This window comes from Pygocentrus nattereri, chromosome 24, assembly GCF_015220715.1.
Source record: "Pygocentrus nattereri isolate fPygNat1 chromosome 24, fPygNat1.pri, whole genome shotgun sequence".
Taxonomy (NCBI): Eukaryota; Metazoa; Chordata; class Actinopteri; order Characiformes; family Serrasalmidae; genus Pygocentrus; species Pygocentrus nattereri.
The window spans coordinates 7,420,341-7,492,429 of record NC_051234.1 but is presented as its reverse complement, the minus strand read 5'-3'; the positions used below and the strand labels follow the sequence as shown (position 1 = coordinate 7,492,429).

The 72,089-nt window shown below is 40.8% G+C and overlaps 1 protein-coding gene across 1 annotated transcript; it reads left to right on the top strand.

Annotated features, from left to right (window-relative positions):
• The first annotated feature begins 21,471 nt into the window (after positions 1-21,471).
• Positions 21,472-46,760, top strand: steap4 (STEAP family member 4). The gene is made up of 5 exons (XM_017695780.2): positions 21,472-21,809; positions 24,648-25,099; positions 33,493-34,020; positions 40,731-40,895; positions 43,588-46,760. The coding sequence occupies exons 2-5, from the start codon at positions 24,650-24,652 to the stop codon at positions 43,855-43,857; spliced, it is 1,413 nt and encodes a 470-aa protein (XP_017551269.1). The 5' UTR covers positions 21,472-21,809; positions 24,648-24,649; the 3' UTR covers positions 43,858-46,760.
• Positions 46,761-72,089: the final 25,329 nt, after the last annotated feature.

The window sequence follows — 72,089 nt, the reverse complement described above, 5'->3', positions numbered from 1 at the left end:
AATAGTACTGCCATGTCCACATGATGTCCACATGAATGCCCTAACCTAGGGTGTCCTAACAGTACATTGCCCAGAACAATGGTTTGGAACTAATGAGATGCCCTTTGTTGCCCTCAGCAGCAGATCCTTTAAGTCCTGTAAGTTGTGATGTGGAGTCATGGTGGATTGGTCTTCGTTTTCTAGCACATCCCACAGATACTAAATCTGATCGAATCGACAGTCAGTACAACATGTTCAACTATCGTGAACAATGTGTGACACTGCCATCATGGAATACTACTGCCATGAAAGGCTGAACCTGGTCTGCAACAATGTTAAGGTAGGTGTTGTGTCAAACTGACATCAGAATATTGCCCAGAACAATGGTTTTGACCAGATGGGATACTCTTTGTTGCCCTCACGAATCAAATAGCCTTTGCTGCACAACACCCTGTTACTAGTTTGTGGTTGTCCTTCCTTGGACCACTGATGATAGGTAGTGACAACTGCTGAACCAGAGCACCCCACAAGCCTTGCCATTTCAGGGGTACTCCAATCCAGTCATCTGGACATAACGATTTAGCCCTTGCCAAAGATGTTCAGGCCTGCCCATTTTTCCCACATCCAGCACACCAGCTACAAGAATGAACTGTAACATGTTTTAATGCTGTAGCTTTTCATGTTTTAATGAGTAACAGAGCATGATTCAGAGCTGATGACCTTCAGAGCTAATGAGCTAAACCACCAGCTTCCTCATACAACACTGGAAGAGAATTCGTCACCTCGCAGGTGGTCTTTTCTCCTCAGTGGTGACGTGTGTCAGATACTTATACTTTTGTCATATACTTTAACAATGGCAACATGCTCACCTTTAAAGGGGAACTCCACTGATTATGCAAAATTACATAACCATTCAATGGTGTAGATGAAAATCATACAGAGTGGTTTGGTGTGAAATGTGCCTTTCTAGAGAAATTTACTCAGAATTGTTCACCATTATAATACTAGGATCCAGACGTCCAACAACACACGTTTAATGGCTCTAAAAGCTACATCCCTTTAAGTTACTACAGAGTCGTTATACATGCAAGGCTTAATACCTGAGACATTGTTTTGTGATAGTTTTATTGTAGACCATCAAAACCGTATTCTCAACTGAGATCAATGCGCACAAGCGAACATGTAGTTACTGGTATTCAACAAAAGATAAGGTGTTTTTTTTAACTTGGCACTATTTTACCATTATCAGTGTGACATATTAAAACATACAAGACATGTAAGTTCACTGGTTATTTTGGATGGCACATAAAATGGTGATACTTGTAGTGCAGACCTACAGATGTCAGGTTTCTAGTGCTACAATGGTGAACAATTCTGACTCAGAAAGTTTCCCTAGAAAGGTGCATTTCACACCAAACCACTCTGAATCATTTTGATCACATCTAAACCATTAAATAATTACCTAATTTCGTACAGTTGGAGTTCCCCTGTAAGTACTCAGAGGGACAAAGTATAGAACAATTTTCATACTTCCTTACTAATATGAGTAAACTTGTGATCCACTGAACTGTTGTTCCACAATGTTTCTCTGTCTTCCTGTGATAAAATGCAGTAAATAACCAAATAGCGACCTCAGTATTCAAATACGGACACTGAAAAGTCAAGCAAGTACTTGAGTACCCATGCACATCTCTAGTCCTGTGGTCACAAATTGACCGTTAGGTTAGAGGTAGATGACAACCGATAGGCTATGGGCTGTAATTGCAAAACTACAGTAGGAGGAAAATCTCCTCAAGTCCCCCAGCTGGGAACAACCTTCCAGTTACTGCTTGGGACTTTGAATTAAGACACAGTCTTAATTATTAAGTCTAGGCTGGAAGTATGTTTGTTCAGTCAAGCCTTTGGGAAGCAGTTTCTCTGATGTATACGAGGTTCCAGATCTGGGAATTCATGGACAATAGGGAAGTATGGTAAAGAAGTAAACACAGTCAGGTTTCTAATAAAGTGGCCAGTAAGTGGAAATACAAGGTCGATGTTTCTAATAAAGTGGCCAGGCAGTGGAAGTACAATGGTGTTTCTAGTAAAGTGGTCAGTGAGTGAAAGCTCAAGGCATGTATTTCTAATAAAGTGGTCAGTGAGTGAAAGAACAAGGCATGTATTTCTAATAAAGTGACTAGTTAGTGGCAGAACAATGTAGGTGTTTCTAATAAAATAGCCAGCCAATGGACATACAAGGTCGATGTTTCTAATAAAGTGGCCAGGCAGTGGAAGTACAATGTAGGTGTTTCTAATAAAGTGGTCAGTGAGTGAAAGCTCAAGGCATGTATTTCTAATAAAGTGGCCAGTGAGTGGCAGTACAAGGTAGGTGTTTCTAATAAAGTGGCTAGTGAGTGGCAGTACAAGGTAGGTGTTTCTAATAAAGTGGCCAATCAATAGAAGCACAAGGTAATAAAGTGGCCCGTTAGTGGAAATACAAAGTAAGGGTTTCTAATCAAGTGGCCAGTCAATGGAAGCACAATGTAGGTGTTTCTAATAAAGTGGCCAGTGAGTGAAAGCACAAGGTAGGGGTTTCTAATAAAGTGGCCAGTAGATGCTGAGTGTATATTTATGGTTTGCCACTCATAATGCCCATTCTAGTCAGAGGAGCTGCTGAATGCACATACAGTAAATGCAGGCTGGCAAGGCCTGCTAGGGGAATTGTGCTTTAGCCATTGTTCTGTAATACTATAATGGCTGGATTCCATCATTCATGGCTGCCTCTGCTGTTGTCAGAATGCTCCATTGTGCGGCTGTTTCGCTGCACTTTCTGGCCCACACACACACACACACACACACATAAACACATGTTCAGTTCCAACAAGAACATGCAGGTATGTTCTGCCTCTGCCTCATGAATATTCATTGCATACCTGTCATACAGATTGCTATTCTGTCTCGAGCTTTTATTGCTCTGCTGCCAGTTTCGCATATAGAGCACTCAATCCACGCGTGCCTGACATACGCTGAATGGTGTGCTGCATTGTGGGTACACTGTATATTCACCACAAAAGATACAAATATTTGTCTTCATTTGCGGATTGGCACGCATCCACCAGCATAGACATATTTTTCATCAGGTACTGAGCAAATAGAAATTTGTTCAAGTGTTTATTCACACATCCATATAACTCTTACCCGTGCACACAGTCCCTGAGGAAGATTCGTGCACAGGTCATTGCTTTATCGCTAAGCCTTTATCATTTTGGTTCTCAATTGGACTGATATTCAAGAAGTTGCATATATTTGCTAAAATCAGTTTAGCTATATCATTGTCTTTTCACTAAAGTCTTTTACATATTTATGAATATATTTGCCTATTTGAAATAAACGCAGACTTGTTTATTGCATCACTGGTAGAATTGCTCATGGGTGTTAGCCTGCAATTGCGATTCAAATCAGAGTTTTCAGAGAGAACATTGCCTGTGATGGGAAAATAAATTTTGGCTCCAACTTGGTCGGAGATGATCCTTTATTTGTGACTATTTTTGTTGGAAATCAATTCACCGTCTATTCAGAATTAGCATAATAATGTTGCAGAGTCCTGTCGTGTGTGGATGCTGCTCTTATATTATGTGTATGGCTGTGCTTTTTATATCCGTCTCCTTGAATGAATACATTTGAGAATGCATTGTAGAGCTCCTTCTCCTGGGCATACGGTGCAGGCTGTAAGCAATTGGGCAGTGACACACTTTAGCTATTTTGCTCTTTCACATTCTATTTTAAGTGGAACTAGTTATAATAATTCATAATGCAGAATGCCAACTTTTTCATTCGATAAACGTACACTGTGTGGCCAAAAGTATGTGGACATTCCTAATAATTGAGATATTAGCACATCAAAGTCGCATATGGTCTGTTGTATCACTCACTATAGAGATCCGAATTATCTCTGAAAGCAGCATTAGCACATAAACTGTGTGCCAAGGTCTTCATGAAATGGGTTTCTATGGCTGAGCAGATGTATACAAGACAATGAAGACTATGTGCAATGCGAAGTGTTGGCTGGAGTGGTTGAAAGTACGCTGCGACTGGACTCTGGAGTAGGGGAAACATTCTCACACTTCACTATCTCAGAGTCATGAATGACTCTGGGTTTGGTGGCTGCCAGTTGAACGCTACTTACCATAGTGCCAACAGTAAAGTTTGGTGGAGGAAGGATAATGGGCTAGTGTATCCAACTTTGTGGCAACAGTTTTGGTCAAGGTCCTTTCCTGTTCCAGCATGACTGTGCCCCTGTGCACAAATCAAGGTCTATAAAGTCTTGGTTTGACAAGTGTTTAGGAACTCCAGTGGCCTGCACAGAGCCCTGACCTCAAGCCCATTGATCACCTTGAGGATAAATTGGAACACTGATTGTAAGCCAGACCTTCTCATCCAACTTCAGCGCCTGAACTCAGAAATGTTGTTTTGCCTGGCACAAATGCCTGAACACACATTCCAAAGTAGAGCCTGGAAAGCCTTCCCAGAAGAGTAGAGACTGATATAGTCGCAAAGGAGTGGCAATTCTGTACTAATGCCCAGAATTTTGGCCACATTGTGTTGTGCATACAGTCTTGTTTTGTTGAAAGATAAAGCAACCTCACCATTTTGCTATGTTTTTGTGATTTCTTGGCATCAGTTCAAACAATATACACTATATTGCCAAAGGTATTCACTCACCCATCCAAATAATTGAATTTAGGTGTTCCAATCACTTCCATGGCCACAGGTGTATAAAACCAAGCCCCTAGGCCTGCAGACTGCTTCTACAGACATTAGTGAAAGAATGGGTCGCTCTCAGGAGCTCAGTGAGTTCCAGAGTGGTATCGTGATCGGACTCCACCTGTGCAAGTCCAGTCGTGAAATTTCCTCACTACTAAATATTCCACAGTCAACTGTCAGTGGGATTATAACAAAGTGGAAGTGATTGGGAACGACAGCAACACAGCCACGAAGTGTTAGGCCACGCAAAATGAGAGAGTGGGCTCAGTGATGCTGAGGCGCATAGTGTGCAGAGGTCCCCATCTTTCTGCAGTCAATCGCTACAGACCTCCAAACTTCATGTGGCCTTCAGATCAGCTCAAAAACAGCGTAGAGAGCTTCATGGAATTGGTTTCCATGGCCAAGCAGCTGCATCCAAGCCTTACATCACTAAGCACAATGCAAAGCGTCAAATGTAGTGGTATAAAGTATAAAGTCTGGCAATCCAATGGACAATTCTGAGTTTGGCGGTTGCCAGGAGAACGGTACTTGTCTGATTGCATTGTCTCACGTGTGAAGTTTGGTGGAGGGGGGATTATGGTGTGGGGTTGTTTTTCAGGAGTTGACCCTTAGTTCTAGTAAAAGGAACCCTGGCTTCAGCAGACCAAGGTATTTTGGACAATTTTATTCTCCCAACTTTGTGGGAAGAGTTTGGGGACGGCCCCTTCCTGTTCCAACATGACTGAGCACCAGTGCACAAAGCAAGGTCCATAAAGACATGGATGAGCGAGTTTGGTGTGGAAGAACTTGACTGGCCTGCACAGAGTCCTGACCTCAACCCAATAGAACACCTTTAGGATGAATTAGAGTGGAGACTGCAAGCCAGGCCTTCTTGTCCAACGTCAGTGTCTGACCTTACAAATGTGCTTCTGGAAGAATGACCAAAAATTCCTACAAACACACTCCTAACCTTTGTGGAAAGCATTCCCAGAAAACTTGAAGCTGTTATAGCTGTAAAGGGTTGCCCAACATCATATTAAACCCTATGGATTAAGAATGGAATGTCACTCAAGTTCATACGCGTGTGAAGGCAGAGGAGCGAATACTTTTGGAAATATAATGTAAGTCTGAAGCTTGTTTACATATGATGTAAACTGTTCTTGAGTGTAATTTATTCTGTAACTTACTAAGAAATTAAATATACAGTCACATAATTACATTTGAATGGTACAGCAAAACAAAAGTAACTCTTCTAAAAGTTAAGAAGCATGAACTGTTTAGAAATAGCAAACAACTTTGTAGACCACGTAAGGTTGAATAGTTGATTATCAAAAATAGTTACAGAAGAATGAGATTCATATATTTAGTGATGCTCTGTGGTTAGAAACTTCTCAGATCCAACCAAATACCTCAGAACTTGGTGGATGGTCCACCACATTGCAGCAGCACAATGACCCAAAATAAATTGCTATAGAGCCTAAAGGTGGACTTGCCTAGTAACATTAGTTGCCAAGCCTGAACCCCATTGTGCATTCACTTCACATAGTGATGCCCCCCAAAACAAGCCGGAACTTTGTATTAAGTTTAAGTGACACTTTTTAATCCCACAAACGGGAAAATTTCACCTCCACATTTAACCCATTCATAAAGTGAAATGCCACATACACACTAGTGAGCACACACGCACACTAGGGGGCAGTGAGCACACTTGCCCAGAGTGGTGGGTAGCCCTATCCACGGCACCTGGGGAGCAATTGGGGGTTGGGTGTCTTGCTCAAGGAACACTCAGTCATGGTCTGTCAGCGCTGGGATCGACCCAGCAACCTTCTGTTCACAAGGCCAGTTCCCTAACCTCCAGCCCACGACTGCCCAATTACAGGCCACTAGGGAAGATACCCATTTTCTGGTAAAGTGTATGGATTCAGTGCAAAGGATGATGTCCTACAACTGGCAATTTTCTAAGCCTATGTCAACCTGTCCGAATACTTTTGGTGGGGTGATGCATGTAAAGGCTGTCATTTGACAAGTATACACACCAATACTATCAAATTAAAGCTGACACTCTATTTTATCCTCACAGCCATTGTTTCAGTTCAGAGCCAAGACTATACAAATTGTATAACTGCCCAGTTAATTATTGGCTGCACTGAATATTAATGCGCACAACCTCATGAACCGTTCTCAGCTCAGAACGTACTTTCAATAATTCTCGCAAATCATATGGTGTGAATTTATTTTCATGTCACTTTGAATGTGAGGACAGGATGTTCGGAATTCTTTCCTGGAAAATCATAATCGGAACATGATCCTCAGCCTTTTTACTGACAGTTCGTACTCCTGAGCAAAACAGTGAAATGTCACAGAGTGTTCAATATGTTCAGCTCATGGGAAAGTCTGAGTCTTCCTGGCAGGCCATTCTGGAGTTCGGAGTTTCCACAGATTCAGTCCAAACAAAGCTGAATAGGAAGACACGGGAGAGGGCAGAGGCTGACTGGAAGCTGGAAATTCCAGCCCCATCCCCTGATTGACAAACAGAAAACCTTCACAGCTTAGTTGATCGCTACATCTCAAACATTTAAACTAATGTCATATGGACTTTTTCATGTCCACATAACACATTCATAACTCCTTACATAAACACTTCATAACGTGTGCATGAATGACAATCACACTTCAAAATAAAAGTCCTCATTTAAATGAAAAACAGAAAAGAAACTTTTTGTTTTAGTAAACAAATCATTTCTGGAAAGCCAAAATAAAAATGAGCCTGTTTTACCCTTTGTCACGATTGGCTCCTCCCACTCCTCCACGTGCTTTTAATCCTGTCATGTGTTTTTTGTTTTCTTTGAGTTCTTCCTGGCCCTGCCCTTAATTCCTTCCACCTGTTTTCCTCCTGTGTCTTGTTAACCGTCTTTGTCCTTGTTGTATTTAAGCCCTGTGTGTTTGCTGGTCTTTGTTACTGTAATTAAGCAGTTTTTTCGTTTATCTGTACTTTACTGAATTTTTTCCATTTTTGGGCGACTTTTTCCTTTCACTCCACTACATTTCAAAGTCAAGTATCTTACTTTTTGCTCCACTACACTTTGAGAAATCTGTCGTTCCTTTTGGTTTCTGTGTGTATAAAAACGTAACATGACAAAACAAAAGAAGCACAAAGCCAGAGCACCAATCAGGGCCCAGCGGTCACTTTGTTTAGAGCTGGTTTTGACCTGTTGGTCATACCGACCCAGTGCAGCACACGGTTCAACGTCAGCGCAGCAGCGTAAAACTTTGGGAGCACAGTCGTCCCTAAATGATGAACTAACCTAACTTTGTGTAAATAGAGCTCAATATAGAAATATGTCCACATATGCAGTCGAGACTGACGCGACTTTTTTCTGAATTCCTACAAACACCATTTCATTTTATAGTAAATGAGTTTGGGCTGGTTTATGTTTATGAACAGACGCCTACAGATCAACATAGTAAAGGAGCTCATCTGTGATCCTGAGTTTAAAGCCAGTTTTTATTCAACTTAAACTTGGAACTAAGTTGTAAATAAATCTGAAACTGAAACTTTGCTTGTGTGTAAAAAGTGATTTCAGAGCCACTCGGTTCTCCCTGATGGAAACTGTTTACCTTCAGTGTTTTGTGCTTCTGATCATTTTAATAGACGTCAGCATCACTAATTAATGACGTTCTATTAAAAGACTGGTTTACCAAGAGAGACGCTGGAGGACTTTCACCTGAAATGAGTTCATGAAGCCAGTCTGGTTATAAAAATGATAACAGGACATCAGAGCCAGAATTACTCTTTTAGTACTTTTACTTTATACTTAAGTACATTTGAAGGTAAATACTTTAGTACTTTTACTCAAGTGGAGGTCTAAAGGGAGAAACTTCTACTTTTACTGGAGTAATATTTCACCTTGGGTATCTCTACTTTAACTCAAGTACATGGTTTGTGTACTTCGTCCACCTCTGCAGTGTTGACCCTGATTTTGCATTTGCCCATAATAAATTTCACTTATCTCCGCATATGTGTCTGCCTCCTCATCGCTCCCCAGCGTTCCACCCCTTTGGTTAATAAGTACTAAATTATTTCTTTCTTCTTAAGTGATTGTATTTTGCACGTTTTCATTCTTTCTCCTTTTTACTGTGTTTAAAATGTTGCGATGTCAAAGGGTTCACTCAACAGTCTATACATTGTTGAGGAAAACATGATTCATCCTAGGTTTAACTGCCTTGGGGTTAAATGCTAGCACTGATAGTGATGTTCTTCCTCACTTAAGATAGTGGAGAAGGCATAACTGACACGTTTTGAGGCTCAATGTAAACTGTTATCCCAAAGCTCAGGACATTCTGCTTTGCCGTTACCTCAGACGTGTTGGAGGTTAACCTAACTGAAACACATATTATGTGGATCTTTATACTGCAATGCAAAGTGGTCTACTCACAATTATGTGGCTAGCCAGTTGTCCCACCTCCACACTAAGATTCAGTTGAATGATTGCTCCTAGCATTTTATTTACTCTCCATATAGTAAAGTGACATACAAAGTAACAAATGCTTTCTAATTCAGAAGAAGTTGAAAATACAGGGTAATTTAAAACGATTCATCCAATTTCAAAAGGATTTATTTCACTTGTAAATCAACGCAGAACAATGCAATAAATTGTTTATTATGTAACTGTAGCTCAATATGAACCTCCTCCAGCTTTTCAGACAATGTCAACGCCATCGTCAATCTCATCCCATACTTGATTGAGCTTGTCAGGTGCCTCATCCATCCATCCATCCATTTTCCAAGCCGCTTCTCCGTGAGGGTCGCGGGGGGGTGCTGGAGCCTATCCCAGCTGTCATCGGGCGGAAGGCAGGATACACCCTGGACAGGTCGCCAGTCCATCGCAGTCAGGTGCCTCACAGTTCTAAAAATGTGGTGCTTTGAAATCGACTCTTTTTGTATCACTCTGTCGATGGGACATGGATAAATGGATAAAGCAAGGTCATTTTTATTTTGGCTTTCCAGAAATTTGTGTTTTACTGAAAATAACAACAGATATCTCAGCAAAATGACATGGTAGTCCATATTAATGTCATGTAAAACCTGGATACTTCAGGACTGTTGATTTAAACGTTCATGAACATCCTTATGTAAGGTGTTCTTACATAGGTCGTTTAAACCTTTTGCAAAGGGTTCTGTATAGCACCAATAGGGGTTCTTCTATTGTTATGATGTCGAGCTTTTAACTATAGAAGAACCCTCAGTAAGACTTTCTATGAATGTCACGGTTGTAAGCATCTATAAACACATTCGTGATATGTTATAAGGCATTCATAAGGCATCATAACCACGGCTATGAAGATTTTTAAAAACACATTACACGTTATAGCCATGCTTATTATGCATATGAATTGTTAACACAGTGCATTATAAATACTGCTCATAACAAATGATAAGAGCTCATAAGTTCATCCACTCTAAGTAAAGTGAAGTGTACTGTACCAAAGCCTCCTCCAGTCTTAATTGTGAGGCTTTAGGTTGAAGTACTTACTGAAGAATTTACTGAAACACTTAAACATACAGAATAAAACACATTACAGGCTTCAAATGTCAGAGTTTAAACGAGTGCTGCCATCAGTGTTTTCATACTCGGTTTGCTGTGATGTAATGTAAAAGTTAAAGTGAGGCACTAGTTAAGAAAAGCACATTATAGCAGTACCTCTAGGCCGGACAGCCTGTTTGGAGCATCTGAATATTCAGGACTGAGGCCCTGAAGATGCAGCGCTAACAGCACCAGCAGTGAGACATAAAATACTGGAAATCTCAGGGTGTAAATAAACTCTGTATTTGTCTTTACGATCTCCAAGCTGGGACTGACTTCTTTGGCCCTGACAGTATAACATGTTATTAACACTACTTATAATGCATTATATTAACTATTCATAATGTATAATAAACATGGCTGTAAATTGTCATTCAGTGTCATTCATTTTTCGAAATATTTCCAACCAATGTTTACAATGCCTTATGAAGGCATTATAACATGTTATGTGTTTATAGATGCTTACAAATGTGACATTCATAGAAAGTGTTACTGAACCCTCTTCAAAAAGGTTATATATAGAAACATATACAACATATTTTCCGTCAATCTGAAGAACCATTTCACCATGCAAACACTTGCAAAGAGCGTCCGTGGTTCTATGTAGAACCGTTGTTTGTACTAAAGAACCATCTTTTGATAAGTGTAAGTGAATATAAGTATATGTCTTCAATAGAGAACATGTTTTAATTTAGAATCTGTTTATTTACTCAATGTAACAAAATGAGGAAAAAAGGAACATAAAACATGCTCTGTGCAAAAGTAATGGCACCATATACATATATATATATATATGGTGTCCCGAGGGATGCGTGATATTAACAAAACCAATACACACACACACACACACACACACACACACACACACACATATATATATATATATATATATATATATATATATATATATATGTATGTATTTTTTTATTTATTTATGTATTTTTTGATTTTGTTAATGTCACGCATTCCTCGGGCTCAGAGGTCTATAGGGACTCCATTTCCCAAAATCCTTGGGGGATCACATAATTCTTAGCCCTCCATCTCGCTCCAATCACCGTTCTCTAACGCCTGAATACCAACCTGTTGCACTTGTTCTCTTATGGTTTAGCTTAGTATAAAGCCAAGGTAAGTGCGAGGTATTGCTACTTGTTCCAGGTGCTACTGAGCGTTGTTCTTCTGACCGTTGTGATTTTTCCAGTTTTGACTCTGTTCTGCTATTTTGTCTTTTTGCCCTTTTTGCTTTTGCCCTTTGGCCGTTGTTTGCCAGGTTATGTTTGTCTTTTTGTGTCTTTTGTCTTTGCCGGATTTGACCTTTGCCCGTCCTTTGACCACGTTTTTGGACTACGACTTCAACATTAAAGCCTCACTCTCTCTTTTTAACCACAAACGTCGGAGTTATTGTGCCTCCTTACAGTTAAACTCAGCAAATACATAGAAAAAGCAAACAACTGTGTATTCAGCTGTAACTGAATTGTTTTTTATGTTACTGAAAACGTGGCAAATTCTGAATTGGAACTGGCAGCATATTTGCCGCCAAAGTAGTGCGAAAATGCACTGCGTAACACACACGGTAGACTTTGGCTGGTTGTAGAAACATGAGACAGTAGATGCCAATCTAGATGAAGGCCTTCTGCGGCAGGCAGACTGCTGACCTAAATCTGACTGCAGAGTGTGTTTCTCTTCTTTCTTTTTTTTCTGGTCTAATCAACCAAGGAAGGAACTGTTGCTGCTCATCAAATCAATTATGAAAAACGACAAGGCTCACTCGACACCAGAACATAACAAACGCTGCGTTCTCCTGGTACCTATCCTAGATACGTACATCCACGAAGTGGAGAGAAAAAAGGAAAAACGTCAATCAGGCTGGCAGACAGTAATATCCCAGCTGTTCTCAGACCACATTACCCCGCCATATGCTGTGTTTGTGTTTTGTGTTTGGTTTTTTGTGTCGCTTTGGCTTTGTGTCATTCTTTTACGGAGAGCAGCTCATTGCCTGCGCCGTATAATTACTCTTCTGTTGCTGCTCTGCTGTCATACTCGACTCAGAGCTTAGAGGGGGAAAGAAAGTTAGGTAATGTTTTGGCTCTGGTGTGTTTTGGCTGTAATACAATGTAGGGCCTGCTGGGCCTCAAGCCTTTCCTAGATTTCAACACATGAGTGTGGGAAAACCCCACTTTTACCACTTTCAACTACTGCCAGGATTACACATACTGTCCTTCTCAGTGGTAAAATATCACATTCTGAATTGTACTATAAAAGTAACACCAGCGGTTCCAAAACGCACTTTGTCATACTCTTCATAACTTTCATATTTCATAAGCTACATTCAAAAGTTGGGTGTTGGTTGAGGCTGTAACTGTCTTCATTCCAGTCAAACAGGTGGGTAGTGTCATTTTACAACTTTATAATAAAAAAAGCTGAACTCAATGTTTTTTTTGTACTAAAAGTCGACTCATTTTTCAACAAATCCGGGCTATGAACTACAATTGCAGAATGCACAAATTATTTGTATAAAATAATACAATAATACGATTTCTGGCTGGATTTTTTCAGTAAATTGTAAGCATATCATCATAAAACACATGTTCTGTTCATTTGAGAGGAGAAACGTTTACAAAAAATAAATAAATAAAATAAAAATGTACATTTCTTTCATGCAGTTACTGAATAAATTTCAACTTACAATTTGGTCACTTAAATAACAGATGGACAAAACAAAATGTACCCTGGAGAATAAGAGGTTGAAGTGTAAAACCTGGTTGTTGAGCTTAAGATTAGTGCTAGGTTTAGGATTTGGCTTTGAAATTCCTTTTCGATTTAGTCACGTTCATATATCGCTGTATATGTGCAAAGAAAACCCGATGTCTCCAAAACCTCCTTCACAGGAGAAGGCAAAAGCCTTCTTTACTTTAAATGGAAGTCAATGGAGCCAGAATTTTTTCCAAGCCATCTTGTGTCGTTTCTTTAGGTCCATTCCTCATGAAATTTACGCACAGTGTAATGTGCAACAGACTTTTTCAAACTATGTGGAAAACCGAAAAACAACTGTGGTGAATTTGATCTTATTAATTCTATAGTCATAACATTAATTTTTTAGAGTTTATTAGAGTTCATTCTGTGGGCCTCTGACTAAAATGGTAGTAGGACAATAGGGTATCAGTGGAGCAGATAAAGGAGGCATCTGGCCAAAGGGCCCCCTGAATGATAAACAATGCAAGCAGATGACCAAGACGACCAAGGGTCATTTTTAAGAACGTATGTTTATACCTAATATGGCTTGAGAGGATCCATACATTGAACTAGGGGCTATCTTAACAGAGAAACCAGATATGGGCTACACGTCCACCGCAGGTATAAATTCGGGAGCAGAAATGAATGTATCAGAGAAACCTCAATGCTAATAAACATCTTTATATGCAAGAGACGAGTGTCACCGAAGAGTTTGTTCCTACACCTTTACAGCATCGCAACTAAAGAAACCACACAACAAAAATGGAGATGCAAGGTTTTGTTCCGACCGCAGCGATATATAATGCATAATGAGACCCCAAGTCCTGACATTGTATAAAAACAAACTGTGTGTGTATGCTTGCAGATGGGGCTGGGGTGCATGACCCCAGACAATTCCAGCAAATGAGAACCATGTGCTCATACGGTAAAGAGAAACAAAGCATCATTTCTTCTTCTTTCGGCTGCTCCCTTTAGGGGTCACCACAGCGGATCATCTGCCTCCACCTTGCCCTATCCACTGCCTCCTCTACTTTCACACCAACCATCTCCATGTCCACCTTCGCTACATCCATAAACCTTCTCTGAGGTCTACCTCTTCTCCTTCTACCCGGCAGCTCCATCTCCAACATTCTTTGACCAATATATCCACTATTCCTCCTCAACACATGTCCAAACCATCTCAACCTGGCCTCTCTGGCTTTATCTCCAAACTGCTCCACCTTCACTGTCCCTCTGATCTGCTCATTTCTAATCTTGTCCATCCTTGTCACTCCCAACGAAAATCTCAGCATCTTCATCTCCGCCACCTCCAGCTCAGCCTCCTGTCTTTTAGACAGAGCCACAGTCTCCAAACCATCCATCATAGCAGGACGCACTGCTGTCTTGTAAACCTTCCCTTTCACTCTTGCTGCTGTTAATTCCTAGCTGTAAAGGCTGTGATTAAATAGGGAAAGCTTTGGCCTGGAGTGCTGCCTGGGAAAAAGACACGCTTCTGTAAGAGTTTCTTAGCTGAAAGTGACATGAGAGTTTCCTCCAAGACGTGCACTTAGAGAGCCGCAGCTGTGATTACAGCACAAAGACCTTCAGGTGCACGTGTGTATGTTTGTGCACGAACATGGCTGAGGTTTTAGGGTTGAGATGAAGAGCGTGCTGACGCGCATCCTTTTTTCTCCTGATTGTTGTGAAGAGGTTTGGTGTAGATATTTGTGAACACAAAAGTTACCTTGCAAACTTCTTAGAGGTGAGTGCTTTCAGTGCTTACTCAGTGAACTTTGAGGGTTTGCAACACAACAGGCTTCTTGTTCCTCCTCTTCTTCAGCTCTCATTAAAAGTCCATCATCCACTTTAACTTGTGTGTAGACAAACAACAGTACAGATAAAATATTTCATGTTGAACCATATCAAGATCACTGCTTTGTATATGAATTTAATACACCAATCAGGCCTAGCATTATGACCACCTCCTTGTTTCTACGATCATTGTCCATTTTATCAGCTCCACTTACTGTATAGCTGCACTTTGTAGTTCTACAGTTACAGGCTATAGTCCTTCTGTTTCTCTGATACCCTTCTTAGACCCCCATAGACCCTCACGGAGCAGTGCTGCTGGAGTTTTTAAACACCTCACTGTTACTGCTGGACTCACAATAGTCCACCAACCAGAAATATCCAGCCAACAGCATACTGTGACCACTAGAGGATGACCAACACAAACTGTGCGGCAGCAGATGAGCTATCGTCTCTGACTTTATATATGGACACAGTGTTTAAAAACTAGAGTAGCACTGCTTTCTGATCCACTCATACCAGCACAACACACATTAACATACCATCAGTGTTACTGCAGTGCTGAGATTGATCCACCACCCAAATAGTACCTGTTCTGTGAGGGTCCATGGGGTCCTGACCACTGAAGAACAGGGTAAAAGAGAAACAGATGGACTACAGTCTGCAACTGTAGAACTACAAAGTGCAGCTATACAGTAAGTGGAGCTGATAAAATGGACAATGAGTGTAGAAACAAGGAGGTGGTCATAGTGTTATGTCTGATGGGTGTTAATCCTCATTCTGATATTGATGCTGGCAGTGGCATAAGAGGAGCAGTTGGGAAAGGTTGGATTGTGATACGTCTGTGGATCCGCCATGTTGGAGAGGTCAATATCCGCTTGTGAACAGATTCACTTTAATTGAGAGACGATGAGGAAAATATTCAAAACAATAAAAAATAAACCTGACCTTAAAAGCCGAGTTTAGCGTGAGTAGAAACACAATCTCACACACATCAAAAAAGTGTGAAATTGATGTGCAGCAAAATTCATATCACCCCCTTGGAATTATCAGGTTCTCTCTGACATTTTTGACAAAATTATTCACATATTCTTATTCTGTAACAACTTCATTTTTTAAGTTGTATGCAGTTTTGGACCCTTTATCCAGAAAATAAAAATGTTAAATTCAATTTTCAGATACACGTAGATGTTGTAACGTCTCTGTTGCAACAATAACTTTAGATTTTAAAACAAATTACGAGCACAAACTCTTGAAAATCATTGCTTTCAATGATCCTTTCCAAGAATTCCAAGCAGAAGGTAAGTTCTTAGGATTAGAAGTTTATATCTGCACTTGGCCCGTTCCAAAAAACCCATTTACAAATTTGATATTGTACATTTAGAATAAATTCAGTTGTATTATATCATTTTTCATGGATAAAAGAGACTTGTTACATGCTATTCGCTATTGCTCAATATCTCAAAACTGCTCAGAATGCAGATAGAATCCAATAATTCCAAGAAGACGATAATTTGACTGCTTAATTACCTTGGAAAACCTGTTCATACTGGTACTGGACAAAACTCAGGTTTGGTCAGGTTTTCTTTACCACAGCGATGGCTGACTGGCTGCAGGTTCAGACCTGTCTCCCTTTGAAAACCTTTGCCATGAAAAGCAAAATACAGTAATTAAGGTCCTAAGACTAAGGTCTTAATACTTGGGTAATGGAAGAATAGCAAAAAACACGTCCACTCACTGGGCACCTGGCATCCATTATATTTAAAAAGACAATCACATTCAATCAAAAATAATACAATATAATAAAGAAAAGAGCAGCTGATAGCCTATAATTTATAAATCATAAGGCACCCACCTATTCCCCCCCTGCATTCACTGGCCACCTACATCCACTATGCAGGCATACAATTACAGCAGCCTATGTGTTTCTGCACAATTGGTCACTCATACTAGCACCACACCCACTAGACTAAGTGCAAAAAAAGGGTCCACCTGCCAAATATATCCAGCCAAAAGTGGCTCTGCGGTCAAAGACTGACCACAACTAGAGCGCCCGAAGATGTTCTACAGTCTCTAAGTACACATCAGGCTTAAACTGGCCAGCGAACTGAAACCAGCCCAGTAGATTGAAGAAAGTGGCATTTTTGAGATCCAATTCAGATTCTAACTATGGAAAATGAAGACAAAGTTCATAAGACAAAGTAAAAGTCAGCAGCAAAATGACTTCAGTCATTTACATATGACGGCTCAGTCGATGTTGTTTATACAGCGTCTCGGCGTCATTTCTTATTAACGGTGTCCAAATGTCATCGTTACGGCTGGTTTGGCTGCGTCTCAGCGTCCGTGTGTAATGAGTTTTGATATGAAAACCAGTCTCGCCAAAAGAGATCAATACAGTTATGACATTTTATTGGACATGCCATCGCGGTGTTGTTTGCTCAGACACTCGTTTTGCCTGCGTAACTCGGAGAAAGGCCGCATTTGTGGTTGTTTTTGTCTCATATGTCATATGTCAGCGTGACATATACACAATAACGGCTAGAGAGTGGCTGCATACGCACTCGAACACCTAATCAAGTGGTGCCCGTTAGTGATGGCCCAGTGTGGGCAGACACAGACGGCTGTAATTACAGGTGTGGGGGACCAAATGTTGATTCAGCCTATGATTACAAGCTCAGATACCTGAATGGATTCAGATATGCGTGTGTGTTCCTGGAGAAGCCACATAATGCCTTGAAAGAGCCTTTGAATATCATGCACATGCGACGGCTCTTTGTAAGAAGCCCTATTATTAACTTAAGTGCGTCATTATCTATGAATGCCTCTATTCTGTGGTCACGGATGACAGCGGTGGTTGCTGGCCAGGCCAGCTGAGGTCTACAGTAGATGCTGCAGATGAAAGGGCTGCTATGTTCCATCTTTCATTTAGCGTTATGTGCTTATGGCCTGCATTTTGTGAGGTTGGATAAGCCTATTCACACAGCGCCCATAGCTGTGGTGAGCGAAGTATTTTTTTTATTTATTTTTTTATTCACAATAAGCGTGACCTCAAACTTGTCCTCGTCTGGCAGGTACAATGGTGTGCAAAAGTGTTTTGTTGACGTGCGAATCAGTTCACAGATTCTTGACAGAGGATGCACTTAAATACAGCACAGATTTGTGCATTTTTTTTTCCTAATTTGTTAAGCACAGGGGCGGCACGGTGGCGTGGTGGGTAGCGCTGTCACCTCACAGCAAGGAGGGCCTGGGTTCGATTCCCCGGCCGGGTGACCGGGGTCCTCTCTGTGTGGAGTTTGCATGTTCTCCCCGTGTCTGGTGGGTTTCCTCCGGGTTCTCCGGTTTCCTCCCACAGTCCAAAGACATGCAGTCAGGCCAGTTGGACATGCTGAGTTGCCCCTAGGTGTGAGTGACTGTCTGTGTCTGTCTGTCTGCCCTGCGATGGACTGGCGACCTGTCCAGGGTGTATCCTGCCTTCCGCCCAAAGACTGCTGGGATAGGCTCCAGCACCCCCCCGTGACCCTGACGGAGAAGCGGCTTAGAAAATGGATGGATGGATGTTAAGCACAGCAAATAAATAGTGCATGTTTTTACTAAGAAGCCCAACAAAAGATGTTATTAAACCAGGGGCACCCAAATGGCCCTATCGTTCCTTTGTGTTGTCTCTCTTTCTCTCTCTATCCTTGTGTTTGTCTTTTACCCCTTAAAATCCCATATATATATATATATAAGTAGAGGCTGTATATGTATATAAGTATAAGTATATGGGCGGCACGGTGGCGTGGTGGGTAGCGCTGTCGCCTCACAGCAAGGAGGGCCTGGGTTCGATTCCCTGGCCGGGCAACCAGGGTCCTCTCTGTGTGGAGTTTGCATGTTCTCCCCGTGTCTGCGTGGGTTTCCTCCGGGTTCTCCGGTTTCCTCTCACAGTCCAAAGACGTGCAGTCAGGCCAATTGGACGTGCTAAATTGTCCCTAGGTGTGAGTGTGTGAGTGACTGTCTGTGTCTGTCTGTCTGCCCTGTGACGGACTGGCGACCTGTCCAGGGTGTATCCTGCCTTCCGCCCGAAGACTGCTGGGATAGGCTCCAGCATCCCCCCGCGACCCTGACGGAGAAGCAGCTTAGAAAATGGATGGATGGATGGATGGATATAAGTATATGGCTGCTGTCGGAAGAAAACCTTGTATCTCCATTTTTGTCATTTTTCAGATTTTGACCTAATTTGAAAATTGCTTACTGTTCATTATATTGTGTGTCAATTTCATTATGAATGGACCAAAAGATGCAGCTCATAATGACTTGGAAAAAAGTCTGGTTCCACGGACCTACATTGAAAGTAAAGTAGGTTTTTTCCTTCTCCTGTAAAGTTGTCGTTTTGGAGATGTGAGTTTTTCTTCAGACCACAGCGATAAGATGAATATCACAAGCACGCACAGAGCACTGGTCTACACGAAAGCCAACACATCAACCTTTATTTTGACTCGGAAGTACATTGAGGGCAACCCTCATTTTCAATGTAGCCGAGCATTTACAAAAACAGGGATTGACATGACAAAGAAAATAATAACTACATTTAATCATTTTAAATTAAAAGAAAATTTAAAATAACAGTGAATAAAAGATAAAAGTAGATAAAAAATAGAACGTGAGATTTAAATGGTAAGAAATTAAGATCAAAAATAGATAAGAAATTAGTAAAGTAATAATACAATATCACAAATGAAAAAAAAAAAGCAATCATAAAAACTTAAAATAAAATGAGAGGAAATAAATAAATAAATAAAAAGAGATAAAAAAACTAAGTAGAACTAATACAAAAATAAAAGTTACGGATAAATAGAATTAAGTAAAACAGGTACAGGCTGTCTGTAGGTGGTTTGATATTAAAAGTTTCAAATGACTGAGTGACACCAGTGACCTGAGTTTTAGTGTTTCCTCTAGTGAATTCCAGGTCACTGGTGCACTGTGACTAAAAGCAGATTTTCCCAGTTCAGTAAAAACTCTTGGTACCTGTGTGTCGTGTCACATGTCATGAAAGCAAAGGTTTTTTTTGCTTATTTGTTACACGCAGCTTCTTTCTCTAAACGAATTCCAGTAAACTCCACAGCTTAAAAGATTAAAAGTGTATACAGTACAATCTAATCTGATTAAAAATGTTAGGACTGAATGAGTTGATAACAAAAAGGAAGCAAGAATCAGCTGCACTTTTATGAAGCATTGTAATAATTGGCAAGATCCAGCGCTGCAGACATTCCACTGTTGCGCAATGTCGCTTGGCTTGAAATGTTAAGCAACAGTGGAAACAGACCAAACACACTGTGTACAGGCACACAGACACAGTTCCTTCCCGCAACACAGGCACATGTGTTTTTATATGTGTGGACGGGCCTTGTACATACAGTCCTACGCAAAAGTTTGAACAACCCTGGGCAAAATTATATGTTCTGCTGAAAATACACTATATTTCCAAAAGTATTTGCTCGTCTGCCTTCACGCACATATGGAATTGAATGAGATTGCATTCTTAATCCATAGGGTTTAATATGATGTTGTCCCACCCTTTCCAGCTATAACAGCTTCAACTCTTCTGGGAAGGCTTTCCACAAGGTTTAGGAGTGTGTTTATGGGAATGTTTGACCATAATTTGTGCGGTCAGACACTGATGTTGGACGAGAAGGCCTGGCTCGCAGTCTCTGCTCTTGGTCTGCTGAAGCATTAAGAGTTCCTTTCACTGGAACTAATCCCCCCTCCACCAAACCATAATCCCCCCTCCACCAAACTTTACAGCACAATGCAGTCAGACAAGTCCCGTTCTCCTGGCAACCGCCAAAATAAGCATCATCCATTGGATTGCCAGACGGAGAAGCATGATTTGTCACTCCAGAGAACACGTCTCCACTGCTCTGGAGTCCAGTGCCAGCGCTTTACACCACTATATTTGGCGCTTTGCATTGTGCTTGCTGATGTAAGGCTTGGATGCAGCTGCTCGGCCATGGGAACCCATTCCATGAAGCTCTCTACACTGTTCTTGAGCTAATCTGAAGGCCATATGAAGTTTGGAGGTCTGGAGCGATTGGCTCTGCAGAAGGTTAGCAACCTCTGCGCAATATGCGCCTCAGCATCTATCTTAACCATATCATCATGCGAAAATTTTGTGGGAATTTTACTTTAAATATGGCATTTTCTGCCAATTGTGATGCACAATTTCTATTTAAAATACTGGGGGGAAAAATAAAATAATGCATCAAATATAAAATGTCCCATTACTTTTGTACAGGTCACAATGTCTTTCTGTTTTTTATTTCTCCCAATATTTAACAGTATTTTCACACATAAAACTTCCCATAAGTCATTTTCAAAAGCTACCCCTGACATTAACCTCAGTAACCATATAGAAAATGGATCCTTTCAGTTGTAAACCAATGAAACAACAGATGCAACAGATGTGGGATCATTGTGTTCTTTTTGGCTACAAGGTTATTTTTAGCCTGAAAAATGTACAAAAACAAACACAAACACGTGGCCACACTTTTGGAAAATCCAGAGTTTCCCACACTGGACAGCAGCCACAGCCTGGGCCGTCCTGCCTGAACCTGCCCCTTATCCAACCCCTTGTCCAACCCCCACAAAAATATGGGCAAAACAAACACCCACACGCACACAGTCTTCAGTCAGCCTTGTGGCTTCTTAAGCGAATACAGTCCTGTGCAATTAACAGGAAAGCCACTGCTCTGAAGTCAGTGAGGAAACATACCTATTTTGAAATCACTGCGTGAAGACGAGTCGTAACAAAAAACAGCAGATTTGCGAAACACAGGGCTGGAAGAGAGGCAAATGGACACAAATGACCAACACCTATGACTCCATGAGAAATTAGGCAAAACAGTCATTTGAGCATTTCAGCATTCTGGAGTTTTTCAAGGAGACGAATCGGGTACAAGGGTTGCTGAAGAAGACGTTTGACTGTAACAGTTAAGAAAGCCTTGGAGCATCTTGGGAGACACTTCTCTGCATGTAAGTAACATTCTAACTCGGTCGATTTCTGATTGAAGTAAATTCTCCTAAGTACCTTGCTTTCGGCTATAAAACTGCTTCAATGTATCCTCTCCTCCTGCCAAAGATTTACAACCAGACTTAAGATGCCAATTGCAAACATCTGCTTCTAAGACCTGACCTAGGTCGTGTATAGTATACATAAAAAGTGCCAAAAGGGTTCTGTGGAGCATCTATCAATGAAAGAAACCTTAACCTCTTATTCCCCAGGGTATGTTTTGGTTCGTCCACCTGAATTTAAATGACCAAATTCTATGACGTTACTCAGCAACTGCATGAAATAAATGTACATTGTTATTCCATTTATTTATTTATTTTGGCCAACGCTCCCCTCAAATAAACCGAACATGTGTTTTTGACCACACATATCGCTTTATGCTTACAATTTACTGCTGAAAGCCAAACGTCTCAGATGCTCTTTCTGTTATTTTATAAAAGTAATTTTTTACAGAGCAGATCACTGGAGAGACGCCGTCTGTTTAAAGCTTACAGCCCAGATTTGTGGAGAAACGGGTCGACTTTCAGTAGAAAAAAACAGTTCAGCTTCTTTTATTATAAGGGTTATAATGACATCGTCTATTTGACTGGAAAGAAGAGTTACAGCCTCATACGACGCCCAGCTTCTGAATGTAGCTTATGAAATATGAACATTATGAAAAATATGACAAAGTGCGTTTCGAAACCACCTGTGGTTCCAAGGAGTTTACAGGAGGCTACATTAATGTTTTAAGAACCTCTGCATAAGGACAAGTTCAAAATGTTTCCAATGGAAGTTTTTCTCTTTTTTTTAGAACCACATGTTAAAACCAAGAGCCATTTAGGAACCTTCATTTTCAAGTGTATGTACATGACCAGACTACTTAACCATGAACTTCAAACCAAAGAACAAAGGCTTTCCTGTCAATTGAAACTTAAGGATGGACAGCCGTGTGCAAAAGTTTGGGCACCCCTGGTCAAATGACACATTTTGTGAATTTTCTAAGTAACAATAAGTAACATCTCCTCTACGCAGAACACACTCCTGCACATATTAACACAAAATTGCTGCCTCTTTTTGGACGTGGGGTGGGTGACTGGGGTGGGTGACTGGATCTTGCAAATATTTCAGTCGTAGAATCACAGATTTTCTCAAAGTTTGATTACAAGTTTGAATACGATTGAGAAAATTTTAAACATATACTGAACTGTTTGGGGGAGCACGGGGCTGGTTGGCACTGTTTTCACTCTTTGCTTCATATTTCAGCCATTGCATAATCCAACCAGCAGCAAATGAAAGCAGACCCTCTAACACTGAGTGTGTTTGCATGCACTTCATGATCAGTTAACTGTGGAAATTCAGATTTTGTCAGTAATCGGATCAACACGTTTACATGCGCTTGAGTAAGCAGATAATGGGGAAACTCCAGGTCTACATGAGTCCGACAGCAGTCAGACTTCTGCTTTACAACCAGCGAATAAACTCACAGAAGGAGACGTGATGTAAACATAATGTAAAACTCAAACTTCATACCACATTATTTTTTAAAAACATTGCGCCACTTTACCTGAAAATGTGCACATACGAAATCTAGAAGATATAGAATATTTCAATCCTTCATTTTGTAGCTCTACTCGCTTATTTTCCGGTACAGCCGCCTGTTCCATGTGCAGACTGAGAAATCCGAAAGAAATCCGAGTAAGAGTTCACATGCACTGAGAAATCTGATTACTGAGCTAAAATCTTTCTCTCTTCATCTGATTTCTTCATTGGATTTCTCGTTTGGAGTATCGTGTTTAGATTACCATTTAAACATTCGTATAACTGCAGAAATCCGATTGTGATTGTATTATTGAGTGCCTGTAAATCTTGAATACTAGAGCTCATAGAAGAGTGCTGGATGACCTGGAACAGGCAGCCCAGTGTTAACTGGATGTTTGACATCACGTTAAAATGCAATAATCAAAAAAAAAATGAAGTAACACAATTTTAACAAATAGAATCAGGTCTTTTAATTATTAGCCTTGCAAGCTTAGAGTTTTGGAAATTTCTGTAAAATTCAATTGATGCAGAGCTAATACAATTATTCAGAGTGGTTTAATGTGAAAAGGTTCACTGTGGAGAAATGTACTCATTCAGATGTCTTTACAGTAGTGGTGATAGGAACCAGGGGTCACCATGTCTAAAACACAACTATGTAAATATTGTATTTACCATCCACAAGCACCAGTGAACCTACATGTGTTTTCTGTGTATTTATATATAATGTTGATGATGCTAAAATAGTGGTAAATCTGAAAAAGAATTCTCTGGGGACTATTTTGCCTTTATAAAGTGTCCAGCATGTACCATGAATGGGTTTAAAAATGCATGTTTTAGGCCAAAATCGTCTATCAAAGCTATTGTAAAATATTCTCTCAGACATCAGGCAGCATATTTGTAATCCTTTAATGTTATCATTTTTGTGCGGGAGCATTTAGATGCATCAACCTCTTGAAATGCCTGGTTCCTATCACCACCACTGTGAGCAATTCTGACTTTTCAAGTTTCTCTAGAATAGAAGGCTTTACATCAAACCACTCTAAATGAATTTGTTTACATCTAATCCATTTAACTGGCATACATTTTGAAAAATTGGTGGAATTTACAACCAAAAAATATAGACATTGAATGGCAACCAAATGAAGTCTTTCAGCATCTCTCCTTAAAACATTTCTTTCAGTTGGTAAAGGATGAACTGTTGCTCATGTTGATGCAGTTGATTTACCACCTTAAGATCCATAATTCCCAATCAACTCCTTTTCTTTTTTATTTATGTGTAGATATGAAGCCAGACTCCATTACCATGACCACACTGAGCGGTCTGTGTAAGCAAGATGTGGTGTGTATCTTCGGCACGGGTGACTTCGGCCGCTCTTTAGGCCTCCGCTTGCTCCAGGCGGGGTATGAGGTCGTCTACGGATCCAGAGACCCCAAAAACTCAGCTTTGCTGCCCAAGGGGGCCAAGGTTATGACCCATGAGGAGGCGGCTCAGGCGGCCAGAGTGATCTTCGTGGCTGTTCATCGAGAGCACTATGACTTTCTGAGCTCTTTGAGCCTGGCTCTGGAAGGAAAAGTGCTGGTGGATATCAGTAATAACCTAAGAAGGGGTCTGTACCCACAATCCAATGCTGAATACCTGAGCACACTGGTACCAGGGGCTGTTGTGGTCAAAGCCTTCAACACCATCTCCGCATGGGCACTGCAATCTGGGGGGCTGGATGCCAACAGACAGGTATGAACAATGATGACAACATATGGTACTGTGCTAAAGTTCTAGGCATCTGAGGTTATAAGTAACGTTATTTAACCAGAAAGCATTTATTTATTCTTGTGATTTTTGATGAAATTTAGAATTCAATTACGTTTATGACATTTGGCAGATGCTCTTATTCAAAGCGACCTACAATTTGATCATTTTACACAGGAGGTAGGGTTAGGAGTCTTGCCCAAGGACTCTTATTGGGATAGTATAGGGTGATTACCTGAGCAGGGGATTGAAACCCAGTCTACAGTGTAGAATCAGAATCACAATCAGAATCCTTTATTGATCCCAGAGGGAAGTTTCAGTAGCAGAGATGTTACTGACTTCACTATACCAACCAATTCATGATTGCATCATCATATCTTGTGTTTTCCTGTTTTTATTCATCATTGTATTACAAGCAGTTGGAATCCCTGTGTTGTCATCCAGTCCTGACTGTTAGCTTACCCTGGTGGTCTCCAACACAGGCTCTAGAGCACTACCTTCCTGCGCAGCCTAGTTCCAATCACAATTTGCCACTCCTGCTCCAGCTAATGAATCTCTTTCCAAGTCTCTGATTTGTTGGATCTGTAAGGGGCAGGGCAGCTTATTGGCTAAAGTTGAAACTAACCTTTGCAGGAAGGCAGCTGTCCCGGACCAGAGGTCGAGACCACTGGCCTGGCCACTGGTCTGTAGTCTAATAAATACAACAGTGCTAGATAGCTTTAGTTTAAGTCATACCACAATCATCAAACAAAATCATTAAAAAAACACTAAAACACATACAAAACAGCACAAAATGGACACCAGTAACAGATTTTCACCCACTCAGTATCCAGATAGCCAAGCACCTTCCCAACCTTAGCTTTTTGGCTTGCTAGCAGTAACATTAGCTACCTGCCTCCCTTGTTGCCAATACCCAACAATCCACCCCAAAGCGGCTGTAGTTTAAGACTCAAAAGCCCCTTTTACCTTCACGATTTATAATCAGAGGGGGGTTTCCTAGCATTTAAGTCAAATACAGTCACTGTAATGACTATAGGATGTGTGTTGGTGCACCTACGTCTATTGTAGTGAAGTCCCAGGGAACATGTCGATGTAAAACAATAAATATGTTTGTATGATACTACAATTGAGTGTTATATTAAACATGCAGCAAAGTTAATAAAAAATATAATAACACAGCCCGAAAAATCGATTATCAGGCTGTCTGAGAACTGTCTGGTGGTGATATTAAAATTCTAATGAGCATGCATGATTGATGCCCTCAGTCCAACACCCCCTACCTGCAACTCCACTGAAGCAGAACTAAACAGCACAAGTGGAGAGGGAAACAGGCTGTACATATGCAGGTGGTTGGACTCTGCTGTGACCACAGCAACTAAAAACATCATCATTCTATTTTTTGATGATGTCTTAAAGACATGTGTGCAGGGAATCCAGGGAATGCTGCCATGGCTGGTTGAATCAACAAATGAACTGAATGGATTGATGGATGGACAGATGGCAGGCAGAAAGATGAGCCAGCTGAATATCCCACTTATGCTTGCTAGGGTAGCTTTCGCTTGGTTGTTAGCCTTTACTCTGTAAGAATCTCTGCTCAGAGGGGGATCGTGGTTTTCTTAAGGCTGTGTAGGTGGGGAAAAAACGCATGAGACTCATGATGGGTGGGGGTACTGCTTATGTACACATGACCCTAAAATTGGACCACCCTGTTAACAGTGGAAGAGGAGAATTCTGGCAAAATTCATCAAGTACCAGGCAACAGTCATAATGTAAGAAGTTACATATCACTGTTGTTGGAAGAAAAACCTCTCCAAAATGCTAACTTTACAGGAAAAGGAAAAAACCTACTTTACTTTGAATGTAAGTCAATGGAACCAGACTTTTTCCAAGCCATTTTGGGCCTTTGTTTTTGGTCCATTCATCATGAAATTTATAAACAATGTAAAGGACAACAGACACTTTCAAATTTTGGCAAAAACTGAAAAAAGAGGTTTTCTTCTCATAGCAGCAATATACTGGCCACTTTATTAGAAACACTCGCAGATCTGCTTTGCTAGTGTACAGTTAGGAACTGTAGTCCATCTGATGTCATGAATAATTTTTGTTAGCCCTGCAATAGTGGTCAGTTTATGTCGACAGACTGGACACTCTTGCATAGCGGACTCCCTTCAATCTAGCAGTGAAACTACACTCTGTCATCATCTACTTATGTTACGCTCCTATAAGGTAGGCAGACCTTATTAAGTGGCAAGTGAAAATACAAGGTGTTTCTAATATAAAGCGGATGTTGTAATGCAATCTCGAACAAACACAATCTCTGCCGTAATCTGTAATCCATCCTAAATCTTTGTCCGACATCAGTGGATCAAAGTGTGAAGTAACTGAAGGAACTGATCTACAACAAAACCCCAGACTTGTGTAATAATTAATCAAACCTCAACGCCTCCAAGCTGTAGCCTCTTCTCTCCGGATGATCTGAAACAAAACACCCAGGCCAGCGCTGGAGTTGCCGCTAGAATTGTCTGCTGCCATATTTATGGACGTGTTCCGAACATCCGGCCTGCTGTCATCCATGTTAAATTAGCTTTGGCGGGCAGGGATGTATGTTGGAAATACATCAGAATGGTATTGCACCTCCAGAGACGCGAATTTTGTTCTCAGCTGTCAGAGAAGCTGCTGTAGGTTCAGACTTCATGCTTCAAGTACGATCTCATCACCCTGGCAAGAAAGCAGAAAGCACAGCATGGAACTCGGAACACAACAAAGTTAGGCACTCGCAATGGCAGGGTAACACGGATGCGTAGGCGTATGTGTGGTTCGCTATTGTTACTGCTTATTATCTGTGAAATGAGGCCAATATCATGGAAAAGTCTCGCTCCTCCTCGTCAGTGGGGGGCCGGGGAAAATGGGTTCATGGAGTCTAAACCCAAGCAAGCAATTATGACCTCCCTCTGCGAGTCACTGGCCACGTTCTGTTAGCTCTGGGAGTGTGTGTGTGTGTGTGTGTGTGTGTGTGTGTGTGTGTGTGTGTGTGTGTGTGTGTGTGTGTGTGTGTGTGGCCAAATAAGGGTGAATAGGTACACATGAAATAGTTTAATGTTTACCTATAGTGCAAAGTAACTAATGTCACGAAACATTGCTAAACCCCCCTACCCTGCCCCCAAAAGTGCCTACCTGACAGATTTTTTTCTCTGTTTTGGGTAGCAGTATGTCCAGATTGACTTATGTTAAATAATATCTATTTTCTGTTGAAATAAGTACTTACTTTCTGGAGGTATTAATGGGGATTCCACAGTTTTTTTATGTCTGCAAAAGTAAATTAAGATGTAAACAAAGTCATTGAGAGTGGTTTGATGTAAAACGCTTCTCTTTCTGGGACACAGTCGCACTTGAGCTGCACGACTGACTCGAGACTCAACTCGGACTTGCCCTTGCCTGATTGTGAATCCTCGTTTTGAGGAATGCACACCAGCCAAATGAGTTAGATTCGAACCAGCCAATGTAGCAAATGAATAAACTTGGTATATGCAGTGAATGTTGTTGAGTGTTGAAAGAAAACAGGCAAAATACAGTGAAATGGCTGGGTAAGTTTTAGCTGAAGTTTTAGTAAGTTATAGATTTTGGGTTTTTTTTTAAACTAACTAAAACTTTACATTAATTACCTATTGCATTAGCCAGCTATACAAACTACAAACAAACCAGCTGTTTCAAGTTGTTCTGCCCCTTTTCCTCTTTAAAGGTGCCGCAGGGTTGAAAACTGTATTTTCATGATCATAGCTCAGTACATAGAACTGACAAACCGGTGTCGCCTTCTTCCAATACACATTCCGCATTTGCAAAAGAAGGTGGTGAAATAGGCCAATTCCAATATCCTAAACTGTTATGCAACACTCTTGGCTTATTATTATTTACACCCCGTTCTTTTCACACACAACTATTTCAGGAGTTTACTGAGAACGGTGTGTACAGCGAAAAGCTTCCCGGCTAACAGCTTGTGGGTCAGAGGGGTCAAAAGGGAATGAGGAAAAACATGCAAGCAGACAGATGGGCCCAACCAGGCAATTCAACAACAGAGTGTACCATTTACCGGGCTTCGTCTCAAATGGCCTACAACACTCATGGATCTGTCAGGTGCCAATGCTGTCAGTGAAGAACAAGAAAGTCCATGTCTGGTGGGCACAGAAGCATCAAAACTGACTCCTGAGGAGGGCTAAAAAGCTGACTTGTCAGACAAATCTGAGTTGCTCTTCCATCATCCTGATGGAAAAATCAGAATTTGGGAACATGCAAGATGAGTACCTTGAACACTATGTCCAAAAGTTTGTAGACACCCGTTCATTAAGGCATCCGTTGGGAGGTTGTTCCCTCTTTGCTTCATTAACAGCCTCTACTTTTCTGAGGAGGCTTTACACAAGATGTCAGAACATTGTTGTGAGGGTGTGAATGCATTCAGCCACAAGAGCATTGGATGGTCAGTTCTGGATCACTCTGGTTCATTCCGAAGGTATTGCATGTAGCTCCACTCCCGAGAACACAGACACTCTGCTTCACAGCCTAATGCTGGAAGCTTTAGCCTTCTAGCCAGTATGCATGGTGAACTTAGGCTCATGTACAGCTGCTCCAGAGCATCTTCTGTCTTAGTAATGCTTTTCTATTGAGATTATACAAGCTGTGTGTGCTCAGCTGCACACCTGTGTCAGCAACGGGTGCTTCTTAAAGTAGCTGGATTTGTTCATTAAAATGGGTGTCTGGATATTTTTGGACATACCTTGTATTGTATCTCACTGAATCCTTCCAGCAACATGACAGCAAGTTTTTATTGCTTCAGTGAATTTCACCTCTATAGAGCATCGTTGACTGAGCTGTCCAATTTGCAGTAACCTATGCAATAGCACTTCCAGCTTCTTGTAGAATCTACACCCAGACAAATTTGTGTTATACCAAAAGCCAAAGGAAGCACAACATGCCACTAGATTAATGTAGTTTAGTGCCACGCTCACATTATACAACCCCATTACCAAAAAAGTTGTGACACTGTGTAGAATGTAAATAAAAATAGAATGCAATGAAGTGCAAAATGAGTAAACCATATTTTTAAAGGAAAAGTACTACAAAGCCCTTTTTGAATTTGAGGCCAACAACACATTCCAAAAAAGTTGGGACAGGGGTATGTTTACCACTGTTCTTCATCACCTCTTCCTTTAACAACACTCTGTAAGCATTTGGGAACTGAGAAGTTTTGAAAATTAAATGTTTTTCCATTATTTGTTTGATGCAGGATTTCAGCTTCTCAGCAGTTCGGGGGCTCATTTGGCATATTTACCATTTCATAATGTGCCAAATGGAGCGAAAATAAACTCTATAGCTACACAAAAATTTGCAGGCACAACAGCTACTAGCTACATTTCATAAAACTGTAGTGGCTACAGCTACTAGCTACTTATATTTGTAGCTAACCAAAAAAAAGTAGTGCGCTACTTAGCTACTCCCCCATCCCTGTCTGGATGGCAGTATATCTTGCCAAAACATGTCAAGAGGCTTTTATTGTCATTCCATCTATGTACAAATACACAGTATAGTGAAGTTACGTTCCTCCAGAAACAATATGGAACAACAAGGAGTGCAAACATGCAGACATAGTGTGCAAACAAAAAATTTAACTAGAAACAATATAATAAATACGATAAATTAAACAGACATTAAACACAGTAAACACACAGGACAGTGCAGTGCCGACACAGCGCACGTTTCTGGACGTGAGGTAGTGAGAATAAGGTGCAAAGACATTAAACATGCTGTGATCTGTGAGTTTATGCAATGTATACAACGTTCAGCATTAATGGTGCCTTCACAGATGTGCACGGGTTCTGTTTTCTCAAGAACTATGTTCCTAGGCCCTATGTTGCCAGGCTTCTGTGCACCCAGGGCCCTTTGTTCTCTGGGTTCTATGTTCTCAGGATCCTATGTTCCCAGAGTTCTATGTTCCAGGGCCCAGGGTTATATGTTCCCAGGGCCCTGTGTTCCCAGGGTGCTATGTTTCCAGGGCCCTGTATTTGCAGGGTTCATGGTTCCCAGGCCCCTATGTTCCCAGGGCCCTATGTTTCCAGGGCCCCATATTCAGATCTCCTATTTGATACATACTATGACAGAGATCCCATGGTGGTTGATGTCAGTAGGATCACCAATGTTTATACAGGGAACCAAAAAGTGCAGATTATTCAATAAGAACACAATCAACGAGCCTAGCCCCAGTGAGCTAATTGGCTAAGCAAACGTTGTAATTCAGATCATTTCTGAGAATGTCAGGTTTAAGTGTGATGCACAGTTGTTCTTGTTTTGTTATTAACTAATTGTGTTAATTTGTTGTTAACTAATTGAGCTATTACTAACCGTGCAACCCCTTTGTTGCTAAATAGTGAGTTAGCAGGATAAAGTAGCAAGCTGTAGATGGAATCAGAGGCACACCAAAGGGGAGATGGTGAGGGCAAGCTGACAAGGTCATGCTGAACACACACAAGTTCCGGCTCCTTCCCCCCAGTGAGGTTACATTCCATGTACCAAGAGCCAGTTTCTGCCAAGGGGGCCTAGGCCACCAAGGGCCTCCCTGCAATCTCCCACTGCCAACACTGCAGTGCTGTATGGCCACCAGCATTTTCAAACTATGTCAAAAATACAAGGTTTTTTCTGACAGTAGTGATATATATGTTTGTAAATATACCAAAGTTAATGTAATTTCTCTTAAGTTATGTTAAGAAAAAATGATTGAGGTGGCATAAAGCTATTTCGCATGAAATTTTTAATGGGGGTACATAGAGCCCTCTGAATACTCCCACCCCAGAGACTCAAAACCCAACTTAAACATTAAGCAATGTGTGAAAACCTCTGATGTGTCCAAATAAGGATGAACCAGTACACAACAACAAGCTTAATGTTTACCTATAGGGCAAAGTAACTACACACTGTGCTAAACTTGTGTAGTACAGAGAGTCTGCAGAGAGGTTCATTGCAAATCTGAGCATTTCATCAGTGATGCATCAGGCCCATGCTGGTGCCAAGGGTCTTTGAACTTTGACGAGCAGTTGAGATTTGGAATCGTAGGTCAGCTGGGAAAATGAATTATCTGGGTCATTGTGTTGAAAATACAAACAGAAGTCTGCTCTTCAGAAGAAAAGGACTGAGATAACATTCCCAGATCCATTTCTTCATTTCTTTTCCTTTTTTGTATTCAATTGCTTTCAAGGACAGCACTGAATTATAACATCTCAAACCCAGGGGCTTTAAGAACTCACACAAATGAAAGTGGATATTTTTTGCTCTGAGCCACTTCTGACAACTTGTATTTCTCTGCCTCTCTTGCTATTTTACCTACGCTCCATGTCAAATGTTTGAGGAGTTTCTTTTTTTCTGCTACACTACACTTAAAGGAATAATTTGGCAAAATTTTTCTTTAGTCCACAGGTTTTGCAGGTTCCAGTCAGCAATTCTCTGCTATGAATCATTTCCCATCAAACCACTCTCAATGATTTTGTTTCCAAAAATCACCCGGTATTCTCCTCTCCCCACCATCTTTGTGGGGCTTTGACCTAGCTCAGAGTTTGGGCCCCGCCTTCCTGCCGGCTCTCATGGTTATCATCAGGGGGATGGACACATTACACAGTGATTAATAGTTTTGATGTCATTGGAAAATTATTACAAAAGTTTTATGCCATTTGAAAACACCAGTGTGGCATGTGCCCACCCCCCTCGCTTCGTCCTCGCTCAGAGTTTGGGCCCCGCCATCCTGCCAGCTCTCACGGTCATCATCAGGGCCCAGGGGAGAGGTGAATGCTACAATGAATGGAAAATCATTCAAAAAGATATATCCCATTTGAAAACACCAATGTGGCATGTGCCCACTTCCCTCACTTCATCCTTGCTTGGAGTTCGGCCCCTGCCTCTGGCGGACGTCATTGTGGCCCGACTTCGGAGCGAGGACGAAACACCGTAAGGAGGGCGGGGGAGAACTGCGAGTGAGTGGGGGACAGAGTGAAAAGCCTGAGCTCTGCCCAGGGACACAAATGGCAGAGGTGGAGGACAACGATGCCAGCCACGAGAGCCATGAAAGCAGGGAGCAAGTTCTTTGTATTGAGTGGAAGTTTCAGGATGAATGAAGCAATAGAAATGGTGTAAAACATACCTGGAAAACGATCTCATTACCATAGTAGATCAAATTAAAATGATTTCTCCTCTAAAGTTGCCATTTCATAGGGGTTTTCATGATTGCGTTGATCCATTAAATCATTGCAAGCCAACAAATGAACATCGTTTATTTTAGTTTGAAAAACTAAGAATCCCAAAAATATTGATGAGCACTGTATTTGTATTTATCACCTTTGCAGGTGCTGATCTGTGGCAACAACCCTGATGCTAAGCAAGCAGTGGTGGACATCGCCCACAGTCTTGGCCTCACCGCCTTGGACCGAGGGTCCCTGAGAGCAGCTTCTGAGCTGGAGGACATCCCCCTCCAGCTCTTCCCCATGTGGAGACTACCCTTCCGTATCGCTGTTGGACTGCTGGCAGTTTTCTTCATCTATGTGTTAATCCAGGATGTCATCTACAAGTGGGTCATGGAAAAGAAGGACATTTCTTTCCGCATCATGGTCTCCCTGGCTAATAAAGCGTTCCCGATGGTCGCTTTGGTGATGCTGGCGCTGTGCTACCTGCCAGGTATCATGGCGGCCTTCCTACAGCTCTACAATGGCACCAAGTACCGCCGCTTTCCCGACTGGCTGGACCGTTGGATGCTGTGCAGAAAGCAGCTGGGATTGCTGGCTCTAGCCTTCGCTTTCCTGCATGTGCTCTATACCTTCGCCATCCCCATCAGATATTATGTTTACCATCGCAGAGTCACCTTCACTTCCACAATAGTGAGTAATTGTGTTCTTTATGTCAGTGGTTCTCATCTTCAGACCTCGGGACTTACTGCTATGAGCAGGTTTATTCATTTTCAGCCCACATATGAAATCCAACCCATCAGGGCCTCTCCATACACAAAGACTGTGTTCACATTACCAGGACAGATTTGTGCCCTAACATGTCTCAGATCTGATGTTTTCAGGGCTGTGTGGACACAAATCTGATCTTTTTCAAATCCGACCTGAGCCACTTTCATGTGATGTCCTAAATCAGACATGTATCTGATTAATGGCCATGTGACCTTAATGTGATGCTCAGATCGGAATTCGTGTGCTTTTTTTCCACTGCGCCATCATTCAGCGTTACCATGGCAGCAGCGCCGAACAGATGTGAAAGCCTATAAATGATGGAAAAGCAGCTCATCCCACCTTTTTCTCCTTCGTCTCGCTCTAATAATGAAGCTGAGAGATGATCAGAGTTAATGATCTTCTCAGCGAAGCTCGTTCTGCTTGTTAGTTTGTGCTGATGATGCACATGACTCATTCACGTGACGTTACTGAGTAGGATGAGCTCATGAGGGTCATTTCAGGACACCGCTTTTTTCACATTAATGACAGGTTTCAATCACTTACCTAAACTAAGTGTGAACCATCATGTCAGAGAGGTATTTGAGCAACGAGGCTTGTAATGTAAATGTAGCCAAATATGTTCCATCCATCTATCCATCCATCCATCCATCCATCCATCCATTATCTTCCGCTTCTCTGGGATTCGGGTCGCGGGGGCAGCATCCTAAGCAATGAGGCCCAGACCTCCCTTTCCCCAGCCACTTCTACTAGCTCTATAATCACGCCAGCGTGTCCTGGGTCTTCCCCGGGGTCTCCTCCCAGGTGGACTTGCCTGTGACACCTCCCGAGGGAGGCGTCCAGGAGGCATCCTAACCAGATGCCCGAACCACCTCAGCTGACTCCTCTCAACGTGAAGAAGCAGCGGCTCTACTCCGAGTCCCTCCCGGATGACCGAACTTCTCACCCTATCTCTAAGGGAGAGTCCAAACACCCTGCAGAGGAAACTCATTTCAGCCGCTTGTTTTCGCGATCTTATTCTTTCGGTCATTACCCAAAGCTCATGACCATAGGTGAGGGTGGGAAAGTAGATTGACCGGTAAATCGAGAGCTTTGCCTTATGGCTCAGCTCTTTCTTTACCACAACAGAACGGTAAAGAGCCCGCCTCACTGCTGACCCAGCACCAATCCGCCTGTCAATCTCCCGCTCCCTTGTACCATCACTCGTGAACAAAACCCAGAGATACTTGAACTCCTCCACTTGAGGCAAGAGCTTATCCCCGACCCAGGGAGGGCTCTCCACCCTTTTCCGCCTGAGAACCATGGTCTCGGATTTAGAGGTACTGATTCTCATCCCGGCCGCTTCACACTCGGCTGCAAACCGATCCAGCGAAAGCTGAAGTTCGCGGCCTGATGTCCCCAATAGGACCACAAACAGCAGCGATGTGACCCTGAGGTCACCAAACCAGACATCCTCCATCCGCTGACTGCGCCTAGAAATTCTATCCATAAAAATTATATATAGAATCCGTGACAAAGGGCAGCCCTGACGGAGTCCAACTCTCACAGGGAATGAGTCTGACTTACTGCCGGCCATGCGAACCAAACTCCTGCTTTGTTTGTACAGGACCTGAATGGCTCCTAGCAAAGAGCCATGTACCCCGTACTCCCGAAGCACCTCCCACAGAATACCCCGGGGAACACCGTCGAATGCCTTCTCCAGATCCACAAAGCACATGTGGACTGGTTGGGCAAACTCCCATGAACCCTCCAGAATCCTGGAGTGGGTGAAGAGTTGGTCCAGTGTTCCACGACCAGGGAGGAACCCGCACTGCTCCTCCTGGATCCGAGGTTCGACTATAAGCCGGACTCTCTTCTCCAGTATCCCTGCATAGACCTTACCAGGGAGGCTGAGGAATGTGATTCCCCTGTAGTTGGAACACACCCTCCGGTCCCCTTTTTTAAAAAGAGGCACCACCACCCCAGTCTGCCAATCCAGTGGCACCGCCCCCGATGTCCACGCAATGTTGAAAAGGCGTGTCAGCCAAGACAGCCCCACAAAATACAGAGCCTTGAGGAACTCAGGGCGGATCTCATCCACCCCTGGAGCCTTGCCACCAAGGAGCTTCTTAACTACCTTAGCGACTTCGGCCTCAGTAATGGACAAGCCTATTCCCATGTCACCAGACTCTGCCTCCTCACTGGAGAATGTGTCGGTGGGATTGAGAAGGTCCTCAAAGTATTCCTTCCACCGCCCAATGACGTCTTCAGTCGAAGTCAGCAGCACACCATCTCCACTATATACAGTGCTAGTGGTATAGAGCTTTCCCCTTCTGAGTGGCCTGGCGGTTTGACATAATCTCTGGCCCTAGGTCTGGCTCCAGGGTGGGGCCCTGGTAGCCCTGTTCCGGGCAGGGTACACAAGTCCTGTTCTTGTCTTTTCATAGAGGGTTATTATGGATCACACTTTTTCTGACCTGTCACCTAGGACCAGTTTGCCATGGGAGACCCTACCAGGAGCTTTTGCTCCAGACAACATAGCTCCTAGGATCATTCAAGCACGCAAACCCCTCCACCACGATAAGGTGGTGATCCATGGAGAGGGCCAAATATGTTCCTTCACAAAATCTGTGACAAATTCAGCAATGTGTTTTATATAAACAAAGCTTTAGCTTTATTGAATAAAAAAAACAGGCTAACATAAAAGATATGACAGTAATGTAACGTAGTCCATTTACTTGAAGTTATTGTGAATTAATAACCCAAGTTAACCAACATATATGGCCTTACCAAGGCTAGCTTCAAGTTCATATGCGAAGGTTAAAAACAATCAACATAAAGTTGGTAGCTCCCAGCTTTTAACCTTTTTTGCCATAAGATTAACTGCATAGGCTAAACGCTAGATTCCAAACCCCTTTGAAGGCTATAGCTTCAGGCTATATTCAACTGAAGCAACCGAGTCAGTTGTAGCCTACCTTAGCACTGTCTTAATGTTCTAGTTATAATAGTGTGGCTGTCAGAAATTGCAATTACAAATTACAAATACAATTCAAAAACGGACGAAAAATCTGCCGATACAAATATAATTTATTGATCACTGGTTGAACATTTATGTTTTGTCAAGTAAACCAGAAAGCCATTTGTACATCCCGCTGACTATCAGGATTTACCCTGTATGTCCAGAGTGACTTTGAGGACATTTCAGCCATGATTCAGCCTGTAATCCAGTTCAGAAACCACTGTTCATATTTTGTATTTACATCCATTTTAATCTCCATTTAAATCTCCACAGCAATGTGTCCACACAAACACATTTTAACAGATTTTTTTAATCCAATTAATAATATTTATCTCTGTCTTTCAGGTTAAATAAAAACAGAATGCCATGATGTGCAAACCATTTAAACTGTATTTTTTAATTGAATATAATACACAGACAAAATATGAAATGTTGAAACTGTGAATTTTTATTGTTTTTTGAAAAAATATATACCCAATTTGAATTTGACAGCAGTGACATGTTGGGATAGGGGCAACAAAAGACTGGTAAGGTCTATCATGAAAAGAAGAAGCAGTACCTAAATAGGGTATAGAAATGCCACCACCTTCTCTGGGCCTGAGCTCATTTAAGATGAGTCATAATCTGAGCTTTTTTTTTTGGAAATCACGGATTCTGCATCTTCTGGGCTAAAGAGGAGAGGGACCATCCAACTTGTTATCAGTGCACAGTTCAAAAGCCAGCATCAGTGATGGTATGGGGCTACATTAATCTACATGGCATGGGTGACATGCATGTCTGTGAAAGCACAATTTATGTCAACATAAACTTCCATCCAGATGATGTCTTTTTCAGGGAAGGTCTTGCTTATTGCAGCAAGACAATGCCAAACCACATTCTACATGTAATAAAACAGCATGGCTCTGTTGTAAAAGAGTCCAAGTGCTAAACAGTCCTGCCTGCAGTCCAATTCTGTAGATCTGCAGTCCATTTGGTGAATTATGTTGCATTTTGAGACCCCAAACTGTTGAGTAGCTGATTCCAATATCATGCAACAATGGGGAAACATTTCACTTTCAGAACTACAGCAGTCGGTCTCATCCATTCCCAAACACCTACAAAGTATTGTTAAAAGAAGAAGTGACAGTGGTAAACATGCCCCCATCCCAACTATTTGAAACATGTTGCTGGCATCAAACTCAAAATGGGCATTATGCTTCAAAAAACAATAAAATTTCACAATTTCAACATTTGATATGTTGTCTTTTTGCTGTCTTAGATTTATTGAAGGGAATAATCATGGACCAACTAAGCTGTAGGTAGGAGTTTGTAGCAAGCCTGCCTCATCCAAGTGAAGTGGTCATTAAAACCGGTCCTTTTACCAGCCATAATGTGTTCGGCCTGCTCCAGCTTATTAATGTCTTCAGAAATCCTTCATTGGCTTGATCAGGTGCATAAGTGTTAGATAATTAGACACCAGATAGGCTGGGGCAGTGTAAGTGACCACTACACTAGATTAGGGGTTTTATACTCCAATCCTGGGGACCCCCTTGCCCTGTACAGTTTGAAGTTCCCTCTACCCTCAATACACCTGATCCAAATGAAGAGCTAATTATTCAACCCTTAATGAGCCAGGGCAGATGTGTTGAGGGTAGAGAGAACTTCAAACTGTGCAAGGCATGAGGTCCCTAGGACTAAAATTAAGAACCCATACTCTAGATAGTATGTGGCCACAAAGAAAGCGTAGAAAGTTTGCAAGATCTCCTTCAGAAGGCAATGAGTGAGTTTACATGCATTCAATAATCCGATCGTAATTGGATTTCTGTAGTTATCCGATTATTCAAATGGTCATGTAAACACCACGCTCTGATCTAGAAATCCGATTAAGAAATCTGAGAAATAGTGCTAGATTTAGCTCAGTAATCAGATTTCTCATTGCGTGTGAACTCTTACTCTGATTTCTTTCGCATTTCCCAGCCTGAGCATGTGCGAAAAAGAGCGCGGTAATAGAAACAAACAAGCAGTGTTACAGCGAGATGTAGCACAATACTTTGAAGAGGCTCTGAAACCAAACATGAAAAAAAAAGATTTAAGTATTCTTTTAAATGATGTATGTTCATATATTCAGTTAAAGTGTCACAATGTTTAAAAAAATGCCTCATCATGAGGTTTGAGATTTTATGTTTATATCATGTAAACGTCTGTGAGTTTCCACGTTATCTGATCTGGTTACTGTCTGACCCATATAGACTCAGAGTTTCCACGTTATCTGATCTGATTACTGTCTGACCCATATAGACCCAGAGTTTCCACGTTATCTGATCTGATTACTGTCTGACCCATATAGACTCAGAGTTTCCACGTTATCTGATCTGATTACTGCCTGACCCATATAGACCCAGAGTTTCCACATTATCTGATCTGATTACTGTCTGACCCATATAGACCCAGAGTTTCCACGTTATCTGATCTGATTACTGTCTGACCCATATAGACCCAGAGTTTCCACGTTATCTGATTACTCAAGAGCATGTAAACATATTGATTGGATTACTGACACTGATTTTCAGCAGTTATCAGATTATTATGTGCATGTAAACCCATTCATTGTGGTGCTTTTATTCCCAGTTTAGTGTTTTACGATACTAATTCATCTGTGTCTCACACCAAAAACCAAAATTGTGCCAAACATAAGGATGGTATCACGAAAATCAGTGTTATTACAGAAGCTTTCTCCCAGACTGATTCCTGCAGTATATAGAGGGCATGGTAAATGCAGAAGAAATCTTGGTTACAAAGACCAAGATGTGGACTTCTACTCAAGTATGCACACTACAGAGAATGACCCAGCAGCTGGCACGATGAATCAAACTAGCATGCCTTCTCTCCCAGCAGTAATTCATGCAGTAACTGAGCAAAAGGTTAAATAATATATGACTCGATATAAATGTGACTCACCTAATTAAATAATAACGAAGCAGCTAGAGAAAGATGAAGGTATGACTGAAAAACAAGAAGACACAAACGACAAAAACGTGAACATGGATGGCAGTTACTACTGGGTCAACGAAAGCTTGTATAGTCAGTCCAAAGGGTCTCAGAAAGGGTCTGCTTTTTTGACATTGAAATGCCAATATATTGATTCACCTGTAGTATTAGGCAATATCAAAATGGGTGTACTTACTCAAAAAATGATTCATCACAAATTGCTAATTACTCCTCTCAAACTGTAACAGGTTCCTGGACAAAGTGATGTCATCACTTATTACTTCTATGTTAGACTCTAAAATTTGTGGCAGCTGTGAGTCAAAAGGCAAAATCCAATAGTAACGTCAGCACTTTATTTGGACTGGAAAAAAACAATCATAGTAACATAAATCATTAACGTAATATTAATAAAGGACTCCCAACAAGCTGTTAGCCATTTTGGACAAGACCTCACACCCTCTGCATGCTACGCTGGACAAATAGAGAAGCACATTTAGTGTCAGACTGTTATATTGTCATATTACCCAGCCCTACTTTCCACCAAAATACCATAAATGCCCGAACTTAAAAAAATTAATAAAGCAAGGAATGTTTCTACAACAGAATTTCATGTAAGCATACAAACTTTAAAGCTTCCAAGACGCTAACCTAGTAAATCGCTCTGTTCCAGATCAAAGAGAATAAAACCTACGAGTTCGAAAACATCATGGCCTGGCGCTCCGACTCCTACCTGGCTATGGGAATGCTGGGATTTGCATTGTTTGTTTTGTTGGGAATCACGTCTCTCCCATCTGTCAGCAACTCACTCAACTGGAGAGAATTCAGCTGCATACAGGTATTAAAGCCAAAGCTCAATGAATATTTTACACCACAGAGAGCGGTGAATCCAAAGTGTTAGTCATAATGAGATTCTGTATGCAAACATCTAATCGTATGTTATCACACATAGAGATACATTTACATACTTCTACATATGATGTGTTGCTCCTTCTTGAATGCTTTTCATTTCAATTCCAGACTATACAACTCTTCGTATGTATGTTATTCTACAGTTACCTGAGATCTGAAGGATTATATATGGTCTTTGTTGTAGCACGACTTTGCATCTCTGAACTGGCATTTTTGCAAAAGAGGGAAAGATGTTCTTAACTTTAATGTACAGCAATGTAAAAAGGTTTTACTACTGATAATTTTGGACCATTTCTATTGGTAGATGTGTCAGGAGATGTTCACACAGGCTCCCAAGTGGCGCAACTGTCTAACCATTGGCCCTATCTTCAGGAGATCGTGAGTTCGATCCCTGGTGATGCTACAGCACAATTGGCCTTGCTCTCTCTGGGTGGGTAGGGTGGATCCTCCTTTTCCCCCCATCACTCAACGCGATGCTAGTCAGGGCAGGCGTCTGTTAGCTGACGTAACAGATCTGGCAGTTGACGCTTTCCTCTGAGCGCGTTCGGCTGTCCAATGGCGTTGTGTGAAGATGTTTCATAAAGAAGCAGTGGCTGGTTTCACAGGTCTCGGAGGAAGCCTGTGCTAGCCTTCACCCTGCTACTGTTGGTAGCATCATGTGATTGGGGGAGACCTAACTAGTGGGTGGAATTGGAAACGACAAAATTGGGTAAAAATCCAAAAATAAATAAATAAATAAAAATTTCATGATGAATGGACCAAAAGAAATGACCCAAAATGACTTGGAAAAAAGTCTGGTTCCATTGACTTACATTAAAGAAAAGAAAGATGTTCACACAATGGCAGTGTTTTCAAATGGTACAAAAAATTGCACATTGTCTTATACATTATTTTATATATTTCTAATGCATATAGCCACTTCAAATTGGCCTTGCACTTATACATATGACAATAATACTAAACAGAGATATATTAACAGGGAATAAAGTATTCAGAGACTATACTGAAATATACATTTATGAAAAGGTTAAAATGGAATGAAAACAGCTCCTGGTGTCGTTATAAAAGACTTTGCCATTGAAAGATTTTATGCAACAAGTAGGAATCATGATGAAGCTTGAAGAAGCTACACAACCAAAGCAAAGGCCTCAAACATCCCTGTCAGTGCAACTGGCTTGATAACATGCAATTGGAAAGCTCATGGAACCACAACTAATTGGCCCTTGATGGTTGCACCATGCAAGATTTCTCTCAAACTAATGATGAGGAAGGTAAGAGAGAAGCTGGTGGTCACTTGAAGAGTTGCATGATGACCTGAAAGCAGCAGGAACAATAGTTGCATAAAGACCAATAAGCATTGAGCTGCACCGCAGTCATCTCTGCACCTACACTGCATCCCAAGAGAACCATACTGTAGCGTCGGCCCCGAAGAAGGCCTGGACAGCATTGTGCATATGGGTAAAAGATCTTTTATTTCTTAACAGGCACTCTAACAGGCAGCCCAGCCCAATGTTACCCCAACATGAAACGCAGGGAAAGGGTAACATGAGAGGACATGATATTCAATAAGGGTAGAACTTCTAAACACTAATTAACCCCCTATGCTCCCTATGGCAATGCCACATTCTTACAGTGAAGTATGAAGGTGGGAGCACCAGGTTATAGAGCTATAGAGCTACTTTACTGCCAACTGAGGTATTAGATGTCAGTGATGGAAACTGAAGAGATATATCAGGACATTTCAGGGAGAATTCAGCTTCACCAAAAAGAAACTGAATCTGGGGAGATGATGGATGTTTCACAAGAGAAGGTCCCCAAACATTTAGCCAAAATAACTCAACTGATGTCTAAAAAAGGTGAAGGTGCTTGCATGGCAGGGCCGACTCCTGACTCCCGGAAATTTGTGGAGGGTTTCGAAACGTCCTAATCCCGGGAAATTCAAAAATGCCAAGACAAATGAGCCAAACTTGACCCATGATGCTACAAAAAGCAAATTCTTACCATAGAGATCTTGAAGCTGTCATTGCTAGGAATGGCTTTGCAACAAAGTACTGTTATTCATTTGTGGTGTCTGAATACTTTTTCCCTCATCATATCTTTGTTTATGCTTATAAATACGTACTTAGTTATATTTTTAAGTATAACATCAAAACACATTCCATGATAAAATTTGAACCAATTTTACGCACTGAAATTATATTTAATAGCAAGAGCAAAAGTATCTGAAGACTTAATCCCCCCTCACTGTTTATAGGACATTATTAAAGATATATTGTTTTTATTGCCACAGGGTTTGACCAAAATAATGAACCACTGAAAAATGACTATAGCCACCAAGAGTAAGACCATCGTGCTAAAAGGTGGCAACATGCTTTCATTATTAGCCACGGTAGCATTTTTGGTTCAATCTGTTCCCTCATTTCTTCTTGGAGGGATGGACTTATCATGGACAAATGAGCAGAGTAAGACAAACCAAAGCAATGGCTATGACACACATGCATGGAAGCTAGCACGACATCATTTACTTCATTCTAACTAGCTTTCTCCTTTCATTCACTGTTAGCCACATTAGCATTGTTCTCTGAACTAATCCTCATCCATGCTGTCTCTTATCTCAGTCTAAACTAGGCCATCTGACCCTGCTGCTGTGCACAGCTCATGCCTTTCTATATGGCTGGGACAAGTTCCTGAAGCCCGCTTCATATAAGTGGTGGATGCCGCCTGGCTACATGGTGTCGCTGGTGGTCCCTTGCGTGGTTCTGGTTCTGAAATTGTTCCTGATTACTCCATGTATGGACCGCACCATCACCCGCATACGTCAGGGCTGGGAGAGATCAGCTGGCATGCCACACAAGGAGGAGAAGAGCAGTCAGCCATTAATTCTGTAAAGGACGCTGAACACAGTGTGTTCTCTGAAAATGAAAGTTCCTCAGAAATTGTCAGAGGTGGGTAGAGTAGCCAGAGCCTATACTTAAATAAAGGTACTGTTACTGTAATGAAGTAATGGCTGAAGTAGAAGTAAAAGTAGCCTAGCAAAAATAAACTCCAGTATTTAGTCCAAAGACTTTTCACATTTTAAGTTCCCTGTACAACCGGATCTCTAGCACAAAGTTCAACACCTCACTCTAACATGTAGATTTTCCTATGTGGTAGATCTCCAGCATCCAGGACTGACCCTGCTCTAGCACATCTAGCATCTATCAGCATAGAAACTGCAGGTGGTTTGACACTATTTCTGGGATCCTTTTGGTCTAATCCAGTGGTCACAACCCCCTGGAGATCTCCTTTCTAGCAGAAAAGAGGATCTCTCATCTAACAGGCTCATAGCCTACTTCCTTGAGACCAATGCATCTGGTCCAGCCAGAAGCAGGTGTGGCAGGTTGTGGTTGGAGACTCCACAGGAAGGCACATCTCCAAGGCCAAGGTTGGTGAACACTGGTTTAAAATTAAAAGGCTAAAGCCAAAAAGTGAGAAGTGTGATCAACAAATATGGAGCAAACGGATTGAATGAAGTGAAGCCCAGAAATAGGAACTAGTGACTAAATTTGGTGGTCAAAATGAAGGCCAAAGTAGCTTCTTTTCCTTACAAATAGATTTAATTAGAAGTAAAATCATCTCACAGGTGTATCCATCCACTAGAATTTACATTTACATGTTAAGTGTACAGAACTGAGCAGTGGCGTTACTACTGGGGATCTCTGGGGATCCATATGGCTCCTCATAGATACTGACACAATTGTAAACTCATGACTCAAAGATCCAGTTTCTTAACAACAAGCCTCACACTACACAGACAGTTATGACATCTCCTATATGGTAAACCGTGTTTAACTGGATCATTCACATCCCACAACATAATAAATGAGACAATAGTTAAAAGTAGCCTCGTTAACTCCTTGGAACCACTGGTGGTTCCACAATGCACTTCGTCATATTCTTCATAACTTTAATATTTTATGATCTACACTCAAAAGGTGGGTGTCGTACGAGGCTGTAACTGGGTTCTCTCTAGTTAAATAGATGGGTGATGTAATTTTAAACCATCATAGTAAAAGAAGCCGAGCTCACAATTTGTTTTCCACTGAAAGTCGACCTATTTTTCCGCAAATCTGGGCTATGAATTATAAACAGATGGCGTCTCTTCAGTGATCTGCTCTGTAAATATTATTTTTATAAAATAATACAAGCGTCTAAGATTTTTGGCTTTCAGCTGTAAATTGTAAGCATAGAGCAATATGTGTGATCATAAAACGCATGCATGCTCTGTTCATTTGAAGGGAGCTTTTACAAAAAATAAATAAAAAAAATAAAAATTTGCATTATTTCACGCAGTTACTGAATAATTTGCCTTACGATTTGGCCACAAATTCAAATGGAAAAAAACAAAATTTTTGGTCCCACTTTATATTAAGTGTCCCTGATAACTGTGTAGTTATATGTGAACAACTTATGCACCAACAGTGGAACTACTAATGTTTTAGTCACTGTTACAGGTGGATTACAGTAGGATGTCTTATGTAATTACACCTGTGTAGCAACTTCAGTTGTTCTATAGGTACAGTGCAATTACAGAGTGGTAATTATAGAATGGCAATTAATGTGATGTGGTTAGTTACCTTGTTACAACACAGTTATTCTACAGTAATTATGTAAACCAAATGTACTATGTTAAAAAACCTCTGATCTCATGTATCAAAAAGATATGCTTGTGTAATTACAAGAGGCAAAATATACATGTGTAATTACACAGGTACAGCTGTAATCCATCTGTAACACTGATTAAATCACCAGTAGTTACAGTTGTTAAATAGGCTATTGATGTGTAACTACACAGTTATTAGAGACACTTAATATAAAGTGCGACCCAATTTTCCCCTGGAGAATAAGAGGTTATTAACAGTAGTTTGTACATTTTCATCAGTAACTTTTTTCTTTGCACGGGGGGCCCTAAGATAGTAGTTATGCCACTCAAACTGAGCAAATGGAACTAGGCCCTACCCACCTCTGACAACTGCACTATGCGGACCTGAACTGATCGTAACAGTAGAGTTAAATTGATGGCTCATCACTGTTGTCACTGTCTATTGAAAAGGATTAAAATTAGGATTAAAATCCATTGGTTCTTCATTTAATTTAATTTCGTGTAGGTTTAAAACCTTCTTGATACGCACATATGCATATTAAAAGTAAAGGCCCCAAAGAGGGTCCTTTGGAGCCATGCTTGGTTCCTTCAAGAACATAATTTGTCCTACTGTACTAACAAAGAAACTTTAGGAACTTTACTTTCAAGAGTTTAGAGCACAGCTAGAGTAGCACAATTGTATTATACTGCATTAATCATCAACCATCAGCAACTTTATTCTGGTGGCTCTGCTGATCTTTTGACCCCTTCTAAGCTATCTAGAAGTCTCAGTAGGGCTTTCAGTGCTGTTTTCAGGGCACATTTCTCATAGTGTATAAAGCACTTTAACATGGCTTCTTAATTCCCATCGTTTCTGAGCTATTTCCTCACAAGCTTCTCTCAAAGGACGTTTCTCTTTAGATGTAATCGATCCGGCCATGGGCAGCAACTTCCTGCACTGTCTGCTTCTTTTCTGTAGAGAAATGCTTTCCTTTCTCTCTCATGTGGAGTAGAAAAGGACTGTCATTCATAATGTCAATCACGTGTCCAGACTGCGATACTCTTGTATAGAGCTTTGATAAAATACCACAGTCACATATAAAGCTTTTTTTTTAGTTCCATCTGCTTTTGTGCCAAGTATTCCTGAAATAAATAATAAAAACCGCAGTGTAAGATGCCTGTTTTTTCCTAATGAAAACAAACAGAGTGAATTAACACCTTTTAAGAAGTGCATAGTTTTTTAGCAGAGGTAAAAAATGTACGGATGTATGATGAACTACATCTGGAATGGATGCAAACCTGTGAATTTGTCCTCATTTCTACCACCAAGTAACCTGTACCACACATGAGTCAACCTGTGGTCACACCACACAGCCATTTTCTCGCTATTTTCTTTGTGGGGCTGGAGCCAAAGTTACCAGATTGCTTGTATAGTTTCCAGCCTATAAATGCTCAAAACCCACCAAACTGCATGTAAAAAGCCCAAATAGTACATGTCAAATACAGTCTAGGGACATTTTAACCATAATACACTCTCAGAAATGAAGGTACTAAACCGTCATTGGGGTGGGACCCTCAAACTAACATCAACCAATCACAATCCAATTGAAAGAGGAGGTCATAGAGTTTCTGACTGTCAGTGGGAGGTGGCTCCCTTGAGTCTGCGAGGAGATGAGACCCCTGAGCAGAAAGCATTCTGCGTTCTCCACTTCAATAAGACTGAATCCGTTATAACTGCAGTGTGGTTTTCATCATCAGTGAACCTCCAACAGCTCAGGATGTTCATCGTTGGTTCCACTAAACTGGATGATCTCCGAAATCGCACTGAAACAGTCGTGAGTTCAGGGACACCCGACATGCTCAATCGAGTAAGGGATGAGTTTGACTATGGCGTTGATGATGTCCATACAGCTGGAGGAGGTTCGTATTGAGCACTTGTAAAATTACATAATAAACTTTATGCTCATTTAAACCAGTTACAATTTACTGCCATATTCTGCAATGAATTGCAAGTGAAATGTAAGGGCCCAGCCTGCGCTGTTGGCCACCAGCAGAGGGCGATGTGGCAATGTGCCATAAGTTCAGGGAACTCCAATTCCCAGAAGCCCTCTAGCTGATTAGGCCCAACCAGGCACACCTGTAGACTCCTCTCCTTAAGGCTGTGGCAAACAGCAGCCCTTTGTCACACCTTTGTAGAGGGGCAACTGGTACGGTACTTAGCCCATGTGGGTATTTAGACAAAAAGGAAAAGAAAAAGAGAAATTGCCCCAAAACTACTTAAAAGCCAAAAAGAAGGCTTGAGTAAGAAATAGCTCCAAGCCATACAAAAAGTATTTGCTCCACAAAGAGCAATCAGGCGAAACATGAAGTCTACCTTCCTCTCGTAATTACAGAGGAAGGTTTTGTTGATTTCTTTTTTTTTTTGCCTTTTATTTCACAATTGGAAAGAAAAATATTACAATTATAACAATATTAATTCTACAATATCTTGTAACAATCTAACCCCACTCCCCCAACCCACTCCACTTGCCCTTCCCTTCCCACCTACTCTTCCCACCTATTCCTAGATACCCCCAACCCCCCCCCCCCCCATACTCCCCGGTTTGTACCTGCCTCCCCAAACCTAAATAAATAAATAACAAAGGATAAAGACATCCTCTAATCAGTATTTAAGTTAGGTAGGCATTTAAAATAGGAGATGAATGGTTGCCAAATCCGGTCAAATAAGTCTGCAGTACCTCTCAGGCTAAATTTAGTCTTTTCCAAGTCCAAGAAAAACATGACATCATGTAGCCATAGAGCATGTGAGGGTGGGGTGGTAGATTTCCATGCCAAAAGGATCCTTCTCTTAGCTAAGAGGAGGGCAAAAACAACTGCATCAGCTACTTGGGGCTTGCAAGGAAAAGATTCTGCCAGGACCCCAAATAATGTAAGCATTGGGCAGGGGGTTATGTTGCATTCAAAGGCGTTAGTTAGTGAAGTAAAAACCGCAGACCAGAACCTATTAAGCTTTGTGCAGGCCCAAAACATATGCAACAAGTTGGCAGGTGTTCCACCACAGCGAGGGCATGATGGGTCTACCCCTGGGTAAATGCCTGCCAATCTAGCATTGCAAATGTATGCTCTATGGACCAGTTTAAACTGTATCAAATTCAGGCGAGGACAGGAAGAGGAATAATTTATCTTTTTCAAAGTTTTGGACCACCAGTCCTCTGCCAACCCCCATCCAGAAAGTAACGAAACATATTAGTGCGTGGAAGATTAAATCTTGAACACAGTGAAGCAAAGCTAGAGAAGGTATCATCATTATATAAGTCCCTAAAAGTGCATATTCCCAATCTATTCCAGGTGCTAAAGGTATGATCCAGGATGGATGGCATGAATAGATGGTTTCTACCTATAGGACTGAGGGTCGAGGCTGTTCTAAAATGGAACTGTCTACGAAATTGCACCCAAATCTTCAATGTAGCTACTACTAAAGGGTTAGAAGAATGTAGAGAGGGAAACAATGGAAAGGAAGAAAATATTAAGGGATTCAGAGATGTGGACTGGCATGTTAGTGATTCCAAAACACACCAATTGGTGTTCGGTGCTTGGGTCCAGAATGCGATCTTGTGAATATTGGCTGCAAAATAATGAAATAAAAAATTAGGGAGAGCCAAGCCCCCCTCAACTTTGGGCTCTGAAGAGTCTTTTTACTGACCCGGGGAATTTTACCACTCCAGATAAAATGTATAATAGCCTTGTCAAGAGTCCTAAAAAAAGACTTGGGTAAGAACACAGGAAGACATTGAAATAAGAACAAGAATTTGGGGAGAATATTCATTTTAATGCTTTGGGTTCGACCAGTAAGCGAAAGAGGAAGATTGCTCCATCTTTGAAAGTCTTCCTTCATGGATGACATCAGGGGAGTATAGTTAGCCTCTTGAATGGAAGATAAAGAACAAGTGATATTAATACCAAGATATCTAATGCTGTCCAGGGCTAAACGAAATAGAATACTGGTCTGATCTATCGGACATGAAAGAAAATTTAGAGGGAAAAATTCACTCTTTTCAAAATGTAATTTGTACCCTGAGAAAGAGCCGAATTCCTTTAAAATGGATTGGATTGCCAAGATTGAGGATCAGGGGTGACTAATGAATAATAAAAGATCGTCTGCATATAGCGAAACTCTAAGCTCTACACCATAGCGTGATATACCCTGAATCTGTGACGACGCTTTGAGGGCAACTGATAAGGGCTCCAAGGCTAAAATGAACAAGGCAGGACTTAAAGGACAACCCTGTCGAGTACCACGTTGTAAAGGAAAGCAAGAAGAAAAACGGAATTAGTAGAAACTCGAGCAGAGGGTGAAGAGTACAGAAGCTTAATCCAAGAAATCAACTGTTTTCCAAAGCCAAATTTGTCAAAAACAGCAAATAGGTAGTCCCACTCTAAGCGGTCAAAAGCTTTTTCCGCATCTAGAGATATAACCACCTCAGGGACAGAAGTAAATACAATGTTCAAAAGTCTATGGATATTTGAGAATAGGTATCGTCCTTTAATAAACCCAGTCTGGTCATCTGAGACGACTGAAGGAAGGACAGGGTCTAAGCGTTTAGCTATGACTTTTGCTAGAATTTTATGCTCATTGCAGAGTAAACTAATTGGTCGGTAAGAGCCACATAAGGTTGGGTCTTTGTCTTTTTTCAGGATAAGCGAGATTGTTGCCTGAGTAAAAATTGAGGGTAAGCAGCCATTGTCTAGTGACTCGTTGAATACTTCCAGAAGAAGTGGCGACAGCTTATCCTTGAACTTTTTATAAAACTCTATACCAAAGCCGTCTGGACCTGGTGTTTTCCCACTACTCATCGAGCTGATTGCTTCTGCAATTTCCTGAATAGTAATGGGGCTGTCCAGGTTCTGTGCCGTGTTAGAGTCTAAAGTGGGAAGCTGTAAATCATTCAGAAAGGAATACATAATATTTGGATTGGGATGGTGTTCAGATGTATAAAGCAAAGAGTAATAGTCAGCAAAAATGTCCTTGGGATGAGAAGTCAAATTGCCTGGAGAGTCTTTAATCTGAGGGATTAGCCTAGAAGTGACAAGTATCCTGAGCTGATGAGCAAATAATCGACTGCCTTTATCACCATATTCATATACTAAACCCCGTGAATGCAAGATAAAAGCATCTGCCTTTTTTGAAGCAAGTAGATTAAACTCTGCTTGAAGGACCGTTCATGATTTTAACAGCTCAGGAGAAGACTTCTCAGAAATGTTTCTGTCCAACTCGTGTATCAATTTTGAGATATCCTCCATTTGTTTACATCTGAGTTTTTTAATGGATGAGGAGGATGAAATTATTTCTCCGCGAAGCACGGCTTTAAGTGCTTCCCACAGTGTAGTGTTTGAAACGGAGTCAGATCTGTTGGTGACCAGAAAAAAGTCAATTAAGTCTGAGATCATTGAACAAAATGATTTTTCAGATAAGAGGATAGGGTTCAAACGCCATTGAGGAGGATTTCTCTGGCACCAGACAAATTTTACATCCATTTGAAGAGGAGCGTGATCAGATATGAGAATGGCTAAGTAGTCAACATGGGTAACTGACTCAAGGAGTTCACTATTGATGATAAAATAGTCAATACGAGAATAAGATCTATGTACTGGAGAAAAAAAAGAAAATAATTTAGTAAAAGGGGGAAGTGATCGCCAGGGATCCACACAGCCATTGTCCTCCATGAACAAGGACAGAGATCGAGCCATTCTCGAAGTTGAGAGCAATTTTGAGTTAGATCGGTCTAGCGTTGGATTCATTACACAGTTTAAGTCACCTCCAAGAATAAGATTATGCGTATCTAGATTAGGGAGAACAGATAAAAGCCTATTCACAAAGTCCACATCATCCCAGTTCGGAGCATAGATATTTATCAATAGCACCTGGACCTGGAATAGGAAACCCGAAACAATTACATATCTACCTTGTTGGTCTGAAATTATGTTCATTGGAATGAACTGGGTCCTCTTATTAATCAAAATAGCCACCCCTCTAGCCTTTGTGTTATAATTAGAATGGAAAACTTGGTTAACCCAAGATTTACGCAGTCTAGTATGTTCTGCACCAGATAGGTGGGTTTCCTGAAGGAACACAATGTCTGTACTTAGTGTTTTGAGATGAGAAAAAACATTACCATTTTTGTCTGGGCCTGCAAACCTTTAACATTCCATGAGATAAATCTGACCAGATTTTGTTGATAAGTGTTCTTCCTTACTATAGACATGTGGTAGATACGAGATTAAGAGATTGTGATAATACTGCAAGAGAAGCGGAGGAGAAAAAAAAAGGGCAGGTAAGAAACAACTCGTAACATAACCTTCCAACTTGAACTTGAGCTTCCAGTGACGGTTCTTAAAGCCATGCACCACCTCTCCCTCCCTAAGTAACAAACTTCAGTTAAACCCTAGCTCCAATTCCCAGCTCCCCATAACCATCAAGAAAGAGAAGTAAGACAGCGAACAGGTTAAGAACCATATTAACCATCTTGCATAGTAAGCTTCTTAAAGTCTCTTGGTACCTGGACAGGACCATTACAAATAAGAATGTTTAAAGATCGTTTAAAGATCTTAAATCAAGTATTCAATCAAATTTAGAATCTTCTCTATGAAGGCCCAAGTATATGCACTGGTAAATCACATGTGGGCCAAGCACAGTCACACTAACCTCAGAGACAGCAATTCCTGATACTACAATTTAGTCAGATCAACACATTGGATGTTCCTCGCAAAACCTCTGCGCAGCATCAGGCATATCAAAGATCCTGGCCACGCTCTTTCATAGCTCTTGAAAGCTATGAAAGAAAGCTATCATAGCTCTGGGTCTTCCACCGGCCGCCCCTCCTGCAGCAGGGGAGCGGCCCAGCCGGTGGGCCCTCTCGATGATCGGTTGGCTTTGAAACAGACCGGGACCAAACAATTCCTTGAGGAACTCCGTAGTGAATCCGACCGGATCATTTGACTCCAGACCTTCGGGAATCCAAATAATACGTAGGTTACACCTCCTGGAACGGTTTTCCAACTTGTCTACTTTCTCAGCCAGGGAGGTGTTTGCCTGTTTAAGTGAGCGACACTCCCGTTCAAGTTGTTCCAACCGAGTGTCATGGGCAGCCATGGTAGATTCGATATCCGCTCCAGGGAGTCGAATCTATCGCGAATCGGTTGGAGTGATTCGTTCAGAACACAGATAGTTTTCTCCATTTTGTGGTCAAATTCCATGCCAAAAGCCATGAACCATCTCGGTGGAGTGTCATTATCGAAGGTTAAGGTCTTCTTCAAAGGGGGAGCTTGAGAAGGTCTGTTTTCTGCGGTATTCGAGCGATTCGTTGTGCCGGGGTCATCAGAGGAGGAAGGCCCGAGGGAAGTGTATGTAGCAACGATGTAGCAACCTCAGCTCGTCAGGATGTTTGCACAGCGGCGGAGGTAGAAAAAATTGGCTTAGAACTAGCCTTCTCTCTCAGCTGTCTTGACATCTTTAGTTTAAAGTTAGTCTACGGTCTGAAAAACAGATATTTTACTAAGAACAAAAGTGCAAAAGGTCACCTGTTCGCTGTTAAATTAACTATGTTCTGGGGAACCCGCCATTAAAACTGGAACCTCCAGGTTTTGTTGATTTCTGATTATGTTTTATTTCACTTTTCTATTTCAGCCTGTGTTTGAGCTGCTTTCAGCATCCCCTTTGTTACCCCTATGTCTCTTTGGACCATCAATCAGCATATCGGCAGTTCGAGCCTGGCTTTGAACCACTTCTACTCCAACGTGCACAATTACCAAATTCACACTCCATCACCGCAATAAATTCATTTAAGACCCTTCTCATGGGTTTCCTCTCTGCACTTGCGTCCACCTCCCTGCCATCCCATAACATGAAATAAATCATTTTGAAACCGGATGCATCTTTTTGAATCACCACGTATAATAAACGGCTGGGTACCTCTCTCGCTGATGTTGACTGCAAATCATACACATGGCTGGGGCAATGGCCTCCTCTCAAAATGACTGACTAAAATGTATGTTAATCAAAATTTTGCTGAAGTTCGGCCTATTTAAATATCAGCTACATAATAAAATAATGCAGTTTATTCATTTTATTTTCTTAAAACCCTGCCAAAATGACAACCCACCCCGCCACACTTTTTCTCATGTCAAATCTGACCAAAATCCGTCCGATTTGGAGAAAACTTGCCCATTCTCAGCAAAAATTAGGTGAGTGTTGAGCTTTTTTGATGTCATTTTGGAGGGAATGTATAGTCCTATAGTTAGAAGAATGGCTCATGCTAGCAAAGTTAATCAGACCATCTTGCAATTGTGAGTGACAAGCAAATTTGTTGATTTAGGAGGAAATTCTCTTTAGTTTTTTCACTGTCTCGGGCTCACACACTGGAGGTTCACAAATTTGCAGGGTTAAAGTCCACCAAGAGGAACTTGGGCCAAAGCGAAATGAACCGCTAACAGAAGGAAAGTCAAGTTCTTAATCAATTGAATTGTCTTTTCATCAGGCAAATTATGCTTGTGTTTGGTGTGCAGCTTAAGGAGGAGTTCTGACAAGGCCTTTTTAATGAAGCAGGAGGTCAGCTGGCATCTTGTGTCCAAAAAGAAGGAGGATGGACTTCTTAGAGGTTGGGTTAATGCATTTGAGTGACAAGTAGGCAAACATAAAACAGCAAACTGAGACTACACAGATATCAAAACTGACATGTACACAGATCAGAAAGAGCATGTAAACCACCTCCTCGTATTTACACCCAATGCCCATTTTATCAGCTCCTTATAGAAGCACTTTGTAGTTCAATTACAGACTGTAGTCCATCTGTTTCTCTGATACCTTGTTAATCCCCTTTTACCCTGTTCTTCAGTGGTCAGGACCCCCATGGACCCTCACAGAGCAGGTACTATTTGGGTGGTGGATCATTCTCAGTACTGACGTGGTGGTGGTGTGCTAGTGTGTTGGTACGAGTGGATCAAACACAGCAGTGCTGCTGGAGTTTTTAATTACTGTGTCCACTCACTGTCCACTCTATTAGACACTACTGCCTTGTCAGTCCACCTTGTAGATGTGAAGTCATCTGCTGCTGCAGAGTTTGTGTTGGTCATCCTCTAGTCCTTCATCAGTAGTTACAAGACACTGCCCACAGGTTGGTGGACCATTCTCAGTCCAGAAGTGACACTAAGGTGTCTGATCTACTCACACCAGCACAGCACACACTAACACACCAGCACCAAGTGTAACTGCAGTGCTGAGAATGATCCACCACCCATATACTACCTGCTCTGTGAGGGTCCATGGGGGTCCTGACCACTGAAGAACAGGGTAAAAGGGGGCTAACAAAGTATCAGAGAAACAGATGGACTACAGTCTGTAACTGTAGAACTACAAAGTGCAGCTATACAGTAAGTGGAGCTGATAAAGTGGACGAGTGTTGGTGGTTTTAATGTTATTGCTGATGGGTGTATAATAATAATAAATATAAAACTCTTTCATGTTCAGATTGTGTTCATCTCTCAAGCTCCAGGTCTTCGAAAACAGCCACAAACTAGCAGGGAAGAGTGACTGGTCAGCCATGGGTAGAGAAGGGGAATCTAGAAGCTGGGGTCGACTCCATGGTACTTCATCATGACTGGCTTGAGGGGCATTTGAACAGAAGCGTGTATAATGCAGATAAGAGTTTAAGTCTGAGTAGCATGACTTTATTTAATTACCGGCTTCCTCATGTGCCAGTGCTGCTCACTAGTCACTGTAAGTACAAACTCTGGTCAGAAAAATGTCTTCATACACTAAGAAGGATTAGAAACAGTACAAGGAACGAAAGCCAACAGCACACAGAACATTGTGGGGAAGAGGATGAAGTTGAAGTTGGGTTCTTATTTGCCAGTTTCTGCTTTAAAGTTTCCACCTCATATTTAATGGCGCCAAGTCTGGCATCTGTGCACCATTTAAGCTTAACTCCTGCACAGTGGCGTCTCTGGCACAGGACGCCTGGTGGGGCATAATAAACTAGGAGCAGCAACGACTCCTCAATGAAACTACACACAAACCTGATCCAATCGCAAACACACTCCACCAATTAATGTGACGTGGTGCAGGAGTTGGAAATGGAGAATATGAGTGATATGATAACGACATTAGATCTCACAAAACCTGGTTATACAGCATTGCGTTACAAATCCAAAGTTATCTACCAGTAACGATCCCTCTGGTCTGCAACTACATATCAGAGCAAGAAAACATGCTGAGCTTTAGGAATAACACACCTTGTAATAATGCAGAATTACTGACCAGTGACGTTCACTGCTCAAAAAGAAAAGATGCCCGATGATGTTTCATCTGGGCAAACTTGAATTCAGGTGATAGCACAGCAAGAGCAGGCCAGGAAAGCAGAAGAGTGTTTTTAGCTACACTCACAGTTAGCCACGTTTTTCTTCTGAACCTCTCTGGACTGAAGGAGCAGTTTTTGTCCTTTTCAGACTGAATGATGTTGAAATCCTCTGGCCAGTGTGTCCCAAACATTTCATCTTTAATCTCTAATAGCTAATATGTACGCATGTATGTGTATATATATATATATATATATATATATATATATATATATATATATATATATATATATTCAGGGCCCTACTGGCCCCTAATATAAAGACGCACCTGCCACATTTAAGGTGGAACTAATCATTTGTAAAAAGTAGAACAAGAGAACGTTCAGCTGCTTCAAAATAAAAACTTGACTTTTAAATCTGGTTAATAATAATTAACTTTCAAAAAATAGGGCTAAAATAATGATTTTCTCATTGATTTTCTCTCCTCGTCCTGGAGCCTGCTCATGCCCCCTTCAGCAGCCTCGTTATGTGAAACAGGCAAGATGGTAAGATGCGTTCTTACATTAATCAGCTGTAATCATTTGGAGCCGGTTATCAGGGTCCAGTAAAAAAGGTTAAACACATGGTTTAAAAGTAAAGCATATTGGACAGTCATGTCACACATTGGTCCATAGACAACAATGACAAGCAGCACACTGGAGAGAGTTTGGAAATCCGTGGTCAGCCCTAACTGTGTTGAAGTTGGTTTCTGTTCTTGTCTGGGTACAGGCAAGTTTGACAGAATTCATAAGTTCATATTGTGGTCATGTTGTCATTCATCATTGTTCTCTACTACAATACCCAGCATGCATGTTATGCCGTCATTTTGAGTTCCTGTGGAGCTCAAGGAACCTTGACTGCTAGCCGAGCCACTGAGCTATACACTAATACAACCAAAGCTAACTTTAGCTTTTAGCATGTTTTCCTCCTCACTCTGATGAGTCATTTCTGCCATTGGAGTAATTTCTTTTCTCCACTGTGATGATTTTGAGAGCAGTTATATGGCTACAGTAAGATAATGTAAAGCTATCTGCCTTCCTTTTGCATTCACGAGACTCCAGTTCATGAGATAAATATGCGCCGATCACCCCTAACATTTTATCATTCTGCATTGCAGTGACACTGACGTGGTGGTGGTGTATTACTGTGTGCTGTGCATGTACGCGTGGATCAGACACAGCAGTGCCGCTGCAATTTTTAAACACTGTCCACTCACTGTCCACTCTAGTGAAAATTAGGGATGTATCAATAGCATTTTTTAGACATCATATTTATTACTGACTGATAGTCCATAACCTACTTAGAATTAAGTGGTTGTTAGTGTAAATTAGAAACATCTATCATTTTACATGATGTGCATTAGCTTTGCTACACCCATTACCATTGGGTTGAGTAGCATTGCAGTGGAGAAGAGCAAGTTTTGATGCAAATCACTAAAACGCTTTTAAAGAGCTTTACGAACAGAATGTTTTATAGTTTTGATCCTGATTTGTCTTTTTCAACAACAGTGTCTGTAGCAAAACTGGAACATTTTGAGGAGTATTGTAACCCAAAAAAGAACCACTTCTATGTTTTTTTATGTGTGCAAAAGCATCGTTGAGCATTGTGCTAATAGTGGAGAAAGTGTGTTCAAGACGATAGACTCTCTATCCCTTAACTACGGGAAATGCACCTCAGTATGTTATGGAGCTTAAGCTGCGAGTTTGGACAGAGAAATCACTTTTTGTGACAGGGTAGTTGCATCAGATGCATCAACAGACAGACTGCTAAGAGAAGCCGACGTTACTCCTGATGGAGACATCTAGATTTGCCCTGGTCAGAAATGACAAAGACAATTTCAGCAAATGCATGATGAGGAGTAGAGTGTACAAGGCCCTGCAAACATGCAGACACTGAGAAGCAAAAGCAGGCAGGCAAAAAGGAACAGAAGAGCTGGGGTTCACTACACATCTTTCAATGTCTGAATAGATTATGAAAGACTGGGCATTTCACTCTGTCCAACTGGTATTCACAGATTTTTTTGGGCGACTGAAATATTCGGAATTCACAATTAATGATTAGGGATCACACACTTCAACACACTTCACACACATCAACCTTTCAGCTACTGCTGAACCAAACAAAACTCACTGAACTCACATGTTCTCCCAGTACTAGGAGACCCAAATAACCAAATGTGGACCTGTTGTTCTCTCTGCCTTTGGTCAGTTTGGTATTTTTTATAGTTTTAAATGTGGATTAACTCGATTGTGCCTTAAACTTTTCAGTAAAAATGCTTCGCTCCACACGTGAGAGAATTTTCACCATTTTCCTTTGTTTACTTGCTGTATTTTCTTCTTTTGCGCTCTCGCTTCTCATTGGTTGTTGCAGCGATCCGTTCAGATTGAGTCATTGATCAGTTTACACTATGTTTCGCTCAGAGTCGGGTCAAGAAAATCAAACATGTTTGATAAATTCCAACTGGTTCCTTTTGGGAGGAAAGAAATCTGAGTCTGCACCCCTCAAACATGTCTCGACTCTCTCTGCAACTGTGGACATTTGCCCCTTAAATCTGCAGACTAGAGCCGAACAGCTCAGAATCAGGCTAAATAAGAGGTCCTGCAGCGTAACCCTGGCTTACAGCAGACTAAGCAAGCAGGATTGCACGCCACCTAATTGTCCAGCATATGGACCTCAATGTAAAAACTGTGAGCGATTGAATCACTTTGCCAGGATGTGTATTTCGCGGAAAGTGTATGCAGTTGATGATGATGTTGCCACGCAGTGTTCTAGCCTCTCTGTGGGCATCCCAGTCAGACACAGCCACAGAAAGACAGAGTGGACAGTCAATTTGAAAGCAGCATCCAAAAATGTTCATGTTAATTTGGAGTCTGGTGATCAGGTAAATGCAATTCCTTGCTCCTTGTTGCAGAGACAAGGCAAAAAGAATTTGCTGAGAGGCACAAACATGAAATTGACCAGTTACTCAGGAGACAAAATTAATCTAAAAGGAAAATGCAATTTAGAACCGAGACACAAATCAAAATGCATGTCATATAATTTATGGTAGCAAAACTGAAATAACACCAATATTGGAAATACAAACCTGTCTGGAAACGAGACTCGTTCAGGGAGTTGTGATGCTGAATAGAAGTGACACAATGGACATTTTCACAGAATATGCAGGCATATTTGAGGGCATCGGTTGCCTAAATGGAGAGCACACAATTCAGGAGGATGAAAAAGTGGTGCCAAAATTTCACCCATCTAGAAAGATTCCCGATACAATGGGAGAAAACCTCAAAACAGAATGGAAAAATGAAACAATGCCTTTGTGATTGGTGAGAAGTCAAACTTGAGGATGTGTTTAGACCCACAGGATCTAAACACAGCAGTAATGAGAGAGCATTACCAATGTAGACTTGTTTTCTGTAGAAGAAATAACATGCAGGCTCGCCAAAGCAAAACACTCCTCAGTTCCCGATGCTAGCTCAAGTTTTTGGCAGCTCATGCTTGATGAGGCCAGCTCTCGTCTTTGTATGTTTAAAACTCCCTTTGGCTGCTACAGATTTCTGTTTGGGATCAATTCTGCACCTGAAGTGTTCCACTGGATACTAAAGCAGTTGTTCAAGGGCATAGAAGGTGTTGAAACCTACATAGAGCAGCATGACCAAGTGCTACAGAGTGCTACAGAAAACATTTTCAGAATAAACAAGAAAAGGTGTAAGAGGAGATTAAGTACATTATATTGCCAAATTTTAATTCACCCATCCAAATCACTGAATTCAGGTGTTCCAATCACTTCCATGGCCACAGGTGTATAAAACCAAGCACCTAGGCCTGCAGACTGCTTCTACAGACATTGGTCTTATATTGAGTGGTGTTATAACAAAGAAGCGATTGAGAACGACAGCAACTCAACCACAAAATGCTTGGCCACGTAAAATAACAGAGTGGGGTCAGCGGATGCTGAGGCGCATAGTGTGCAGAGGTCGCCAACTTTCTGCAGAGGCAAACTGCTCTATGCTAGACCTCCAATCTTCATGTGGCCGTCAGGTTAGTCTTCTGGAGTGACGTATTGCACTTCTCCAACTGGCAGTCCGATGGATGAGTCTGGGTTTGGTGGTTGCAAGGAGAACTTGTCTGACTGCATTGTGCCAAGTGTAAAGTTTGGAGGAGGGGGGATTATGGTGTGGGGTTGTTTTTCAGGAGTTGGGCTCGGCCCCTCAGTTCCAATGAAGGGAACACTTAATGCTTCAGCAGACCAAGAGATTTTGGACAATTTCATGCTCCCAACTTTGTGGGAACAGTTTTGGGACAGCCCCTTCCTGTTCCAACATGACTGCGCACCAAGGAATTTGGTGTAGAAGAACGTGACTGGGCTGCACAGAGTCCTGACCTCAACCCAACACATTCTCTCCAAGGATGGATTAAAACAAGATCTGAGCAAAATAGAGGAAAATTTCAACCTCTGAATGCAAAAAAGATGCTGAAAGTTGGTCACATTTTTTTACAAAATTCATTGCAAATATGTCACAGCACACTGAACTGCTGCATTGCCAGAGATGATACCACGTGGCAACGGCAAGCTAAACATCAAAATGCATTTGACAAGTTGAAACCTATGCCCATAGAGACCCCTATATGCAGGTATTATGATGTAAGTTTGCCAGTGACAGTTTCTGTAGATGCTTTGAAATGCAGACTTGGAGCCATCCTGCTCCACGAAGACAGACCAGCAGCGTATGCATCACGGGTGCTGACAGAGATAGATAAAGAAATGCCAGTGATAGTGTTTGGAGTAGAACGTTTTCACCAGTTTGTGTATGGACGAGACCATAAACCACAGGAAGAAATCATTAGAGAGCAACAGATCAGTACTCCAGCTTGAATACAGAGACTGCTTAATGAGGCTGCAAAGCTACCAGATAAAGGTCCAGTATAAGTCTGGAAAGGAAATGCAGGTAGCAAATGCAATGTCTAGGGCAGAGATCAGGAACTCAAGGGTTAAGAAGAGCCATTAAAAATCAAACTACTTTTTATGCATTTTATGTCCATTTTCATTGAATTAACATTTTATCATCTTGGCTGTAAATATGTCTCAGTATGTACTAATCTCCTAGTACAGGCTAAAAAAATATGTTATGAACAAAAATGCAGACTTACTTTGCTCTTCTTTAAGCTTCAGCTCAGGTATAGCTGGTTTTCTCACATCTCCAGCAGGAAACTGTTCCTCAAAAGCAGAATACTATCTTGTAAAATATGTAAAATATATTGCTGCATAATTTGAGGTGAAAGAAAAAAATTCTAACAAGAAGCTGGAGCGAGAGACTTCAGCTTCATGACTTTTTAGTGTTTGACAGTTTCTTGTTGCAGATTAAACATATCAGGAAACCAGCTGGGAAAAGACACAAGTGCAACAGTTATTTCCCCACCTCAAATCACATTTTGACAGACATAGAATCCCTGATGTAATGATTTCTGACAATGGGCCACAATTTTGCTCATGGGAGTTCCAAGCCCACACAATAAGATGGCAGTTTAGCTACAAAACAACGAGCCAACTCCACATTCAGTCCAACGGCATGGCTGAGAGAGAAGTACAGATGGTAAAACTATTACTTAAAGGAGGCTGGTAAAGATCCTTACCTCTCCCAACTGAACCTGAGGAAAAAGTCCAATCAAGGACTTTGGAGCATTACCAGGCTGGTACCTGGGATCCGGCTCGAGTCACTGCACATACTGATCACTTAGGATCACATGTTGTACAAACACCAGATGGTCAACTGAAGACCTTTCTAAGAAAACTACACAGTAAAAAAAGGATGCCATACACCTGTTGGTGGAGGCATGTGTGCGTAAAGGGGTGATATAGGAAGATTTACTTTGGTCAAATTGCATTGCTTTGTGTTGGTATTAGATGCTTATTTTATACCTTTTTTTAAGAGGGGTGTCATTATATGAGATCAATCCATAAAAGAACATAACAGCAAGAATGGGTCTGTAGTCCACCCCAAAAAACCTCCATCACCAAGCAACTATTAAGTAATTATTGAAAAGTAGCCTCTTAATCTCCTTGGAACCGCTGGTGGCACCAAAATGCACTTCGTCATATTCTTCATAACTTTCATATTTCATAAGCTACATTCAAAAAGTGGGTGTCATATGAGGCTCTAACTGTCTTCTTTCCAGTCAGTGGGTGATGTCATTTTAAACCCTTATAATAAAAGAAGCTGAACTCACAATTGAACTTTTCTGCTGAAAGTCGATTCATTTTTCCACAAATCTGGGCTATAAACTATAAACAGGCGGCATCTCTTCAGTGATCTGCTCTGTAAACATTATTTTTTATAAAATAATACAAAGAGCGTCTAAGATTTTTGGCTTTCAACAGTAAATTGTCAGCATATAGAACAATATGTGTGATCATAAAACACATGTTCTGTTAATCTGAGGCGAGTTATTTTACAAAAAATAAATAAATCAAATAAAAAATTACATTTATATCATGCAATTACTGAATAAGTTGCCTTACAATTTGGTCATGAAAATTCAGAAAGACAAACTAAAATATACCCTGGAGCATAAGAGGTTAACAAACAAGCTGTGTTTGCCTGTCACACAAGCAAAATTTGCTAGCTAGCTTAGTTCTAGTTTTTGAATGTGCAGTAGGAAAACACCTTAAACTTTACAACTCTGATTTAAAAAAATTGGGATGCTGTGTAAAATGTAAATAAATGTAAATAAAAACAGAATGCAATGATTTGCAAATCTCATAGACCCATATTTTATTCACAATAGAACATAGAACACAGATCAGAGACATTTTAGCATTTCATGAAAAACATTTAACTCATTTAGAACTTGAATCAAATCAAAATTGTTCATGGAAATACTGGACCTCATGTTCTCCAGGGCAAATACATAATGTCATTCAGATTGTTACCAATATAAAGTACAAAAGCCAAGATCAAGATATGGGGATATTAGTGTGTAACTTGTACATCTGTAAAGGCACCATTAACACTGAACACATTTTAGAGTAACATATGCTGTCTTCTAGATGACGTCTTTTTCAGGGACCACCATGCTTTTTCCTACACGACTACTAAGCCTGCACATGCTCCAACCGCACAACTGAAGACTTTGATAACAGAAGAATGGCAAAAACTGAACTGGATCAGTTTATGTCTTCAGTCCCCAAATGATTGTGAAGTGTTGTTAAAATGAAAGGTGATGTAAAGGTAAAAATGTTTCATCTCAACTTTTTTTGGAACATGCAGGTCTCATATTTGGAATGAGAATATATTTACAAAAGAAAGTTTATATGGTAAAACATAAAAGCACGATATTGTGTATTGTGTTTTCACACCATTTAATACGAATCAAACAGAATTCTCAAATCACTGCCTTTTGTTTTGTTTTGCATGTTTTGCATACTGTCCAAATATTTTTTGAATTGGGTTTTTAAGGTGTCTGCTGCTGATTCATAAATACTATTTGCAAATGCGTTCTATCTCTTAGGCATGTAAAATTGTTTTTTTGCAATGAGAAGCTACTCCACATTAAAATGAAAGTTTTGGTTTTCTGCTTGAATTTAATTTGAAAGTTGAATAGAAATCTGGGTACCTTGGCACACATTTAGAAGCAACTCTACAGTTGGGAGAAAAATTATTCTCTAGTTAGAAGCAACATTTGACATGATAGGTCTGGTATTTGGCCAGACTTTGATATTGCAAAGTTCTACCTTGCACTTTACAACACGTCAAGTTTAATGTCACTATGACTGATTTGCTTGATCAACGAAGTTTGCTTGTGTGTTTATGCTACTATTTTTAACTCGACTACATGGCATTTTTCAAGTGAAAGCGCAATTTATCAAACTCTCTGATCCCTATTGGACATCATATCTGGAGAAATGCCATGACATTAGAAAAAAGGCACAAAGCCTCGACCTAGTTTGGCTACTTTTTTCAAACTCAGTTTCATATTGCTCATATTACAGTGTGAGCAAGATGGACAGTTATTGTCATGGAAAGTTAGAACGCATCATGCTGGTGAATTCAGTCAGACATTGGATGATTGATTGACAGACAGTATTCTCAACTTGGAATGTTATTAGATCAGCACAGAATCAGGCTTGTCACACAATCATTGATCGATTACCAGTTGGGCTGGTGCCCAGCGGCCTGACTGCCAGGCTGCTCATGGGACTGCACGGCCTAAAGGAGCCCAAATACACTGTAGCTATATATAGATAAATGAACAGCAGTTTAATATTGTATATACAAATGTCCAAATGAATGAAATGGTGTGTGTACTCTGGCATCTCAGTTTTTATATTAAAGGGATTTCTGCTTAATTCAGTCATTAAGATGTAAACAAAGTCATTCAGAGAGGTTTGGTATGAAATGCTTTATTGTGGAGCAACTGAGTCAGACGTGTTCACACTGGCTGTGTTTACATGCAAAGATTTTTGCCTCTGATTGAATACATTCTGATTACAGATTCAGACTGAGGTGTTTATGCTCACTCTACTCAATAATCTGCTGGAAAATCTCTGTTTACATGCTCACTACAACTAATCCGATCCAAAATGACATGCGTGGAGTACCACCAATGTTTACCACAGAGTAAACGTAACCATGACAACGAGCACCATGTGAGTCCAGTCAGAGTGAGATGAGCAGCAGTGAGCAGTGCTTGTGTTTTTAATTGCTTTAAAATGACGTCAGACTCAGTAAAAATGTACTTCACATGTCCTTATTAAAGAAGGCCAAGAGGAAGAGAGGTGAGACACATGAGCTGGACGTCCATCCCACCGCCGTCTTTTAAAAATCAGAGCATAAACTTTGTCTCTTCTGCAGACCAGTTTCTGCTCAGACATGTTGAATGTTATGAACTTTTACCAGAGCCAGTTTATGAGTTCTCTGCTTTTGCTATGACACGACGCACCTGCACTGAACGTACTTACACATTCCGATTGGGAATGTAATCAGATACAGTGTTTACATGGCCATTATTCTTATATTTTACGGATTATTTACAGGAGTACCCACCACAGAAATTGTGTTCCGAATGGCCTTAGTTGCACTAGACTATTCTGATTGAGGTGTTTACGTATTCTATTCCGATTGAGCTATTAGTCAGATTATTAACGGATTATTAGGCTGCATGCAAATGTGGCTAGTGGAGCTGATATGAGCCAAACATCTGAGTTTAATGCCTCCAAAAAGCTCCCTCACAAAAAAGTCACCAACCAAAGGAAAACAAGCATCTCCAAACTAGTAACTTTACAGGAGAAGGCAAAAACACTCACTCAACTTTCAATGTAAGTTAATGTAAAGAGGTTTTTCTCCAAGCAATATTTGAAGCATTTCTATTGATCCATCCATCATAAAATTTGCATAGAATGTAAAGGTAACAATTGATCCAAACAGAAATACATGTTGTTTATCTTGATTCCCAAGACATTGTTTGATGATAAGCTTATGGCCCCAAATTTTTCCCAATGTACTCATGGCAGAGAGGTGCATGCAGAGTTTGGTAAGGAAAAAAGGCCCCAAAGAAAACTTATTTTTCTTAGATTTAGAACTATTTTATCATCAGCGATATATTTTACACACAAAAACTCTGTAAACACATTTAAGTTCACTGGTCAGTTTGTTTATCACCAAAATCACCACCACTGTAAAAAAAAAAAAATCTAGATGGTATATTCTCAATAAACCATTTCACATCAAACAGATCTCAATGACTTTGTTCCCATTTCAGTGTTAAATAGTTACGCATGCTTTTTTTCTGGGTTCTAAGTAAAATTAGTTATATTTGTATTCACAAGATTTTATGTAGCCCTGTGGAAATGCAAACTAAAGTTTATGATGAGGTATATTTTCTCTGGTCCTTAAGTAAAGTATCTCATTTCACTTAGGCTTTTTTTAAATGAGCACTAATAATGCTCTGTAGGTTTTATGCGTTGAAAATGAAAATGACATTTAAAAGACGTTTAAAAAAAATTCAAGCTCTACAAAGTGTTATAGTGCATTACAACATTAGTGTTTACATCTTATGGTCAGACATTGCAGTATTTTAGGAAATCTGACTTTATAAAACCACATACTCGTTATAAAGTGTTACGTGAGTAATTGTAACTACTTTAGAGCAACCACGAACTAAGGTGTATTATTATGAGGCGTTATGCATGCCATTTATAATGCATTATGACTACAGCATTCACGGGAAGTGTTGCAATGAGTTTCATTTTGCTGTTTACGTGATGTTAAGATGTCACACTGTACAAAAACGCTCAGTCTGATTGACATGCTACATGAAACGCAGCCCCTACAGGCAGCTCTGGCTTAGGACAATCATGAATAAAGCTGTTTCATTCAAAACATGCTGTGTGCCCAAGTATCAGACATGGTGAGAAACCGCGCTACAGCATTTTTGCTAACTTGTGCCACATTGTGCACTGAAACTGAAGCCAGCCAGTGATGTACACAGGTAGGCCAGTATAGTCTCTCTACAGCCTATTTTATAAAGACAATTTAAAAAGCATGAACATATTAGCATTTATACATAGTTCTTTTAGATCAAACAGTTTTTTTTTTCATATTTTTTATGAAAATTGTGGTGTATGTCCAACAGAAATATGTCAAGGCAGAATACGGTATCCATGTTTTTTGTGAATATTAGTATGAATAATTAAGTATAGGTCCAATACTCAGTACATGTAATGGTATAGAAGCATCCATAAACTTCAGCAAAAGGGACTTCAGAGTAAATGCTGTCTGAATAGCCTTAAAAGAACAACTTGTGACCAAGATTAAGTCACCAAGTTTCACGTTTCCCTGCAGGAAATAATTGATGCGCTGTAATAGGAGATTTATGAATAAGTAACATTTAGAGCCGGCTTGATCTCCTGTCTCTCGCAGTTGAAAGTTCCTGAATCCAGAAGCCAAATGATAATAGAATACAAAGAAATGCACCCACCAGCCACTTGATCAACAAAGCTTACCATGCAGCTCAACAGCATCACCATTGGGCCTTATACACTTCTACCAGCACCACATGTTTCTATGCCATTACCATGTCAATGATAACGTTCTGCTGGGTCCACCATTCACATAATATTGTCCAGCAGTGGTCTTATGGTCATAAACTGACTGATTGTTAATAGAGTACAGAGCAGCTGACAAATTGTGCACAGCAACAGATGGGCTACAGTCTGTAATTTAACAGCTGCAAAATGCACTATAAAATGCTTCTTTGATGGCTTTCCGCAAGATTTTGGAGTGTATCTGTTGGAGCTTGTGCCCATTCCGTTAATATAGCATTTGTGAGGTCAAGCACTGATATTGAATGATAAGGTTTGACTCACAATAACCGTTCTAATTCACCCCACTCAAGGGGTTTAGTAGGGTTGAGGTCAGGGCTCTGTGCAGGCCACTTGAGTTCCTCCACACCAAACTCATTAAACTACGTCTTTACGGACCTCACTTTGTTGCCAGGATCTCGCAATGTGCCATACAATCTCTATTGCATGGGCAGTGTGTTGGCAATGTTGGCAGCAGAATGGATCATACAGTAGAGCTTAAACGTGGTACTGTCATATGGTGCCCTTTGCCACAGTTCAGTTTCAATTTCTGCCCTACTACATTTGTCCTAGTCAACTGTAAGTGCTATTATCGTGAAATGGAAGCATCTAGGAGCAAAAACAGCTCAGCCAGAGCAAGTCCATGGAGTGAAGAAGTGTGTGAAATTGCCCATCCTCTGTTCCATCACTCACTATGGAATCTGCCTTGGGAAGCAACACCAGCACAAGAACTGTGCATTGGGAGCTTCATGAAATGGGTTTCCATGACTGAGCAGCTTAACACAAGCCTAAGATCACTATGCGCAATGCCAAGTGTCAGCTAGAGGAGTGTAAAGCATGCTGCCACTGGACTCTGGAGCTGTGGCAACATGGTCTCTGGAGTGATGAATCGCACTTCACTATCTTGCAGTCTGATGGACGAATCTGGGTTTGGCAGATGCCAGGAAAGCATTACCTGAATAAATAGTGTCAAGAGTAAAGTTTGGTGGAGGTGGGATAATGGTCTGAAGCTATTTTTCAGGGTTTCTGCTTGTGATGTTTAATATTAGTGCTAGAGCATACAAAGACATTTAGGCAATCATATGCTTCACTGTCACTGTCACTCTCAATCATATGCACGACTGTGCCCCTGGGCACACAGCGAGGTCCATAAAAATATGGTTTGATGAGTTTGATGTGGAAGAACTCCAGTGGCCTGCACAGAGTTCTGACCTCAACCTTGCTGAAAGCCTATGGGCTAAAATAAGACATTGATTGTGAGCCAGGCCTTCTCGCCCAACATCACTGCCTGACCTTACAATTTCTTTATATTTTAAAATAAAACAATAAGTTATTTTAACAAGTAGACCTTCTTGAGCCAAAAATGTGCAATATTGGTTTTTAAATCAATTATATAGAATTCCAAAGAAGTCCACAGCAGTGCTCATCGCCACAGTCATGTGTGAAGTGTGAGGCCATATTTTGAGGTAATAAACATGTTTTTCGTCCATTTTAATCTATACATGACTATGAAATACATGATTTATATGACATAATATGACAGGTAAATGGTATAAAATCTATAATAAAAAATCCCCAGCAGTCATGACACTGGTGTTACCACTTAACAAAATAAACTCTTATTTTGAAGTAAAAACACTGATGACATCACTTGATTTCCTTTTACCTATTTTCTGAGGATCTTTGAAGAAAAGCACATGGTAAGTCCACTGTGTCTTTTCAGTTATGAGAAATGTTCTCATTTAGCTCATGATTTCATATGAAGCTTTTAGCTGAAGTCACTGGTGTGACCTACTTTATACTTAGGAAATTGTGAAAAAAATAGAAATGGATTAAATGACATATTTTAGTAGATGTTCCATGATTGGCATGTTGTTTGATGCCTCTGTAGCACGATTTGATGAAATGCATTTTTCATTATGCATTATTTTTCATTAAATTTTCATTTCATGTCACTGGTGTTACCTTTCTTATGTGTAACGCTAGTGACGATCAGTAACACCAGTGACTGCTATGTATAGATAGAAAAAAGTGGACGTTTCTGTAGAATGACCCCATAGTGTTTGTATGCTGTATCAAACTTAAATAAAAATGGCTTTTAATTTATGCCGGCCCTTTAACATTTAACTGCATTTAATAGCGGCTGGCTTATAGAGTGATTCAGCTTAGAACATTATAACGTATGAAAATCTATACACACCCCATCGAATAAGAGCCTTTCTGAATAGAACTCTGTGTTATATAGACCCCCATGGGATTCTAATCAAAGATGCAGCAACGCACACACACACACACACACACACACACACACACACACACACACACACACACTGGGTTGGCTCTTATGGTCTTACCACAAAAGTCTCTCAGGTGATAGAAGACATCATCACAGAAGTATGATGAAAGGTTGTTTGGCTTAGTCTCTCAGGGGGCTCTCTCAGCTTCTGTGTGTGTGTGTGTGTGTGTGTGTGTGTGTGTGTGTGGGTGTGTGTGTGTGTTTGTGTTGGATGATGCATGGTTTTATGGGTGTTGTGTGTGCTTCTTGTAAGAGATCCAACTTTTTTTTTTTGAGTGGAAAGACGCTGGCCTCCTTTCAGATAGATAAGAATAAACAACTTTATAGTCTCTTTCTCTCTCTCTCTCTGTCTCTATCACACTCCCTCCGTCTCTCTCTCTTTCTGTTTGTCTTTCAAACACAAATACACTCTGCAATGAAACATTGTTAAGCTTTGCAAAGCTGCAGCCCTTGTCAGTGTTAATTATGGTATGTTGACCAGTACAAAAATGTTCCACCGTTCAATCAAACCCAGATCTTTTAAAGGGCACATATCATGAAAAACTGAACTTTTTTTGTTTAACTTTTTTGTTTTACTCTATGAAGTAAGATGTTTTTATGTACTCTATAAAGTAATTAATGTACTCTATAAAGTAAGATGCAAGAAAACCCCATTTTGAATGAATTGCTTTTGTGATGTCACAAACACGCATGCATTTACATATATCCACAAAGTTGACCTAGAGCAGTTTAGCAAGAGATGTTCTTATTAGTGGATCAGACAGTTGACTAGTTGACACACAAATAAGACAACTCAAAATGCACATCATGGAAACTGTATTACAGAAAATTCCACCCTTGAATAAATAGAGCCAGTCAACTCACTGGGAACAGTGCGGACAGGAAAAGGTTTAGAAAATCCAGTGAAATCCCTGTATGCAAAGAACAAGACTGAAAACCTATATTGGCTAGCCATTATCATGAGTTAAAACCAAGAAACCATACATAAACAGGATCCAGAAACGCTGCCTCCTTCTCTGGGCCTGAGCTCATATAAGACAAACTGAGGAGAAGCGGAAAAGTGTCCTATTGAAATTATGGACACGGTCCTCTGGGCTAAAAACACCCGACTTATTATTAGCACACAGTGCAAAAGTCAACATCTGTTATTGTATGGAGGTGCATTAGTGCACATGGCATGGGTGACTTGCACATATAAAAACATCATTAAAGCTGAATGAGATATACAGGTTTTGGACGTCTTTTTCAGGGAAGGCCTTGATTATTTCAGCAATACGATGCCAAACCACAGTCTGCTTGTCTTACAACAGCATTGCTCCATAGTAAAAGAATCTGGTTGATATCCCTGCAGTCCAGACCTGTCACCACTGAAAACATTTGGTGCATTATGAACTATTGAGCAGCTGAAATCCTATATCAAGCAAGCATGGAAAAAAAAGTTTTTATTTTCAAAACTACAGCAGTTGGTCTCCTCAGCCCCCAGTTGCGTACAGAGTGTAATTAAAAGTAGAGTTGATGCAGCACAGTGATAATCCCATTTTTTTTCCATGTTGCTGGCATCATATTCAAATGGGTATATATTTTTCAAAAAACAATGAACTTTTTCAGTTTCAAAATTGAATAATGTTGTTTTGTACTATTTTTGGAAATGTGGTTGTAAACAAAATCTTAATTCATGGTGTACTTTCCACTGGGAGATGGCTGTCCCAAACAGCCGTGTTGTTTATTTTCTGTTTGTTTTGAAAACAAATCTGGCTGATTTCTTTTAAACTGAAGTTGGAAGATTTATTGTTATCATCAATGAAATGTTTTAATTATAAAAAAGTTTTATGTTTAAAAAAAATGCTGTCCCACATTTTCATGTCACTACCAAAACAGAGAGTTTTAGTCCATAGGCAGAGCCTTTCTTAGCCACTGCATCATGGCCACATGGTGAGCAGCTGGATCATTGTTTTGAAGTAAACATGTTCCAATGTCTGAAAATCATGGGGTATAAACTTTTTTTTGTGTTAATGAAAAATAGCGTGATTTTATGTGTGCAGCTGTTCGAAGCTGTGCTTTTCTAGCCATGTAGTGTTTTTTGAGTTCTGCCCAAAATGAGCTAAAATTGTCTGTGTGTTCTAGTCGGTGATCTAGTGTAACACATCTGCACGATAAGGGTTGTGTTGTGGCTCAGTTGTGTATGTAAGGTGAAGAAGGCTAATCTTGGAACTTGATCAGTTTGGAGATGTATGAGTCAAGCGGAAAGAAACCTCTCTACTGTGGTCTTTGTTATTCTGTGTCAGTAATTCATTCAGTGAGTCTGACTGTTCAGATTGTTGCCTTTCAAATGAGACCAAGATCAGGACTGTAGCCCAAAGTATGTGGGAATAGCACCCCCTTTTAGTTTGGCTATGTCAGTACAATCAAAAACTTGGACAAAGGGGTGACAGTTAAGAGGTTTGGAACACCATTTAAATTATGGGTAGCCACCTGCCACCTGCCACCTGCCACCCACCACCCACCACCTGCCACCCACCATGTACTTGTACATTTGTATTTCGTTCCTAATTCCACTTTTTTGAGTTTAATTTCAGATTTGATGGTGGTAATATTTGTACTGCTTTGTAATTGGTAATAATCTCTGACATCCCAAAATAAGAAGAGCTGCATAATCTTCAGTTCCTCTGCTGATAAATGCTGCATGTACTAATAAGTACTGAGTACTTAAGTCGATTTTTGACCCAAAACACCTCAAGTA

Bases quoted from the DNA above. Each gene is read 5' to 3' on its own strand.
- steap4 (XM_017695780.2), top strand. From the start codon at position 24,650: ATGAAGCCAGACTCCATTACCATGACCACACTGAGCGGTCTGTGTAAG. The intron at 25,100-33,492 runs GTATGAACAATG...TCACCTTTGCAG, and splicing joins GGCTGGATGCCAACAGACAG to GTGCTGATCTGTGGCAACAA. The intron at 34,021-40,730 runs GTGAGTAATTGT...GCTCTGTTCCAG, and splicing joins TCACCTTCACTTCCACAATA to ATCAAAGAGAATAAAACCTA.